Genomic DNA, 72,089 nt, shown 5'->3' on the forward strand with positions numbered 1-72,089 from the left:
TCTCTCTATGTTATCTTCCTTTGAGGTCAATTTTACCCATTTCAGTTTTCATAGTTTCTATCATGAGTATTCACATGCACATGCTTAACACACATAAGGTTTCTCCCCATTCTTAGCTACTCACATCTTAGCAGCACTAAAGTGATCCTTCTGCTTCAGACTTCCTTCATTTTTTCAGTTGTGAGTACAGCTACACTGCCTTCCAGGATCCCTTTCCTGCCTGCACACATGTGCTTCCTGAAAGCACTGCAGTATTCAGTGATGGGTCTGAGAAGCCTCTTCCCTTGCTGATAACACTTGGAGGATCACGATTTAAAATAAACTATAAATACCTCCTAGAGCCAGTTTTTCACTTAGCTTTCCTGAAACTTTGCTGAAACTGATGAAATAATTTTCTAAGACTTGTCAGAACTTTGCTTCTATGATGTTGAATTGCCCCAGTCAAGGTACATAATAATAATGAGATGTCATATGTTGTTTATGTAAATTTTAAATTATAAATCATTGTTATGATTACATCTCTATATATAACTTGACAAAATATGTGCCTTTCTGTTCTATGGATGAAAATAGTGGCTTATAAAGTCAATTGGAATTCTGTCATTGACTACAGTGGACTAGAACTATATAAAAAGTGTTGCAGCTGTCAGAATGAACCTCAGGAAATCTACCAGTTGTTGCTTTTAATGATTTGTCTTTTATAAATTACATGAATTATCAGCAGCACTCCATTGTCCTTTTTAACTTTAACTTCTCAGAAGTCTTGAATGCAAAGTCTTTTCCAAGTGTAATAAATAAATTATTTTCTAAATCACCAAAGCAGTGTGATTCCACCAAAGTGATACAATTTATTGCCAAACTTCTCATTATGATATACTATTAAAACATTTCTATAAAGACATTAGCAGAACAACTTGACTTGTTTAAAAATATATGAAGTAAGTTGACACCTTTTGGAAAGTACACACAAGTATCTCCAAACAACAGCACTCCAAAGAGTGACAATTTAAGGCACGTAATTGTTTTGCAACCTTTGTTACATAAATCTCTGACTAGACCATGTATTTGTAAAACATAATCTCATATATTTCAATAACTATGTTCTCATCTCAGAGAGACAGAATTCACCTCAATGCAGGCAACACTTCTGGGTTTTTTTAACATTGCTAGATCATAGTGCAGCATAATAAACATTGTTAAAACCAACTTTATTCATGGAGCAAAATATGTAGAAGGAACAAAAAATATTTCTTAATTTCATGTTTTTGCAAGAAGGTAGGCCATAGTTACTTATTAAATAAATAGCAACTGTGGAATGCCAAGCTTTCCTTTTTTTTACAGAGCATGCTACAAAAAAAATTTACAGACAGAGTTTTCAGGGAAGTAAGAAAACTGAACTGGCCTCATCAGAAGTGAATGAGTTGTCAACTGATCATTCCAATCTAATAAACCAGGGCAAAAATAGCTGATACTTACGGCTGTATCCTCAGCAGCTCTGAATTTATATTGCTGTGATAGAAATCAGTGGTGCTTGACTGATTAAAGTGTGCTGAAGAAGTAACCAAACACTTTCACCCATAGGTACACATACCACAGAAAATGTGAATGTACAATTAAAGAGAATGCAAACAAAAAAAATAGACAAATGATCAACTGTTATAACTTGCTTTTTTCTGTTTACCCTGGTAGAGAAAGGGAATGTCTTTTTATCAATTGCCCTTGATAAAAAAAGGAATTATAATCCACTATTATGTGTATTATGAGTTATGAGTACATTCTCAAATGTGGAAACTGGGGACATGAAAGTTTTTTTCATCACATTTCAAACTGAGAAATTAGGACAAATAAAACCTTGCTGTAGAATCAATTCTACTAGAAAACCTCTTCCACGGGCAGAAGAGCTTCAGGAATTATGCAAGATATTCCAGATATGCAAGATTCTTCGTTATCAGAATGGCCCATTTTATCCATCATTTTTTCAGCTGTAGTGATGCAACATACAGAACATGCCTAAGGCCCTTGAAACAGAGAGGTAAGCCCCTTGTATATAGTCTTTCCCTTTCTGTTGTTTGAAATGGTGTGATATTCCTCTCTTTTATAATACTACAGCCCACAGCCCTCTCAAAAACATTCAGGGTCATGCTGACTTTTCACAGAGACTGCTATGTTTGTAAATATGGTGATGTATCTGGATCCTCTTTTCTGTAGCCTAAATGCTTACAAGAACAATAAAAACATATCATGTGATTTCCAAAATTGCATGCTCTTGTCTGTGCAACAGTTATGCGGTGAAAACTCCCATCTGCGGATGACAACTTACAAATGTTTCTTTGAGGTTCCTACCTTCAGTGTACACCTTTGAGGTGTACAAAACCAGATTGGTAATGGTCTAACAAGCATGCAGAAAACAGTCCACAGTGTGGTTCTCTGCAGCACAGCAATGACTTCTGTGTCATTGTCACCAATTTGAAATTGTCACCAATTGGAAATTGTCACCAATAAGAAATGAAAGTTTTATTTAAAAGCCAACACCTGATGAGCATCTTGCCAATTTTGGTATTGGTACTTCAGCATTATGCTATGAGAGGGGTAGATTTTTGGCTCATTGCACTTTACCTGTACTAATATTTGGGATCAGTCATGGTTCTGTTACCTATCTATGTCAATTACTAAAATACTTGTTCCAATTATAATATCTGGAATTTTACTAATATGCTCTACTTCATCAAAATAGTATGTTCACATGTACTCAGTTTCACAAAAACTGTATTTATATTATTGAATTTTAATGAGAGTAGCTCTGAGTGATGAAGCTTTTCAGTTAGGGACACTGATTTGAATCATTGCCTACAATGATAACCAAACAGGCAGCTGCTTGTGGCAGCTAATACCAAAATAACCACTTCTCTCTGAGTGTAGTATCTAGAGGTGTACGTTTTGTATCTGTCTAGGTTTGTATATGGAATTTACCATCACATCTCTGCAATTTGCAGCAGCCTAACATACAGATTTTGGATACAGGACAAAGATAGAAAAAGGATGTGGGCATGAGTTTTCACACATTGCTCCACTCTTCTTGGGTGTCTGGGTAAATCTCAGTTTTGATATCTGACACAGAATCATCTCAAACCCATTCAAAATCTGGGTAGGTAGAGTGAAACTTCTATGGATAAAGTAAAATTTACCACATAAAGCCACTGTCCAGGATCCAGTCTTAAACAATTCAGATACCTCCCTGAAGGTGACAGCTCATTTACAAATGGTTTACACTGATATTAAATAGAAAGTAGGAACATTAGGACCACAGAAGTGGCTAAGCACTCTCCTTCTATTAATGTCATAGAACCTTTACAATTTATACCACTGAAGATTTCAAGCCAAAATTTCAGGACTGGAATCATCCAAGGCAAAATGGCCAGAGGACTTTACATGTAGTATTATACATGTATGAGAGATCTCAGACTTTTCACTTTTATTTATAGTCTTCATCTGAATTGGCTTTCACTGATGTCTCCATCTGTCTTCAAGGTGATGTAGATCTAATTCATATGCAGTAAGTGTCTAGTGCAACCATAACTATCATTTGACAGGAAACCACGTACAAAAATAAAGGACATTCCTAATAAAAGTAGGTATACACATGCACAGTAGCCAAACTGCCTCTGTACAATACTTTGAACCATCAGCATCCTGAGTCTTTGTGGCACTTAAATCATGTGGCAAAATGCAGAACATCATCTGAGAGACCACTATCCTGACCAGCTATTGAAAGTGATACATAAATTAACAGGATAATCTAACAGTATTAGGAAGGTGTCTTCCAAAGCAGCAATAAAAATGGCAAATATTTACACTTCTGTCTGAGTGAGGCTATTTAAAATAGAGCAGCTTAATTAAGAACATTAAATTATTTGCTTCTGACCACGAAAATTAAAATTCTGAGTTAATTCTGGATGTTCTTTCTTTCCAGTACTACCAAGTTGAGGGAGTGAAGGTGAAGGAAGGAAATGGCCCTCCTAGAGTACTTGATTAAATGTCAAGATTCCAGGACTTTTCTCTCCCTGGAAGGTTTTACATGAGAGTCAATATTCCACAATTACTCAGTGACAAAAATATTCAAGAGCAGGAAAATATTTTTCTGTAGCTTGCACTTATAAAAGGCACTGATCCATTTCAATCAGAGTCAACTTAGCAGGGAAGAGGCTAACCATTGGCTTCTTCTACTTTAATTTCATATAGTATAAATGCTTAATTCCATTACTGAAGCAGCATATGCAGCCTATTCCTTTAAATGTATTTAGGGCATAATGGCATAATAAACCATCTCCATGTCAAAAAACATCAAGGATTTACCATTTGAAAAGATTCTTGGTTAAGCCCTCCAAAAAGAATAGATTATTTGTAACAGTCTATCTGAAAAAATAACAAGGAGTCATAATTCCCTCTCGATATGCACCCTTTCGTTATGAATAAGAACTTGAAAATGTAAGTGCAGCAGAAAAGCTCAAGTGTTTCTGACATCACAGGACCCCACTCCCTTTCCATCTGAAGCCATCCTAGAGCAGATCCTATGAAAACCCAATAGGTTTGCTCTCTATTTTTACAAAAGCCCTCTGTTAATCTTCTGCTTTCAATTAAGTTCTGCCTCACAGCTGTGTTTCCTCCTGTTCCAAGGAATGTGGAGGGACATGGCAAGATGCTGGAAGAGATGCCAGCTTCTGAAGCTTTGGGTGATGCAGAGGTTTTGGCCTGTGGAAAGAACGTCGGCTTTGTACACGTCTGGCTGCAGCAGACCTGTAATTCCCTTCTATATCAAGCAACATTTTCTTCTCTTGGGGCTCCTTCATGTAAGAGTCTTCCAGCCCTTCAAACATAAGCAGAGTATTCTCTTCTTGAGAATTCTCTGATTTGAAGCTAACTTCAGAACAATAACCTGAGTTTACTGTCTCTTTGTTATTCATATCTGTACCTGATTCCCAGAAGAGATTGGGTACATTTGGGTCACATGAAGCAATGTACTCAGAGACAGCAGAAAGAGATATATTCCCTCTGTTTTCCAATGAGGAATAGTTTTGTGTCCAAGGCATTTGAAGACAAGAGGGGAAGAAGTGGAGAGGATTCACTGAAACACTTCCATTTTGGTTGAGTTGATCATCTGAAGAGGAGTATTCTGTCATTTCAACATCGTGGTCCATATCACCTAGAAAGCATAATTAAATGGAAACATTTGTTTTCTATTTGTACGCAGTTTATCTGTTAGTATGCTGGCTATTGGGCTTTGCTTTTGGCTATTTTTATGAAAGTCTTATGAATGTGAGTGGTTAAAGATTTTTTTTTCCCTGAAGAACTCTACTGTGTATCCAATTCTATCTTGGACAACCTGAAGTGAGTTAATTAAACTTCTTATCCTCGCTGAATGTCAGGCAAAACTTAGTTCAGTGTTTAGAAGAATAACTGCCTGTTTCAGATAGTTAGGAGACAGAGCCATCATCTGGTCATTAAGGTGTATCTTGAAACAGTCCTGATTCTCAGCAAAAAAATATTTCAGAAATTTTTGAAACAAATTGTACTCTTTCAATCAAGTAGCAGAGGGTTTCACTCCAGGGAATCAATTTCTTATTGATCAGAATCTATGATCAGTTTTCTGTATACATTAGCTATGTAGAGAAACTTAACATTTCCTCTCTTGGCTTCCAGTTTCCATTGTTTTTTAAAACCTTTTAATTGAAATTTTAGTATCATTCTCCTATTGGGAGAATTTTGTTAAGGAGATCATTCAGAGGACTGTTTCAGACAGTAATCAAGGCGTATGCTTATTAGCTTGGGAAATCTAATTTTGCAAACCACTTACTAAGAAACACAGTAGTCCAAAAATCCAGTGATTTTGACATATCAAAGAAACCCACAAATGAACTTACACACACCACTTCCTAATAATAAAGTTAATTATAAATAAAGCAATTGAATGGAGGAAAAGAACAAAGGCTTGCAAGAAAATGTTTTGCAGGTCATATGTCAGTATTCTGTGACTATGTTCTCAGTGGGGAAGAAAAAGTGAAGAGAATTTCAACGTGGATAAGTGTCAAGGTGAAATTTTCCTTTTGGAATGCTGCTCATTGTTCACAATTTTAATCAGGATATTGGACTGTAATTCACAGTCCTTTAACTAATCCAGTGTTTATTTTAAAACATCATTTAAAACAATGATGTTTTAAAAAAACTCATTTATTTTATCTTTGTTTATTTAAAAAAATAAACAAAGATGCATCATTAAGAAACTCAGTACTGAAACCAAACACAGACCCACAGGCCACTCCAGTAAAGAAAGTTAATTCCTCTAATTACCCTTGAACTAGCACGTCTTCTGAAGGGACAGAAGCCAGAACAGAAGAAAAATGGAACTACCTTTTCTACTTCTTCTTAAGAGGTGTGAAATTCTTCTTATGTCAAAATTAGCAGTATTCACTCTTAGCCTGAGGTGTTTGTCTGAACAAAGTTTCATCAACCAGTACAGAATACTTTCAACTCATTTTTTTTGTTGATGCACACTAAGAGGACACTAAGACACATATTTGTGACCATGGATTCCACAAAAGTGTATTCCTGATGACAATGACTTTTGTGTTTCATTGCACAATCCCTGAAGTGCCCTGTGTTCTACTCAATTACATCTGAACTGTGGACCTGACCCACCTTGTTTGAAGCACTACCTGACTTGATTATAAAAATGAAAGCTGATTTTATGATATGGAAAATTTCCACACAGCAGAAGTTAAAGGGCAACTGGGATATTAATTTAAACCCAGAGTTAATTTAATTTTAAGCCTCTAGCACATTAGAAGCAACAAGTTATTTGATGCATCAGAAAGCTAAGCCTTTTTCTAGTTTCAAAATAAGATATGGATTAAGGTAAATTCACAGTTTAATGATAAAACTCTAAAGGAAATTTTGCTTCTCCACGATTCTGTTGTGTAATTACCCCCACAAGAACAATATGATGCATTTTAGTAAATACAATTCCTTTTAAACCCCTTTCTTATGTAACTTAATGGTACATCAGTAGTGTCACTAAATAGTTGCACTGTAGCAGTGGGGCATTTTTTTCTTCCTGGAACTGGATAAATAATCTGGAAAAATGTTCACAGCTAACTCAAGGCTTCTTAGCAACAGAGTAAAAAAATTTTATTCCTTTGAGGGAATTCTGTTACCAATTTTATCATCTAGGACTGATTAACTGGGAAGCCTGAAGCCTCTTGAAAATGTATGCCCAATATTCTGGTACGTGGAATAGTATTTTATTAGCATTTAAAATATTCAAGTGAAAACAAAGAGAAGGACCCTTATCTGCTGTAAAAGTAGCAAGGCATTGGACTGCAGTAGTTGAACAGCTCTTCTGCAGAAGGAAAATAAAAAGTGTTTTGTTAATTAAGTGAGAGGGAAATAAAAGATGTTTAGTTGTACAAAGAAATCAGGAAAGAAAGACATTTTCTGAAAGAAGGAAAAACAGAAGATTAAGTTTACTTCTCAGGATTGATAAGAAGTCTGGTTAAAAAATAAAGGTGATAATATCTTTTAAAATATTACATATGTGTTGATTCTGGGAGAAAAGATCTGGGTTGGTCCTCTGGGCCATCTGCTAACAGGAAGGAATCTGTTGATTTATTGCTGAGCCGGATTGGAGTGAGCCGTTTGAAGTTGTCTGGAGAATATGGGATCTGCACTCGGGCCCTTTGTGAGGGTACCACAGTGTCTTCACCAGATAACCATGGTGAGAACTTCATGTAGATGCTTTGGTCATCATCGGCTGAAAATACTGGGTTATCAATTCCTAAAACAAAAAATTCATGAGTGACAAATAAAAGTAATCAAAATAATTTCTTCATAATACAGCAAGATGCTTTATAAAAGGCTGTTGGAAAAAATGGGCTGATATGCTGGTATGTGTGTGACTAAGTCAATACACAGACCATTGCACACTTGGTTATAGCTAGACATATACTGGATTCCAATAAAGAGAAAAAAAATTGGTTGCCACATCAAATTTGCAATTTTGTTAGGGATATTTTGAGACAAAAAATAAAATCAATAAAAGAATTAATCAGTCCACAAGTGTTGAGCAATAGGAAGAAAAAAAAATAGCACAGCATAAAATAAGTGCAGAAAATTCAAATCAAATACATTAAAAAATGTTAAAAAAACCCCAACTTGACCACTTGACCATAAACAGATGAGTGTGAAATAGCTATGGCAGGCCATGAAACAGTCAAAAGGAAGATACAAGAGCCTGTTCATACAGTTATCAAGTTTGACAAGCTTTTACATATACATTTTACATATTACAATCCACTTATTTCTAGGTGTATTTATAAATACTCAAACATAGAATTTGTCATGCATAAACTGTATTTAAGAGACAGTGTGATGCATAAACTGCATTTAAGTGTGTCTGCCACAAGAGTACGGACACAAGTGTTTTTCTTCACTGTAGGTACCAATTACACATGAAGAAAACAGTGGCATGCTGAAAAAACTTAAACACAGAAGGGCTAAAGAGAAATACCAAATTTTATAACTCCATAAATCATATTATATGGTTCCTGTTATATATAGTTATAAGCTTCCAATCTAATATTTTGGAGTCTTTCAAGGCTGGAAATCAAGAGCACTCAGTGCTCCAGAAATGCTGCAATCTGTCCTTTTGAGTGACTTCTATAAGCCTGTAAGGATCTGATGGGATTGTGAACATAAAAGTAGAAATCTTGCCTGAAATAAGAAGAACAAAATTTATCACAATGAAGTTCCAATGCAAGTGAAAAACAATTCCAGAGGACTAGTATTGACAGGTCTTATGAGGTAAGACAATTCTAAAATAACATTTTCTGCTGCTAGAAATAATTAATGGCTTTAAAACTGGTTTAGGTAGTCATATTCACAACTGCTGTCAGTTTCAAATGTGGTGCTCTCCATACCTCCAAATATCCAAAAATCTGTACGTTAACATTAATATTCAGCAAATGTATTTTCAGATTGAACACATAAAATCACTCAATCAAAAAAAAACCAACCAACCAACCAAACAAACAAACAAACCCAGGCTAACTCATCAGCATTTCTACTACATTTTGTTATATTTGAGGGGAAAAAAAATCTTTGTAGGTAATAAATATTTTTACCAGCAGGAGCATCTGTGAAATTTTGTTTTGTCACATTAGCCAGGAAATCAACTCCTTTGCCTAGATGCAAAGTCTCATAATCATTATTTTCTTCTGATTCAGAAAACTCCAAATCTAGGGGGAAAGAAAAAAAATGCAATTTCATTAGAGATTTGTATCAGTTCTGATAGAAAATGCTATTTCCTGCTGGTTTGATGCTGTCATGATTATTAAAAATACATCTTTAACAAGGATTTTCATTGTGACACAGGTGAGCATTAGTATAATGACTAGTTTCAAACCTAATGAGGTCATTGCTGCTTTTACTGCAATAGAATAAATTTTGTAATAGCTGCTAAACCACTTGCTAAGTCTGCCTTCCAATTAAATTTTTTTGTTGTTAAGTAGATGATGATATCTCTATGCAGTGTTCTTTAATAAGACAATATTGAATGACCTACTAATGAGTATTCAGAAGGCTCTTCCCAAGCAAAGTAGTTCTAGAATATTACACTTGGGGAGCCAACCTGTACTGCTTCTCTCAGTCAAACAAAAATAACACTTAGTAAAGAATTCAAAGGTACATAAGGAAAAATATATTTGCTTGGAGCTACTGAGAAAAGATAAATCCCTCTCTATTTTCACTTGAGTTGTCTTTGAGATCAAGGAGTTACAGGCATAAACAGAGGAAAGAACACAAATCAAAGTTCGTCCAGCAGCTTTTAACCACATTTCAGTTTTGAAGTTACACATGTAATTTAAAATTGTATAACAAACATGTTAGCAACCATTGCATCTGGCAATGCCTGACACCAGTGCCAAAAAAATGGCTAAAACAGGAAAGAATTTTGGGCTTTATATGCAAAATCAGCTTTTGCTAGGAATAGTCTTCAGGCTGATCAGCTTCCAATTACACTTCCAAGCCTGATCCATGTGACAGGTCTGTTCATGGAGGGTGAAGCAGTGCTGGAACTGACCTCTGTCTACATGTTCCTTCCAAAGTTATGCCTTCCTTAAGTTATATCATGCTTGCTTAACCTCAACTCTGATTCAGACCCTTCTAAAACAGTGGACTTTAACTCAGATAAGAATGCAATCTCAGCTACTGAATTTTATATGGCTGATATCTTATGCAGACATATCCTGCTGTGATGAAAAAAAATTAGCAGCTCTGTGTACCTTATCCAAACAGAAGCTGAAATTTCATTTTTATTGTAGCCACTGCATTGTTTTGTTTACAGAATATAAATGTCATACTTTTAAAATGTGAGCAAAAAGGCCAACTAAAATTTTGTTTGTCATCCAGATTCCTAAAAAACAGCTTCTAAACACTACATTTAAGCATAAAGCAGAGCACCACTCCAAGTTCTGAGCTATGACTAGAAGTCCCTTTTTAATGCCAGATTTGCTATGCCATATCACAAATTCTTTTAGTGATGCTTTACTGGCAATGTAGCTGGTAAAATTCAGTTAATAAAAACAGTCTGTGTCTTTTTACCTTTTTCCTTCAAAGCAAAATCTTGTACTGGATTTTCTGAAGGAATGTTTCCATTTGGTATGACACTGCTATTTCTCTGAAAAGAAAGCAAAAAGTGACCAAAAATGCTGATGTCATCAGATAGCAATGGCAGTGATACCCTTTGAAATGACAAGTTCAGCAGAATAAGCCTAAAATCCATCGTAATCTTTGTTTGAAGCTCAATGTGGATGCCACTAATTTTCCACCTGCACCTGAAGTGTGTACAGACAGAGTATAAAAAGAAACTTTGGCTCTTTTTATACTGTGTGTTCTCTCTTAGTTTCACACAAATTTGGTTGAATGCTCCATGCTATCCTGCTACCTCTATCCTGCAAAATCTCCCCACAGTGTAGTAGCATGGTTCAGGGTCTGTTGTTTTTCAAGTGATCAGAAATCTCTCACCCAGAAGAAGAGTCCCAAAGCATAGAGAAGTGCAGAATGTGAGAAGATGCCCCTTGAGTTACCTCCTAGTTTTATCTCTTCTTGCTTAAGTCCTCTAAATTCATTAAGTTCTATAGGACAGAGACAAGTGCAGGACATAGGATCCATCAGAGTCCTCACTACCCTTCCCACCCATTAGTTTGTATAATAGGTGGCTACATCTGGGTCCTTGTGGAAGTATTTTTACCCTTTTTTGGCCCCGGTCTCGTTTGTGGACTTTATTGAGCTTCTTGGAATGGTTTATTCCTAGTTTGGTACTCTTGAAAGATTCTAAGCGCTTCCTCATTGTCCTATGGAAAATCTCCTTGTCTTGTTTGTCATCTTCACTGTGCATGATCTCATGTCGACTGTACAGGTGTTTGTGCTGTGGCCAGGAAGGGAAGACAATATTCATTTACTGAGAAATACAGGTGAAAGCCCTGAATCAATGCATTGAATCAGTGTCACAAAAATGTAAACAACTCTGTAAGAAAGAGTGAACTAAAGATTAGCCTGAAGGCATTAATGAAACTCCCATTTTTCTCCATGAAACAAGTCCAGGATTTTTAAGTGTGTAAGAGTGGACTGTCATTCAAAGTAAGCTTCTCCCCTGTAAAGTGTCTGAATCCCTTCAGTTTATGCACTTCATTTAATCCTGATCAGAACCTTTGCTGGACTCATTTCTGCATTCCACTGGCCCCAGTGATTTCAAAGGCACTAGTTCTTTTAAAATGCCATGTTCTTAAATGAGAAATCACACAAAGAGCCTATCTTCCTCAAGGGTGCAGATTTTGCAGTGGGTTCTCTCCTTTTGAGTTTTACTCGCAAGTTTTTGTTCCTATTTCCTCTTAGTTTTAGATTGGAAAACAGTCCAATGCTAGCCTCTGGCTCTCACCTCCTGCCTGGGTTTATACAGGTACTGCTGTAGGGTGTGATGAGCGAGGGTGTCTTCTGTGTCCCGTATGCTTTTCCTTCTCTGCTCTAAAGCTTGCATGTCAAGGCAAACTGGTCCAGCTTTTTCTCTCCTGAAGAAAAACACAAACAGTGGTTTTTAAAATCAGTAATTGCTGAAAAGGAAGAAAAAACAGGAAGATGAGGAATGAAAAGGAAAAAACAAGATGAAGTTAAAAAAAAAAAGGAAGAGTAAGAACTGGCTAAATGACAATGAGTAAAAGCCTAATGGGAAATGTGAAAAGACCATTGGTTTTTGTCTTTCAGGGGGATGTGGCATTAATTAATTTCACAGTTTACATGACACACGGTCTGTTCAATAACAGATTGATTGAAAAAGTTAAGGAAGGGGAAATTTTTTCCTTGCCTCTCTCCTTACTTTTTCTGAAGCAAATGCAGAAATAACATCTAGCCCTATATATAACAGCTGGTGAACCAAAGGCATATGAAACAACTCTAATGTGGATGTCTGCTTTATCTTACCAGCCTTTACCGAAAAAAACTGTGTGCAAAATATGACATTATAAATCCATATATACCCATTTTCTGTGGGAGAAAATATTAATTAAAGTTCAAAAAAATAGTGACTGAAGCCCCTGTAATTTGCATTTTTCAAATTTTTTAGCAGTGTTTAGATTTCTTCTCATACACCACCCCATCATTCCACATTACTTACAATAAATAAGAGACAGAGCTTTCCACAGTGCTTGGGAGTGGAGTGCTGAAATCCACATTTACCATGTTGTCTGTACTTGGAGAACGTATAAATGCCAGCGAACCTCTACGTTCTCCCTGGTCATGGAAAGAAACAAGACATATTACAGCTGTAAAAACCTAGGACAAAATGCATATCAGAATACAGATAATTTGTGAGATTGTATTTATGCAAATGGCAAAAGAGGCATGGGAAGAGTTGTATTTAGGTAACAAATAAAAACCATTTTTAGATTTTATGGTTTCTTTATGTTGAGTGACATTATCTCAACAAACAAAGCAAAGAGAAAATCTACTCCACTCTTAGAAATTGATTTTGAAGAAGTGAATGATTTCCTATGCCTTAATAGATTTGCAATTTTACTTTGTACAATGCTGCAAGCCAAGAGCATAGGAACATACATAAGGATGTTTATGTTTCAACACATTATTAGTAGCATTTTCAAAGACACAACATTAAGTTTTCTGTTCTCTACAAGACTGGAAACAGCAAATATTAAGTGGTGATAGAAGTCTACAAGACTATTAAAAAGAGATTATGACATGACAAGATGAGATATTGAAGAGACGAGATTTTCTTTCAGTTTTAAAACTGTCACAGAAGTGAACTGCTGGAAAAGCTCAGTTTTATGTCTTCATACTTTTCCCCTAAGCAAGTAATCTCTTACTTAGCTAAAAGGTATCTATTGGGTGATATTGTGGTTACACAGGCTGAAAACATCTATGGTTTTGAATCAGTGGAGTGAAATCACATAGCAGGTGTCTAGATTTTAAGCAGTAATAATCAAGAAAAATCACCTCCCTTGCAGAACAGAGATTTTATCTACATTTCTCCAATTTTAACTGTACTGTGCACCCTTTACACTTTCATATTCATGGAGCAAACCAAAAACATGTTTTCTTTTGATGTGGTAACCATATACGTATCTTGGTATGTGAGTTACCAATGGCATTAAGAAATACACTGTGGCCTCTGCAGGCAGAAAACTTGAGGTTAATAAAATTAAATTCTGGGAGACCATCATCCCATCCATTTTTGTAAGTGAATCTGACTTTCTTTTCAAATCAAGTTTAATGTTTCATACATACATCATACCATATCAGCAGTGAAGGTATTTTAGCGAGAACAAGTTACGAACCATGAGTATTTTAAGTCACTTCCCTTCAGTTGCTCTGGGTTATTTTCATTTTTCTTGGCTAAGGTTCTCCCCTCTCAACTGTAAGGAATTTACTTAAATAGAGACTGAACTCTCTCTATTCTTATTTATTATACAGATGCACCACAGCAGCAGAGTTGAAGAAAGAAAAAGATATAAAATCATTTTTAAACTTCTCATTTTCTTGCAAGTAAGAAGAGAGTGAGTAGCTGGAGGAGGCAGGTCTTTACTTGTCCTGGAAGAAATAGCTTCAATTTCAATGTCAGCTTGTAATTCATAGATATTTAGTTCAAAGATATATTTGCAAAGTGAAGTTTTCTTTTAATACATTCTTTTGATACATTGCTTTAACAATTTTTTAGTTGTTAAAGCAATGTATCATTGAAGAAAATATTCAAGTGAGAAAGGTGAAATGACTTTAGGATTCACAACTCATAATTAATTTCTACTGGAAGAAAATATGTTGCAAAACTTTTGTAGAACTTGGAGAACTTTCAATTTCTTTTTCTATTTATATCAGATCAGTAGACATTTGCCCAACAGAATTTATCTGCAAGAAACAATATACAGAAACAGAATTTGGACTAAGGTAACAAAAAGCAGTTCCCTTGTGTTTCATCTCCTAAAAAAATTATTAAACTAACTTTTAGAAATCTGTCTTTACTATATGGGATCAAAGACATTATTGGATAAAAATTCTGACTCTAAATGTGCATGTATTATTGATCTATAAAGGCCTTTGTATCTCTTAAAGATAAGAAACACTGTAATGAATCTACTGAACAGATTCTGCAATGACTCTGAACATGAGTTTCATGGTCATCCACCTCAAAGTCATCATCCAACTTTCTTCCTCTGAGGTGTGACCCAGAAATAATCACAAGAAAGAAAACTAGTTCTTGAGTTCAGATAGTCAAAAAACCAAATGGATAATTTTCAAAATCTCAAAAGGAAGAATTTGCTTGTCTTGTTGATCTATTCTCCATCTTCCATACTAACATAATTTCTGAATTTCCTCTTGTTTTCTGAATTCAATCTCCATAAATGATATGTTTCATTTGAAGAAGACTGCCTGGCTGTAGGTCATTAAAAAAAAAAGAGCTTAGCAGTATGAGTAGTATCAATGATAGTAAAAGTTTTTATTTAAATTAAAGAAATTAACTGATATATCACCTAACTGTGAAAATTAATTCCATTGGAGATTATGAGCATGGATAGATTATAATTTCAAAGACCACTTTTAAAAATATTCCATTTAAAACTAACCTTTACACTTTATCAGTACTGCACATTCATGGCTGTTTGAACTGAGGTGACTAGTTTCATACTGAAGAAGATTAGGAACACTTACACAATCGGGCAACATTACTGCACTACTCCTGCAGAAGGTCAGAAACTTTCTTCAAATCTCCTTTAAAAACTTATCCTGTTACAAGTGTTAAGTTTCCCAATTTCACAACTCTTTGATTACAATTGATATTTGTAGTATATTTTACCCTAATTACTGAATCGTGGGGGTTATGATTTCATTGAATAAAGTTACTCTTTTTTATTTTTTTTTTCTTTTGTGCATGTTACAGTGATCTGGCAGATCGAGATTAGCAGTCCCACATTTTGGCCATATATGCACATCATTTGTGATATGAGAAGTGAGTTTCTTCAAATCAGATTTGTCATCACATAGACCCACTATCCTGCAGGAGCCAGTGTCCTGTCAACCCTGTTGACGCATTTAGAAAGACAACACCCCTCCAGAATTACAGTATTTTTTTCATGTAATGAATATATAAACAAAGATATTCAGTAAAATGCAACAGAAACATACACTGAAGTACAATATACTAGCATTTGGCAATCAGGCACAATATTGAGAACTACAGCTTCTCAAAACAGCAATACTGACACTCAAAACACATTAAAAAATAAATATAGCAGAGCTGAGATGGGAATAGTTTTCCTTTAGGCATCTCCTGCAACAGATCAACTTTAGGTTATAGTACAAATTTTAAAAAAACAAATTTCAAGTGACACTATAATATGTCAACAAGTGTTCATAAGTACCTCAGCCACATAGCTAATTGCATCCTTCAAGTTGAGCTCATGGAAAACATTAAGGATTTGGTCCCTTGATTTTTGAGCAGACCTTCTCATCAGTATTTTTCTGAGGTATTTCCTATCAAAATTGGACCACCTGATAATTTAAACAAACTGTGTTAATGGCAACAAGCAATTTTAGTTTCAAAGCATTTTTAATTTAGTATAAATTATATTTTTTTAGTTAAACACTTTGAAAAAAAGGGTGAACGATGGAATGTGAGGGATTTGTGTCTTGAAGCTCTTTAATTAGTGTGTAAAGAAAGTCAAGGAAAAGCCTGCTACAGACTTATGCAGCTGTCACAAAGCATTTAATCAGGTCACTTACCCAACACTACTACAAGAGTGCTATGATTACAGTATCCCGTTTCAGAGTCAGTAACACATTTTATACCTTGGGATATTATGCTACATTATTTTTCTACTTCTGATTATGTTCAATTTTCTTCCCTTTTTGAGAAAGTTATCTGCTTTTCCCCAGGTGTATTGTAAGACAGCCAGACCAGAATGACAGTGCCCTTCAGAAGCTCTACCAGAGGGCCTTAATCATGCCACTGATGTGCTCTGCTCTGGGGATAGCAGCCATGTGTATTTTCAATTATTTCCACTTCCAAGATTGTCTGATAGTAGAATATCTGCCCTGTCATGTTTAGGGTCCAAAAGATTAAATGCTGTTGTACTTTCTTCTAACTTCCTCAACACTTCATCAAAAGGGCATGAGGCAGCTTTGGAGACTACTGCTCAGAATTACTCTATCCATCTCGCCCAATGGCCATTTTGAGTTTACAGCTTTTGATTCAGATTGCTTAAACCATTTTTTGTTAAATATTATTCACATAATTGATAACTATTCCTCTTCTCTGGCCAGAACATCTGACCAAAAGGCTCTAATTCAGGTTTCCACACCTGAACCCATTGGTGAGGATGCTAGGGGTTGCCATTTCTTTATGGAAGCAGCACTTTTATGTACATAAGAGTCCAAAAGGCAGGCTTAAGATGGTCTCATTCAAAATACATTTGTCATCAAGCCACATACTCAACCATTAATCAACTTCCAGCTATTCCTTCTGTTCTTACTCAAGGGGATTACTTTCTGACATGCAAGAGGTCACATGCTAATCTGCCATTTTAAAAGTATATCTTTGAGGCAATGTATCAAAACTGGAGACGTATTTGCCTATATTACATATAGCCTACTGAAATTTATTCCCAAAAAGTAAACTACAAACTTAAATCAAAATAAAGAAGATGTTCTCTCTGTAGTGCCTCATGAAAATTTTTTATTGCATAAACAAATGAAGAACAAAAGGAAAAGAAGGAGAATGTCTCTATAACTGGAGGCAGGTGAGCAATTCTCTTTTGAGTTCCAGTACAAGCTAGCTTCAGCCTAAGAACTGTATTGTTCTGCATGATAATGTTAAACCTAAGCTAACAGACTCAGCTTCTCGGAAAGCATTAGGGGTGTGCTCTACAGAAAGCTAACACAACCACACAGCTTTTGGATTGGAATTGGCATGTTGAGTCAGCAAGAGGCTAGCAGGTCAAAACTGTGACTATTTGCACCTATGAAATGTCCTGATTCCAGGGAGGGAATGGCCTAACTTGAAATAACGCTCTTAAGGATATCCAGATTTAATGCCCTTTTTTCCACATTTATTCATCTAGGTATGGAAGTGCGTCCATTGAAGGGTAAATCTTCACATGTACTTTAAAGGAAATGGTGTATCTTTCAGCTGAGTAATTCTGCTTCTCTCTAGATGAATCAACTATAAACAGAGGAGATGGTTCACTGTTGGTTTCAGACTAATAGGCTGAAACTGTCAGAGCAATTTCAGAGCACCCTCTGCAATAACTTTCACAGGTGTTGAACACATCCTTGTAGAGATAGGAGAAACAGCTAGCATAGTTGTAGATGAGCTTTTTTAGTGCCTCCACACATAAATAGTGTTCATGAAATGTAGTAGTACAAAGAAAAACCAACATTAACATTCTAGGTGAAAACTTCTGCAAATAATCAGTTCTCTAATCTTGAGAGAATGACCCCTGTATGTGAACTGAGGCACCTACAAAGGCATAACCTGAACTGTGGAAGAGAAAGGAAAGATTTTAGTTGTTAGGGGACAAAAATACACTGTTTTGACATTTGCTACATTTCCAGTATTTTCTGCCTCTTTAACTACGTTTAGCATCCTTGCTTTCGCTAAGCTCACAGGCTTAAAAAGTTATAATTTACAGATAATATTTCCTAGCAGTATTTCCAGATTCTAAATTGGTTACTACTTACTTGTCTCTCAGATAATGATGCCCTATTTGTCCAGAAATGTCTTCTATAGCAGAAAGAATGTGATCAAAGGCCTAGGAAAGTGAGAGTTGAATTAATATCTTTACAGAAATAAAAAAGCATAATTAGAAAATAGCTCTATTTATTTCAAGTTGTACCAAGTGACTATGCAGAATAATTTTATGGCTGATATAAAACTTTTTCCCCATTTACAGAAGTACTAACTAGTATAAGCTTTTCTTCGAAGGTCCTAAACTTTCTAATGAGTTCTTCATAAATTCACTAAATATTCTTGAATTACAAGGGTCTCAACGAGAAGGTACTCAAATCCCCATTTAAACATTTAATTTTAAAACTTTTATGGAGTCATTTTACCATCTCCATTTCTGCCCTGTTAAGTACATCTGCCACTATTAGTGTAGGTGATTATTTCAGTTGAGCAGTTTCCACAGTAATTCTTTTTAGATGTTTCAGGAGTTGATACTCCCTTCAGAGTAGAAGTAGGCAACATTCTTTTAATATCTAGGGCAAAATTTCATACTGAGTATATTATCTGGCTGATAGAAATCTGGAGGCTTAGAACTCTTGATTCAAACCAAGGCAGCTGCAGGTACAATTTGGCCTTTTGGCCTGTGTATAGTTACAACATTTCACTCTGAACATTGGAATGATTACTGCAGAATTATACAGGTGCAAGGCTTGGAACAGCAGGACTGACATTTGGCACTGGTGAGGCTGTATCTCTAGTCCTGTGTCCAGTTCTGGGCCCCTCACTTCAGAAAGGACATTGAGGTGCTGGAGCGTGTCCAGAGAAGGGCAACAAAGCTGGGGAAAGGTCTGGGACACAAGTCCTGTGGGGAGCAGCTGGGAGAGCTGAGGTTGCTAAACCTGGAGAAAAGGAGGCGCACTCTCTATAACTACCTGGAAGGATATTGTAGGCAGGTGGGTGTTGGCCTCTTCTGCCATGTCTCAAGTGAAAGGACAAGAGGAAATGGTCGTCAGTTGTGCCAGGAGAAGTTCAGATTAGATTTCAGAAAAAAAAGTTTTCCCTGAAACAGTGGTAAGCACTGGAATAATTTGCCCGGGGAGGTGGTGGAGTCAATGTCTCTGGGAGTGTTCAAGAGCTGTCTGGGTATGGTACTGGGGGATATGATTTAGAAGTAACTATGGTAGTGATGTGTTCATGGATGGACAGGATGTTCTTGAAGACCTCTTCCAACCTTGATGATTCTGTGATGTCTTATAGTCTCCCATCCTTTAACCAATATTTATATTGAAAAGTTATGTTTTCTTTTACTTAAAGAAAACTTCATAATGTGGTGTGTAAGTCAATTGGAAGAGTTTGTGTTTGAAAATATTCTAAAAGGGTAAAGAAATCCTGGGACACAACATTCACTCTGAATTAAATTGTTGTCATTAGTCTGGAATTTCAGTATATAATTATTCTGTACTGGGCAGCAGAGTATTTTTCTATGTAATATGCAAACTAAAAAGCCTGCTTTCATACCTTTTCCAAAAATTAAATTTTTTAGAAGGAAAAATGAATTTTTTTGGACATGCTTTGCCCTAGCAATTATCAATCATCCTCCTCTTTTAGATGAAGACAAAGAAGCATATTCCATCTGTGCTGTTTCCCCAGTACTCCAAGCCTCATTGAATTCTCAAATGAAAGACCAGAACTTTCATATTAATATCCTTTCACAGGACTTCAACCATAGAGAAACAGCAATGAACAAATAAGTTTTGAAATGTTTGAAGGATTTTGTTCTTGAAATTTGATAGCCCACTCCTTTACAAAAAAAGACATTTTCAGTAACAATTTTTTTTCTCTTAAGGTGCTCTGTAAAAATGAAAAAGATACCATGAGGTTTTTTTTTAAACATCTTACTCTGCCATGAAGTTTCTCATTCAGTTTTGGTTCTCTGTGTTCAGTTTTCTTCACTTTCAGCCACTGTACCAAAGGTTTGATAGTCAGTCCCTGAGGATTGAAACATGACAATAAATGCTTGGACTTTCCTCCAGCTGGTTAAACAGAAATAAAGCACATTTGTGTTTTATTTGGTGGTTCTCATACTTTCTCAGTTGATTTATATTCCTTCTAGAAGATAAAATAATATGGTACCCTTAGTTCCTATTACAAAGGTTTGAAAAGAAAACAGTGGAAAAATATATAATCTATAAGAAAAATATGGTAGTGGAAGAAGTGTTTCCTATGCCACTGAATGTGATCTTTTCTCCACAAATCAGGAGTTTGTGAACAGAACTAAATTTTCTGTAATACACTTCAAAAAATATTCTAAGCTGCTATCAACTGACATATTTTCATTTAAATTACTTTTTTTCATCCAGAAAGTGCTATTTTGTTTGGATGTTAAATAGTTTCTTGTCCCAGTGCTTGCTGCTATGTTTTAAAACAAGGACTGAGGCTCAGGTAGATCAGCTTAATGATTGTATCTGCCCGTTAAAAGCACTGTTCCCTATAGTTATTCACATGAGGTGAAGGATGTTTAATCAGATATTAACTTGGCACTATTAATACCAAGCTGCCAAGACTGAACAATTTTTAGGACAGAGGAAATTGTGTTTTGCCCCATGTGGTCCCACATCAAAACATAAAATAGGATCTTTGTTACTAAAATTACAAATTCAATTATGTTTTCAGTTCAGTGAAACAATATGCAACCTTCAGCTGAGAACTGCTTTAAGCATTCAGTACATTTGGGGGACTCCTTCTCCTTGCAAGAAGCATGTGTAAGAAGTTAAAATTACCTGGAATATAACAGTAAAAAACACAACAATGATAGTTGTGCTGACAAACAGCTTTCTTTCTTTCACTTTATTCCCATCCAGAAGTGCAACAAGAGCAAAAGCCACTGCTCCTCGTAGCCCACCATAGGACATCACCACCTGGTCTATTATCTCCAGCTGGACGGTTCTGTAGCGGTTAAGAATCCACGTCTGTATAACCACGCCTATAACAAACAAATTTCAGCATGTCTAGAAATACCCTTATGGAATGTCAGTATCCCAGCTGTGAGTAACAGAAATGGTGCCACCAGACTGCCATTATAACAATCTTCACCACCTAATTCCCCCTTTTATCACTGTGTTGTCCACTTGGTGCCTTCTCATTACATCGAGCCGAAGGAATTAGGTGAAGCTGTTTCTGTGAGCCAGCAGCTCTTCTGAGAGTGCTGCCCTTTGGCACAGGCACTCCAGGGAAAGTTCTGCCATGTGCTGGCATTTAGAAATTCAGTTTTAGGTTTTCTAGCACTGTAATCGGTGATATGCACAGGGTTGGTTAACAGAAACAGGTTAAAACAGCACTGATTTAGGGAGTAAGTACCCTTTGCAAATCACTGAAAATTACATTTTATAAGACAAGTCATAGTCTTATGAAGGGTTGTTTAGTTATGCTAACACTGTCTCCACACCTACAGGTGAGATGCTGCCTGCTGCAGGAGACCTAAGGCTCTAGCTATCTCACTGTATCCCAGAACTCCCTCCATACAGAGGGAAAACAGCTTCACCACTCCTGTGACTGGCATGGCATGTGGTTCCCACTGCAGCAGGCCAGGGCTGCTAACCAGTGCAAAACAGTTTCTTCTCTTTTTAGAGAACTTTGAACTTCTCACTGTAAGAAGGGCCTCCGAGGAGGGGACCTTGGAAATTCTACCAATCTGACTCCTCCAGGGAATGAGAACTGCAATTATGTAAGGCCCGATATCATCCAGTATTTAGTAATTTGTCAATGTCCAAGATCAATTACTTTAGTGGGTGCTTATTGTTATTGCTGAATATTTTCTATTTACTTATCATCACATCTATTACAGGATTGTTAATCACTTATTTGAGGAATAGAAAAAGAGTCAAAGACAAGACCCGGAAAACTCTTTTAAAACACCTCAGGCACATTTGCAGTTACTGAGAGGCAGCTAAATGAACAATGCTTGCAGAATATTTAGAAAAGGAGGGCAGGGAGGTAGGCAGTTCATTCAGCTCAGGAGCTTCTAGAGAGAATAAGAGCACAGAATCTAGGAAAATTGCCAGCTAGATAGATGTGTGACCTGTCATTTGAATTTAAGTCAAGGCAAATAGGCAAATAAGCTGGTTTAATTTTTTTCCCAGGCATAAGTACATACACCAAATTGCCATGTGTGTTACTCTCTACAAGTATTTCATTCTACAACTTTTTTGGGATTTTAGCAAAACTACAGCAGAACTATGTAGCTGGGCAAATCGTCGTTGGTATTTTGAAATGTTTGCGAACTTATATAAACCCAGTAAATTGACAGTAGGTAATCTCTACCTGCCACAGCCTTAATTACTCAGTTTTTCATCAGTCCCTGAGAATTATTTATTAAGCCAGAGAACCTGCAATGTTATTATGTATGGTCTGATATCACTGTGTGCCCAAAACCTGAAGTCAACCATAACATTAGCTTAAGACAATCTCTTTAGTGCCAAATTGAAAGAGCTGAAGGAAAGATATGGCTGACAAGAGTCACATCTTTTGTTAGGCTGCAAATTAAAGAACAAAGTCCATTTTACTGGGAGATTTTGCCAGTACCATTTGCTGGGTCAACAAAGGTTAGCCACTGAATGATTCGTGTTAATGGCTGGGCTACTCATGTTCTCAAACATCATCAGAAATTAAATTCTGCTATATTTTCAGCATATGACAGAACTTACTGTAGAGCTTACTCTACTACTCTAATCCAAATCCAACAATAAATTCAACCAAAATAAATGGAATGTTTTAAAAGGAACAAACCTAGAACTCCAAATATTTTTTGAGGAGAGGGCTAAAGAATATGTGATTGCATCAGCAGTACAATGCAAGAACAGGAAGGTCACTCTCTTACCAATAACTCTATATACTGAGATGAAGACCAGAGTCAACAGAATAAAAGCCGTATTCCAAGTCCAGATCTCTGGATCCACAGCTGAAATACCCAGGAACATGAAGATGATAGTTTCTGCTCCACTGGCTAGCATTTTCATAGTATATCTTACAGTTGTAGAAGACTGTTCAGATATGTTAGCTTTGACATATTTCTGACAGCAAATGCCACAGAAGGTTATCCTAGAAAAAGAAGCATTGTTCAGAAAATGTGTTGCAACATTTAATATTACTTCCATCTGTCTGTCACATAGTGATAAAAACCCACTATTAATTCCTAAGAAAAGATACATTCATGAGCACTTGTGAAGTCTACCCTTGGTAAAAAGCATATCTCAAACATACATGCTGATGTAACCTCAAGTGGCCTGAAGACAGCATTTCATTAGAACATAACAGGATGCAATTCTCTTCAGATTACCATACTGCTTTCACTGCAAATTTCTAAACCTTGTTTACATTTGACATAATCTTAAACTAATGATCTGTTTGCAGAAAGATTTTCAGAACTTGAATACACTTGCTTGTCATGTTTGTATCATCTACAAATATGACAAGCAAAACTGAGAAGAAAGGTATGCTGGGAATCAATGTAGACTAAGAGAAGAAAGACCACAGAAGTACTCAAGCCAAAACAGGCAACATTTAGGCAAACCTTAATGGCCAGCCAAGACAGAGAATAGTGACATTTACACAGCACCTTAGAAAAATATTGCTTTAGTCTCAAGTTATAGGGAAAGATGTCAGCACAAATGGACAACTGTTAAGTCTGAAGTATTATTAATAACAGAGAGGAAAGAGTCATGTCTGTATTTTGCAAGAGTTCTTGTGTTGCTCAGCAGATACTGAAAAACTTGCATTCCTTTTCAAGGCTGAATGACAGGATTGGTAAATTATAATCTAGTGCAGTGTGAACATAGTATTGTCCTGCATAAATTTTATGTCATATTCTATAGTTTTCCCATATAATTTAGGTTTTCCTTTCAATGTTTTTAAAAACCATATTCCCTTCTCATCCCCTTTGTAGGCAGTAATAAAAAGAGACTTACGCTAAGATGGCAGAAAGAGAAAGCATCTCTGCTGTGAGGTAGGATAGGTAGGAAATGATAAACACAAATCCAGGTTCAATGATCCTCACGTGCTTGGTGAAACGACTGACCAATGAGAGCAGGAATGCAAAGATAATGCCAACCAGTGTCCCACCGAGGCTCACCACAAAGAATGACACTGAAAAACAAAACACCTAACACAACTTAAACCATAGAAATATAATGGTTTGAACTAGTTCTCTTCCAGAGAGAGGACAGCAAATGACCAGTAAATCACAGAAAAATTTGGAGGATATGTCAAATTAATTTCTAGGCTCAAGGCTTTTGAGCACTTGGTACATGAATGTAGAGTTCTGTAGAAAAACAAGGCTACTTCTGTTAAGCCTCACCATTTTACTTTTATTCAAACCCACTGCATTTCTGTATACTATTTTTTCCATGTTCTGTAAACAATTGTTTTTGACAAAAACATATTATAGAATATGACAAAGTCACTATTAAAACATTTATTCATAAGATAATTCAATTTCATTTCATGCAATGCTTGGAATGGGAAAGAGTGACTAATTTTTCCGGGAAAATTTCTTGATAGTTACTGGCAAACGTTGCTTAATGGTGATCAGTGATAGGGAGTGGCAATGCCTGTATGCAGTATGGACTTCCCTGGAATGCAGGGAGAGCATAGGCTGACATTAGGGAAATGCAATTAAATACAAAGAAAAGATATATAGCTGTAAGGTTTGGTATTCTCAAGAACTGAACTCCACATCTGTTGAGTTTCCTCAAAAGAAAACAGATCTGATTAAGTTTCCCAAATATTCAGGAGCGTTTTATTTATTTATTTTCTTAAGACATTTGCCTATGCCATAAGAGTGTGTGACTATGAGTAATAATCAAAAGGGCTGAAAAATAACAGTTACCAATAGCATAATAGTAATATTTTGTTTAAAGTACTGCATATATACACCAATTGTGTGATACAGAATTCACTTCTACGCACCTATGCCTTTGAGACATTCAATCCCCGTCACATTTGTTTCACCTATCGCAACAAAAGAGTCAAACACATTGTACAGCACCTGGAAAGAAAAGTAGACCAATTTAATAATTGCTCCTGAATTGAGCCTACTAAAATAATCTCCTTAGGGGCCTCATCATTATGAAGTCTGAAATTGAGTTTGACTGAAGGAAATTCTGTCTCGAAGAAGAATTTTATATTTTCTCAAAATAAAAGAAATGCAGTAGGCCAAGAAAAACAAACACCTCACAGCAATACATTTCTTCCTTCAATATGTCCCCTATGTATAAGAAGCATTGTTACATATAGATGTGTTTTCTAAAGCACTTCTCACTGTAAAATCCAGGTATTTGGAAGATTCATTTACTCACATGTATAAGATAAATAAGATATTTAATAAGACAATAATAAGATGCTAATAATAAGATACTGAATTGAAATATGATTACTAAGTTGAACAAAAAAGAGAATATAATGATTGTGCTAAAATTTTTTAAATAATTGACTAACAGTGATTGAGCTGAAAGTAATGAATTCACCTTATCCATACCTGTGCCTAAGGAGGTTTATGAGTATCATTTTTGAGACATACCAATTTTATCTGCTCTTAGTTCTTCCAGTGGTGAATGAGAACTTTACTATGGCTTTCTCAGCTTTCCTTCTTGCAGCTAAACTTGATAATTCTTATCGCGTTCACCCAGTCACGGGATACAGGTTACTTTTCTTCTGTAACAGTAGTCTTTTACATATTTATGTTTAAAGAAAGCTATACCGTCCACTTTCTTCTGTCTTCCAGTCATTCATTTTTCAGAGTAGTAACTCCACTGTTTCAAATTTCCTTATAGGCTGTGCTTTCTACCTCTGGATCATACTTGCTCTTCTGTTTTTTCATCAATGAACAAGCAAACTTTCTTTTATTTGTAGACTGCTTGTGTTCATTTCACAGTAAAATCTCCTTTCCTTTTGAAAGCCAGCGATGTTGATACCTGAGTTCATCAGAGGTTTATTTTAATTTTGGCAATACCTCAGAAGCACTAATGATACTGATATCCAAGGGCAATTAGGTTTCTCTGGAAGCCATACTGTCATCTTCAAATTCATGTGAACAGTTAGGCTGCTGTCAATGACCTTGGAGTGCCTTATCTCCTTGGCTGCAAAAAGTTAAGTCACTGAGCCTCATGAACATGTCTTACCCTCCCTTGCAGACAGGCAGGAGCAGGAATTGTAAATGATCCAAAAGTGAACTGAAGCTGCACAGCAACCTGGTTGCGTAGCATCTTTCTGCCTTAGGACTTCCTGGTCCCTGACCACTAGTACTCCACTACAAAATTATTGACAATTTTATTCAGGGAAAAAAAAAAAAGTGTGAAAAGGTGTTTCAATCAAAATAAAAATCAGTAGACGTCTGTGATTCTGCTACATCTATTAAAGCTTTTCTAAATTTAAAAAAATGTTTGAAAAAAAAAATCAGAGACTTTCTAAAATGTCACACTTATTTTTCCCCAAATTGGCTCTTTATTATATATGTGTTTGATAAACATCTGATCAAAGTAAAACTAAGGGAGAAGCATAAACACTTTGGAGAGTATTCTCTCTCTCACTGGCTGAGGTATGTATATAAATTATGGGCATAACACAAATATAGAGAAAAATGTATGTGCATTAAAAAATAAGAGCAAAGGAAGGCTTAAAATCCCTGGAACTGATTTCATTAAGTCATGAAAGCCCTACTTAAAGAGCAAAGGCAAATAAACCATGCACCCCTGAAACTTCATTTGGAGTGTCTAACCCAGGACTGTGTGTTTTATGTCACTTACCAGCTCCAAATAGCTTTCATGCTCAAATATCTGATGTTTTTAAGCAAGTCAGAAAACACCATGAGCTGCACTGCAGTAGCCCATAAGTAGATACACATAGAAGGTACAGTGTTTCTTTAAAGGGGAAAATGCACTTCAGAAGAAATCCCCTTCGAGTTACGTTGACTTTGGGATATATAATTTACTTACCACAGTTACAGCATCATTCAGAAGTGATTCTCCAAAAACAATGATGAAAAGAACTTCATTGACATGGACTTCTTCAAACACTGCCAGAACAGCTACAGGATCCACAGCGGCAATTAAGCTGCCAAAAAGGAGGAAGTCCAGCAGCCCAGACTTCAGTTCACCTTCAAAACCAAAGCAAACAAATTATAAGCAGAATAATCTCTGTATTATCATTAGCAACGACAGACTGGGATGTTACAGATAATGCCAAATACTGGAAAATAGAGATGCCAAGGTATCAACTTGAAAGCGTATTACAGTGACTCCTTAAAAAGTTCTGCACTGAGTCATATTTTATCCTGCAAGTTTTATTGGATTCAGCATTGACCCATGTGGATCAAAGTTACTTCTGGAAGCAGGACCAGTACTGGCCTGCTCTTGTTACAAGACGGTTCCAGATCCAAACTAGCTTTCTATTTGTGTGTGGCATGGTTTGTCTAACTTGACTAAATTATCCCAAGATAGCTGAGAACTCACAATATGTTAAGAGGACCATACCAGCACTTTTGAAGTAAATGTTCCAAAATATTTCATGTCACAGGTCAAATTTGAGTTTTGGTTACTAAGAACTGCTACAGTGGTGTTTAACTGCACTCAGTACAACAGAACACCAATTGTGGCCTCCTTACTCACTCATAGGTGTGGTTAAGCTACTTGTTCCCAAATTAGGATTCATGAGGCTGTTAAATTGTCTGCAAGTAGACCATAAAAATAGATGAAGGACCAAAATGTACCTCAACATGTTTGTCTTGTAGCCCCTAAGGAATTTTGGCAATGATTTCAAAAGTTTTGAAGGTACAAAACTCTGGTGACAGTGTAACCCAGTATTTTTTTTAACCTGCTTTTAGTTATTAATGTTATTTTGTTCAGTTATACAAACAGACCAAGGCAAGCATTCACTGTCATTTTAAAAGTAGCAGAAAAAGAAAAGTAGCATAGCCACAAAAAATGCTTTGCTCAGCTTCCTAAACACCTAGCAAAATCTAGTCTCCTCATGAAATCAAAAGTGGAAACCTAGTCATTTTCTTTCTAGGGAAAAGATTTCTGAGCAGTAAAATTCCCTTTGTGTTCATCAATGGATGGAGGAAGCAAGGTTCAAGAAGAAGTGATGTTGCCAAAAATTATATGAGAAAGAGCAAAGAAGGAACAGGTTGAGAATTCATTCCTTAAAACACAATGCAGAGGCCCATGCCCAAAATTATCAGGCATGATTTCTACAGGTAAAGAATAAATTCATCTAATTAAATGGTTTTGAAGGATGAGTCAGACAATGACAGTCAGTAGCCATAGCCACAGAATCAATAGCACCTGTAAAGTACTTCCAGAACAACATGGCTACCCCTCTAGAAAGAACACTGAAAGGTAATTTTTCAAATTCAAAATGGTTTGTGCTTAGAATGTAAATGAAACAGAAACCAGATTCCAAATAGTTTTGATACAAAATGTCATAGGCTTATTTACTCAAGAAAAGGATACTTGTATGGGTAGTCAGAGGCAGGAGTAAGCAACACCCTGTTATATGTAAGAATGCCCAATATTCTGGTGGAGCTGCAGATGTATATATTCTCTTAGCTACTATCTGCCAATCAGAATATCTACAAGGTTTCCGTACAGTTTGTAGGGATCTTGGTATGGCCCTGAAAACAGAAATTCATAGCTTGCACAGATGTATAACTACCTTATTTTTTCAAGAAGATAAATAGTCTTGTTCACACTTGGACCTATGGGGCTGTGAACAAGGACTGAGCCTATCAGTTTTAGTGTGCAAGTGGGGTTGAGGCAGTGACCTTAAGTCTGTGCCAAAAATTCTGAGAACAGCCTTGAACCTAAATCTAAGCAATGGTTCCACCAAATATTGTCCTTCTCAAGCAGGCCTAAGGAAGGAACAAGCCCAATGACAACAACTATCAGATATCAGGGTATAATAGAACATAAGGTTTGAAAATAAATTGGCTCACTGAGATTGCTAATCTTTTTTATGTGTTACCAATTATAATCATTGGTACATTCTTTGAAGACTTGCAAATCTAGTAAGCAAACATTTATGGGGAGATTAGGACACATCTATAATTCCTACAAAGCACTGTCAAGAAGCCTGTAGTTTCTAAATCAGACTTTTATTTAGAGTAATAACAGCAGCTATTTTCAATTGGTACATGACCATGGCTTCCTCCAGCTCATCAGTGACACCTAAGATACGTTCACTGAGCCCAGTTTAAGACTTTTAGACACACTCAGCATGTTGCAGCTATGCTTGTAGATTGTACAGGAAAAACTGTTCTAAAAATTAGTCACAACCACAATACTACAAGTGTCAGTTCTCCAGTGGACAGTGAACAGTTCACTGCAATCAGCAATTATGTAATTCTTCCTATTCTGTGGAAGCAGACTGATATGACTAATGGTTAACAATTAATGTGCTAATCTTTTTTTTTCAGTTCCAAAGAAGGATTTCTTCATCATTATCACCTTCTCCATTTTTCTTCTGCAAATGATTATATCTCAAAGGTATTAAATGCCAACAAAGAGCTGATTTTATGTTTATTTATGTAGGAAATCTATGCAATCCAGTTTGGATTATGCATTCTTATATTGATGGACAGTACTACAACCCCACTGAATGTCAAAGCTAGATGTCATTTGGTTTTAGTTCATCTTAGTTTGTAGCAGATTTACATTTCTACATTTTAATGATATTACTTTTATCATTATTCACTTCAATTGTAGAACAAATGGGATAGAAATAAATATAAGCCATGGAGCTTCAACCAGAAGGTACTATGAACTCTTCTAGAAACTGAGCAACTCAGCATTCTTCTATCTTCAGCAAGTAACAACAGAAAGGTTTTTCACAGTGTGGTGGTCAGATCTTGTTGACCTCTTGGAGGTTAACACAAATCGATTTAGTAGATTAGTAAGTCTGTGTCATGTTGATATTTTACACTCCTACTCAGCTTTGCTGGAGAATGACATGGTTTGAATCAGGGACAGCCTTGTCTGAACTCTTGTAGGTCTTCATGGCAAAGACAGGTCCCCACAGTACACAAATAATGTTCTTTCTAAACATTAAAGTTTGCCACACATGTCAATTTATCGTTCACCTTTATTAACATCCCCATATTTATCTTGTAGAGCTCTAGCTGTGACCTGTGGTAGGGGCTGATTGCCCTGTGTAGCTGTAAGCTCAGAGTTCTAGTATGCATTGTCACTAAAAGATTCTCATACTGATGAAGCAGAACATATAACCATCAAACCCAGCTTTTGCAGTTAGTCATGAGTTGTTTACAGATTGGGAGGAGAAGACTAATTTAAGTGAATTTTCCTGCTAAAATAGTTTTTTTGGGAAAAGAGTCAACTTTTCTATTTCACACGTTGTAAGGAAATCAATCCTTTCCATTTAATGACTTATAGCAACATATTTTTAAAGTAATTATCATACATTATATTTCCAATAACAGTTTTTTTAAGAAAATAATTTTGGTCCTATTTTTAAATAGGACCAAAGCATCTTGGTTCCAAGCATGTTGGATATATAAATTAAGAAATCCTTTTCCAGTTTGCAGTAGAAATATCCCTGTCATACATTTTCTTTCTGAACACCTTTTAATTATAAACATGATATTGCGGATTAAATATGTTGCTTAAAGCACAGTAAACCTCTTATCTACCTAAAAAATGTCAAAGATTTTTGCATCTGAGCTGTCTCCTCTGTATCTTCTTAAGAAAATATTACTGCTTCTAAAATAAGAGTTATAATAGATATCTAAAATGTATCCATCATAGCTGTCTATATTACAAACATCTGCAATTACTAACATGAGTCTTAAATGAAAGTAGAGATTAAATACTGCTGTTCTGTGCCTCTTCTAGCAGCCCTGTGCCCTTACATCACAGTGTAATTAAGCCAAATATGTCTTGGAATCATAGAATGGTTTGTGCTGGAAGGAACTTCTTACACCCTCCAGTTCCACTACCTGGGACACCTTTCACTAGACCAGGTTGCTCAGAGCCCCATCCAACCTGGCCTTGAACACTGCCAGGGATGGGTCATCCACAGCTCCTCTGGGAAAAGCACAAGCAATAGGAAACCCTCACATTTTGGATTTGTGGTCTAGGAAATTGTGCGTCAGCCACCCTTTCAAGCCCCTTTGGACTGCTCCCATTAAAATGGCTTCCTTTTTTTCTTTTTTTTTTTTTAGTAAGACATCTACTACTTCATTCTGTAAAACTTCTAGATCTTGTTACAATTTCCAGACTCAGAAGATGCAAAAGAGATGGATAGATGGGTCATGCATATATATCCACTCAGTAGCCTCTTAATATTGGATAACCCTTACTATAAATAACACTTAATTGCATTAATAATATTAAATACAATAATAACATTTAATATTAAATAACAGTAAAAATAACACATAATACTAAAGCTGACTTCAGGAAGACACTTTCATTTCAGAGTAAATTTTAAGGTTTCTATCACAGCAGAAAGAAACAAGCCCTTTAGTGTGTATTTTTTCCAGATGTCCATTAGAGAAAGAATCCTGAGCTTTATCCTGAGAGTGTACACACACATTTAGAGCAGGACATTATAAGAGACACGGATTCAAGTAGCTTTTATACTTTTGTTAGGGAAGATTTTTCCCTAAGGAAAAGGTCATTTTTAAATTTGATAAAGATATTACAAATTGCTCCCATTAAAATAAATTTTTTCTGCTAGAAAGAGTTGTTACATTGTAACTTATCACCCATCTAACAGTATCTACGATGGCATTCATAATTGTGTCTTCACAGATCAAACTTACCCATTATTCCCGTCAGATAGACACCATAGAGAGATAAACCGGTTGTGGCAGCATTCCAGACTGTCCCAATAACAGCATATAAAAGGATGGAGCCAAGATTTCCGAAAAACAATCTATTTGGCATAAAATATCCAGCATCCAAAACAATGGGGGGCAGCAAATAGAAGAAAAATACAGTTGGTGTCAGGGAGAAGGAGGCAAGGTGATCTGCTGCCCATACAATGCCACCGAGGAAAAGACCAAGGACAATCAGCAGAGCACTTTCTGGAACCACCCGAGTGACTTTGTGGGACAAGTGGAAAACTGCAGGGAAACACAAAAACAGTGAGTCAGAAATGAAATGGAGGAACAATTTGAGCAACAACCGTTGATAGCTGGCAATTTTGAATCCACACAAACTTTTTGCCTTTACTGTGATTAGATGCAAAAGTGTGCGTGGAATGTTTGGGAAACAGACACTTATGGAATAAAAAAAAAAAAGGAGTCGATCTTCAGATTTTATCCAGCATATTTTAACTTATATGAAGCCAATATTCCATGACATTTATATCCTTCATTGGATTATCTTCTCTTAACAAGATCTCTTAGGGAAAGATGATGTTCTGTGCAAAGCAGTAAGTGCAAGGCTGAAAAGCAATGGAGAAGTCCTGGAAATGTATGATATTATGGTTTATTTCTGTAACTAAAAATACACATCCAGCCTCCTAATTATTGTCTTTAAAAATGATCAGTTTATGAACAGGCTTATTGGAAGATGTGATAAGGATGCTGCAAGAACTAATTTCAAGACAACTCTTTTTAAATGTGTAAATATTCTGATAATGTAGCCTGCAGCAGGAAAAAAAATGAAGCTTATGTAATGGGAAATCCTTTTTGAGCCTTTTCTTCAAGACATCCCTAATAAGGATTTCTTATAATTCAGAGGCTTTCTGAAGGAATTGAGGCTTTAGTGGTTCCTTCAAATATGTATTTGTGCGAAATGGTTCTGCAGTAGGCTGCTTTGCTTTGTATAAGGTGTCACAAAATTTGTATATTACAATAGTCTGTAAAATCTGTTAATAAAGACAAAGAATATATGGTATCTATCACAGCAAAACATGTAACAGTATGGTGTAGTCAAACTATATAAACTAGCCAATGATTAGAAGGAGGGAAAATTACTGATCTCCATAGGCAAATCTAAAGAGACAGAGAGATGGCACAACCAGACAGAAAAAACAAACTGTTCAAGGTGACAGAAACACAACTAAGACTGCAAATACATGTGGCAACATATATTTATAGTGCATTTGATAGGTATTGGATAAAAGAAAATAAAAAAGCAGAGAGAAGAACTGAGAGAAGTCAAGTCTACAAAGAAAGATGGAACATAAAATAGGAGGAAGAGGCAGAAGTGTTGTTTATAATAAGTAAGGACTTTAATTGGCTCTCTTGGGATTTCTGTAAGCTTGTCCTTCAGTTTATCTTAAGTAATGATGTGGCCCAGATGGCCTGAACCCTGGTACTTTGTGAAACTGACCCAATAAACGTGGCTTTACTTACATAGCTTTGTGTTAAAAATGCGAGTTACACTTCAGGAAGAAAATTTTAGCAAAAGCCACCAAGTTTCTCCTGGTTTGAACATCAGCTGTGTTGAAGCTGTTACAATGCTAACGCAATTTAGCTAAGAACTAGCTTGGACAAAAATCCATCATTATTAATTCCAGACTCTTAAGCCATAGTGGAAGAATCTTTCCAATGACCATGCAGAGATCTTAGATGAGGTTATTTTACTGAGAGAGCATTGTTTTTCTTCCCATCCAAGTATTTGTCCTTGTCAAATATTTACTAGTTACCTTTTAGAGTGTTTTAAGGGCCCCACTCTTGAACTGTCAGCTTTTGCCTTGGCTGCATCTACACAGGCACCATCCATCATTACAGCAGCCCCACAATAATGTGCTTCCTTAAGCTACAGAACCTTCATGGTCTCATCAGAATAGAAAACATAAAAGTGACCACAGCCTCCCGATGCTGATAATGAGCATGAATGTAGATATTCCTGAGTGTTTGCAGACAAGACTAAAAAACATGTTGGAACACAGCTAAAAAATGGGATTAATACAAATAAATGCAATCAGACATGAAAACAAACTGCATTTAGTGAAGCTGACTAAACCATGCCAGCTTTCTATGTCATTGGTGTCATGTAATGAGGAGATGAATGACACTTCACAGAAACAAACACTGGTTTTTCTGTTAAGTTTCCTCTCTTTGTTATAAAATCCCTTGGGCTTGCGCTAGAAAAGAAGGAGAGAGAGGAAATTAAATGAAGAAAAATAAACTAGCTACTATTCCATGTGTACAAATTGTGGCATTTAGCTTCTCAAAAGTCCTTCCTACTAGTCATTCTTGATTCCTTGAATTTCCAGTCAGTGAATTATCAACTAAGTTATCACCTCACAGAGAGGGATTATCTCCTTATCCCTGAAAATGAATGTTGCTGAGCTAGTCTTACTAACCAAAGTCTGTTTTTCGTACTCTTACATTAGCAGATAAGCCATGACTACGAGAAGTTAAAGTTAAAAATTTAAAATGAACCTGTGAGGACTTTTCAAAACTAGGCATTTGGGAAAAAAAAAACCAAAGTCCAGCTAAAATTTCATATTTTGTAGAATTCTCCCCTTTACAACCAAAACCAGTTATGAATGCTGGGAAGCCAATCTGATTTTGGTTATAACATTGTCTCCTCCTAAAAGTTGCATTTTCCCAGTAAATCAGCTCTGTCTTATCTGTCTTGGTCCCCTTTAACTCCAACCCACTGATTATCTGTGCCAGATTTTAATACTATCAGCAATAAATTCTTCTACTCTGTTAGTTTAAGGATGCAGGCCATGGACAGGAAAATTATTGCATGAATGGGGTCTAGAGAAGCCTCTTTTCATTATTGTATATGGCCCGAGCAAAATCTGAACAACCAGACTGTATTTGTTTTAAAATAATTGCTTATCTAACTCTTCAGGCAGATAACATGCTATATGATTAACAGAAATACGTCTATAAGCACAGAAATAAATAAAAGGAAAATACCACAACTGATGAAATTCAATAAAATAGCTTTGGACTGAGATGCAATTGGAACTTAGATTAACGTTTGAGCTCATATTTGCACCTACACAGATTGATTTTTTATTTTCTGACTATGTGTAAAAGCATATTTTATCAAGCTTGTACATTATGAGTAGTTATTATATTTGTGGAATTTGATAGAGATAGATTAATTCCGAATTCATTCCTTAATGTTTATTTTTGTAATTCATTATTCTGAAGCAACTTCTCTGATATATTCTGAGAGTATTATAAACTCACACAGCACTTCTGTTTCATAAAGTTTGCCTTTACTTGTCTAAAAGAGATCCAAAAACTGTCCCACAAAGTTGATTGTGTCCCCATGACAAAGTAGAACTGAAAGCTTTAATTACACCTAAATGTCTAGCATGACTAGGTGTTTCACCTGACTGAGGAGAAAAATACAATCCAGCAAGGTTTGTAAACTCCTAATGGACAAAGAGTTTAGTTTGATTCTGATGTGAAATAAGTTTCAACTATCAGGAAGGAGGATAGCATGCAGTGCTGCTCAGATAAATTGCTCTGTTACAGACCCAGAGATGAAATTGTCTATTTTCACCGCTGTTAATATCTTTTAATGAGGGAAAAGGTAAAGGAAGAACACCTGTAGACAATTCATGGCATAAAAGAAAAAACTGTGCACAGGGCAATTTTGTGATCCATAAATTTTAACATTTAACATTATAACATTTAGCATCTGGAATTCTTCTACCTATGTCTAGATACAGTAATAAAGAAAAAGTTAAACAACTGCCTCACTTCCAGTACATGCTATACCTGGTCTGAAAGTGGGTTGGACTGGCTACTGGGTAAACTGGGTTTAAATTCAAGCTGAGCATCACCAAATTACAAGCTTTCTACAAAATTGAGAAACAGTTGCACAGTGTAAACATCCTGTGATTTTTTTTCAGATGCTTCCTTTGAGATCCAGGAAAAGGGCTTGTGACATTTAAGCTATCTGATGAGAAAGACAAAACAAATTAGCAATCTATGATGTGGTGACTGGCACCACTTTCTTTTGACACAAAGAATAAAACATACTTTAAGAAGTAAATTGGCATTTATGGCCTTTTATAAATGCAGTAATTTAGATTAAATCCTTCAGTGGAATTTACAGCATTCAGTGAATTATCTCTTGCTTTCTAAGGCGATCTGTGACTGGTTTGGAAGATGTGATTCAACAGAATAAGCTTTTTCTCACTTAAAGAAATGAAGTCAGGAAGACTGGTTAAAAGAAAGAAAAAATTAATTTTAACATAATAAAGAAGAGATACTGTACAATTCATCTTCAAGTTGTAATGTTTGTAGACACCTAAAAAAATTTCTGAAGTAGGGTTTTCACTTATTTTTTTAAATTATCTCTAACAAAACCTATTTTTAATCAATACTGATTTTTTCTTATCAAAGGAAATATTTTAATTTAGCTAGAGCTAGAATTTTTTTTGTATTATTTGCAGCCAAAATTAACAATTCGAGATAGATTTGCAACCTTTTGAAAATACACCACTGCAAAAACAAAAATCTAAAAGTACCTATTTAAAGTGCTGCTAAATTTCAGGATTTATGCAGTCATTTCAACACTATTTCAAATGAATAATAACATTTCTATTAACTTTGGTAGTGTAAATTCAAGTATCTGAAAACAGTGAAATTATTTTTGCAGCTAGTATTACTGTTCCAGTGAATCACAAACCTACCACACGTGCACAGTACACAATGTGTCATCCAGAGAAATTAAGAACTGACCTATAATAATGATGATAATTCTCTGATGATTTTTTCCATGTATCTTTGGATAAAATCCAAGGACACATAAAATAATTTAGAAAATTAAAATATGATCAGCCTATCCTTTCCATAGTTTCTGTGAAAGCATAGATATGAATCCATAAACATTTCTAAGCTCCTCCTATCAGGGTTGGTGGCAGGCATGAAGTCTCCCACATGCATTTTTACTAGTGGTTCAAATATGCACTGACACTCCCTTATTAGCCTGTTTTCCAGTTCTGACCTTTTATTTTCACTTATAAAGTTGAAGTTAACATATGTCATCAAGCCATGGGTGCTTCTAATTGGAGCTCCAAGACTTGATTCTCTGCAGCTGGTGAAAACCCTTGCCATTGACCAAAGTGAGAGCAAAACACAGCAAGCTCCTTTGTGCTTCTTTACTTTGCAGAGATGCAAAAAATGGGATCTCCAAGGCAGCACACAAAAAGATTTTTTTTTAATAGCACAAGAAACTTCTTAAGACAAGGCATAATAAATTACACAGGAGAAAATTCTGCCCAAAGAGAACTCTTCCCTCTAAATATCTTCCAGTAGTTGGAACACTGACTGGCAAGCATGAAATTTTTGTATCTTACCTTATGTACCTGTTCACATTCTCGTTAGCATTATAAAGGAATTCAATTCAAAAACTGTTTAGTTCTACCATTTTTTCAATTTTTCAGTGGTGCCTTCTGCAGATATTTGTTATTATTTAACACCAAAAAAAATCAAAACAAAAAAACCAAAACAAAAAACCCATTCCTGTAGCATACCTGGAGAAAAATCTGGTTTATCTTGCGTGTATAATAGCTTAAAGTATAGTCAAATACCAGTTTGTGACCTAAATTGTATCAACTCTAGCTGGTCATAATGTAGTTCAATAGTTCATTGCTATTATGTTGGTCTACCTGACTAAGACATGGCCAAACCCTCTAAAATATAATATACAGCATGCATTTTCAAGAAAGGATCATTTTGCTTCTCCCATGCCTAAAAGTTATGGATTCCTGGGCTCGCTCTTGCTCCCTAGACCCACACTTTAGCTGCAGCCACATAGTGGGTCACAGCTCAGACTGACCAGCTGCATCTGCCATGCCAAGAAAGAAGCAGCAGTGCTGTAGAAATACATATAGCCAATACACACCCCTGCAAGAGATTGCAGCATTCATGGTGTAGGAACTGTGTGTAGACGCTGGGATAGAAACAATTGTGTATTTTCTATGTTTGTTTTTTGCTTTTTTAGTCTGCAAACTCCTTTAACAGACTAATGTAGATTAGATTAGATTAGATTAGATTAGATTAGATTAGATTAGATTAGATTATTTGGAGATTGTTTCCCAATAAAGTATTTAAGTAGGAGCCCTGACATCTAAAAAGCAGCTGAGCACTCATTGTTCTAAAATTACTTCTCACTCTTGGTTTACCAAGAGTCTCATATAATCACTGAGTTCAATTGGCTTCCTCTGGTGTGTGCTGTGGTCCTCTCATGACAGTGAGGGCAGTGGATGTCATACACATCACCTCATCCAGTCTAACAGTGAATTTTTCTTATAAAATGGACAGCACAAAATCCTTAGCAAACTTCCCCATAGCAACAGTTTGGAAAATTGCTAAACAATAATGACCATTTTTGGTTTCATTTTTAATCACGTTGGCAGTTTCTAAAAGTAGTTCTCGTCAATGCTACTTTCTCTTCTGTTTATTGGGCAATTTTATTTATACTACCACTTTAATCTCAAATTTCTCCAGAAGTTTTGCTCATAAATCTAATCTCTACTTACTCCACTCTTTATGAAGAGAAGGTTTTTGATACCATTTCCTGTTTAAGAAGTTTTACTTGTTTATAATTATCCTATCTTTTATTATGACTCCCTTTACTTCTCAACAGTCATGCCCACCTACTAGTTCCCCAATAAACTTCCTGCACATGCTATACTTGATTTTTTTATCATCTCGGGTCTTCCATTTTCTGTTCTATCCTTGTAATTTTTGTTATTTTCACAGATGCACCAGTTTTGCATCCTTCAGTGCATTGACCTCAATTGTACTGGATCTTTTTGTTAACATATCCTTCATGACTTGACTTCCTGAGTTTCCTACTTTAGCAAACACAGCATTTCTTACCTGCATAGCCATAGGCACACCTTTCAAGTAATTACAGCTGCTTATGTAGCCTGCACAGAGTATCTGGGAATTCTCATTAAGAACCATAAATACTAGAAGGGCTATTTGGCTGTTTATCCAGACCTTCATTGTCACACCATTATATTTAATGATCCTCATCTCAGAGGATTATTGCCCCAGCTAAGTCTATGTGAAGGTACACCACCAGCCCTCATCACAGTTAGAGACTTCATTCTGATTTCTAGCCTGAACTTGTTCACAGATATTTTATGTTCCTTTTCTTTTGCAGAAGTGATATCAATTTTCTTAACTGGCTGGTTTTCCCTAATATTAATTCCTTAATTTCCTCTTATATAAGCAGAGAAAAAACCATGTTTTGATGCTTGTCTTTGATTTTTGAAAGTAAACCACTTGCTTTTCAGTCTTCAATTCTGTCTATTTCAATCTGAGTTCGCCTTTGTGGATTCAGAGCCATCAGAAATATAGATTGCATTCTGCATGAGTCATAGTAGAAGCAGGTCCAACAGCATTAATAATTTCCTATTACAATCTATAGTTCAGCTACATCCTGGATTCTTTATCACACTGGTGACTCACAGTCACCTTGTATTCACTTTGTAGAGATGTACCTCTCTTCCCCTTCCCATTCTCATGTCAATTCCTGTCATGGCCTCTGAGTGAAACTGCCCTTGCTATTACTGTATTGCATACCTTCCTCTAGTATCAGGACTATATATTTTTCCCTGTACAATAGTCAGATCTACATGAATACTGATCATGCCTGCAGAAATGAGTAATCAGAAACCTTCAGTAGGAAGGCCCACATCTGTGTAATGGTAGATCAAAAAAAGAGCAAAACCAATGCCCTGCATAACAACTGTCCAAAAACTAAATTCTAGTGACTTCCTGTGGCCAAAAAATAATCCTCTTATAGTTTCATACTTTTATCTCATCTTTATCTACACAGAAACTATTTTTCCCTGTTTTATCTGTAGATGAATTTAGACTTAAAGAAAAAATATCTTCCATTGTGTTCTAAGAGTGGTTCAGTTGAAGCAAAGATTGAAAGCATTAGGGAATTGCATTTCTAGTTTGTCAAGGAAGTGTTTGGGCAGACTTGTCAGAACTGAAGCTGATCATTATTATTCTATATTTGCCTTTCTAATCTTTATCAACAAAGTGTGCTCAGTTCTTTTTTTCCTGCTCAGAGGACTGATAGCATATTTTATAGTCCTTTGGATTCTGTTCTGTGGACCTTGCAACAACAAAATAAGTGTTGTGAATTAATGTTGCCATTTGGAATTGTTTATATACAGCAGACAAAAATCTCTTAAGAAAACAGACTTTAAGGATTTGTTGCATCAATACTCCTTAGACAGACATGAAATTATTTTATTAATCAGTACCTTATGCTTTTACCCAATCTAGAAAAAACATAAGAGATTTCTTGAAAAAAAAAATGAAGCTATTTTATATCTGATGAAACTCAAAGATGTAATATACTTATATTGTACAAGATGTAAAATCCACTTTTAGTATTGGACCTTGGTACTGCCTTAAATTATACTACATGAACATGTCTATTAATATGATTTATACTTAATCTTGGACATATTTTTCCTAAGCAAGGCACAAAAGTCCTTCATATGGAAGGACTGGTTTGAGTTTGGTTTAATCCAGCTCAAAAAACCTTGCTTTATTTGTTGCACGTGTAATGCTCACAATTTACAAAGTGCATAGCATTGTAATGAGCTCATTAAGGAGGAAATTTTAGGTAGCTGGTCTCTGTAGGTGAACAATTAACAAAATATGTTAGCAATTAAAAATGTAACCAACATACAGGTCAAGGTTCCCAGTTGATAGGTCATAACATAGTAAGATAGCCTCAAGCCAAACTCAAAGAAGTGTGTGAGTAAGCAACTATTACCTCTATAAGCACTTAGAACATAATGAAGTTTAAACAGTCAGGCACAGTTTATCATAATTATGCTAAATAGTTCTTTTTTGAAGGGGCAGTCCCACTGCAGTGCAAGTGTGGTAGCATTTGGCCCTCATGGAACTGAATGACACTGAAAGAAAAATGGGAACAGTCAAAAATAATATTTCAAAATGAGAGCAAAGTACACATTAGAAACACCTTGAAGTATAGTAGAGGATATAAAACAGGACAGTAAAAGAATCATAAAACTGCTTCACTTGCTATGTAAAGGTATTATAATTAAATTGCAATATATTGCAACAGCTCCAGCTTTAAAATAGTCTTCAAAGATTCACTGAAAGTTATTGGCAGATAGTGAAAGCACTGTTTTAGTTTTAAAATACCAAACTATTTTCCAGTAACATGGGTTAAATAAAGAAATGCCAAGAGCTCAGTTTCACACCATGAATTTTAATTTTCTTTTTTCCTTTCAACCTCCATTTTAATATGATAAATTAATTGAAACTAAGACATCCTCATGGGAATGTTTTGGCATCCGCTCATAAAGATAAAAAACTGCAGAAATGGGTTACTAGTAATATAGGAACCAGTTGTTCTGTTGCATGATAAATTGTGTAAGGAATTGCCAAAGCCTGAATAAAAACCAGAATCAGCTCTCCCTGGTTGAGGTCTACAGTAAATGAAGAAAAATAAGATGAGGAAGAAATCATTTAATGAATACCAATAGTAGGCTGAAACTCTGTAAACGTCCCTATATGGTAGGGACTTTGTCTTCTTCCCCTGTACTGCTTCCAGCAAGGCATAGTAAGGATTGTTGCTGCTAGGAAGGGCATGAGGGACATAATTAAACCCTAAGGGCTAGGGCAAATAGCTATGAAGGCTGCTGCAAGTCATGGGGTAGGAAAGTACTTTTTTTCAGGCACTGGCAGACTGGCTTGCTTCCTGTCCCTTACATTCCACCCCAGTAAGATTTTAATTAATACAAGTGGAATAGCATGGAATTACAGTGGAAGTATTCCTGATTACAGCAGTAAATTAAATAAGCATTATGGTATTCAAATTCCCTAGCGAGGCCCACAGACCAAAAAAAAAAAAAAACAGCGAAGCAAGCAGACATATGTCAAGTAGCTCTTGCTTAAAACTGAAAATATATTTGAGAGAATTAACAAAATATGCCAGGCTACTTTCCATTGAAAGTAAATACTACTGCACCCCCTGAAAAGCTTCAAAGTTTTGCCAGTCATATGTTGGAGGAGAGTCTCCAGCAGTTTGATAAGAGAAGAATTTCATGGTGGACTACAACTCCTATACATAATTTCAGAAACTCAAATATACTGTTTATATGTGCCAGAAATTTGGTCATCTCAGATTTTCTCGGTGAGATTTTTAACCAAAAAGTTAGAACTACTTTTAAGATAAACACTTCCTATTGACATAAGTTGTCCAGAATGACAACAGATGAAGTCTCTTCCCAAGCTCAACACAATTCAGCAGTGTGCGCTCACAGCCTAGAAATCCACTTGTATCCCAGGCTGCATCCAAAGCAGCGTGGACAGCAGGACAAGGGAGGACATTCTGCCCCTCCACTCTGCTCTGGTGGGACCTCACCTGGAGTTCTGCATCCAGCTGTGAGGTCCCTGGCAGAGGAAAGGGCATGGATCTGTTGTAACAGGTTCAGAGCAGGCAACTAAGTTGATTACAGGACTGGAGAACCTCTGCTATGAAGACAGAATGGGAGACTTGGCATTGTTCAGCCTGGAGAAGAGAAGGCTCGAGGAAGACCTTATAGCAACCTTACAGTAGCTAAAGGGGGACTGCAAGAATGCTGGAGAGGGACTTTTTGCATGGACACACAGTGAAAGAACAAGGGGAAAATGGCCTTAAACTGAAGGAGGGTAGATACTAGGAAGAAACTCTTTGGTGTAAGGATGGTGAGGCACTGGAACAGGTTTCCAGAGAGGTTGTGGACTCCCAATGCCTAAAGGTGTTCAAGACCAGGCTGGATGCAGCTGTGGGCAACCTGGTCTAGGGGAAGATGTCTTTGCCCATGCAGGAGAGCTGGGACAAGATGATCTTTAAGGTCCCTTCCAACCCAAACTATTCTATGATTCTACGATTCTCTAATTTTTTAGGGCTTTGGAAACATCTTTGTAGAGCTTTGGAATGATTTATGATCCCAGAGCTTTTTCAGAAAATGGAGAAGCAAGTAAAAACTTTTGTCTTAAAGAATGCTCTAGACATAATGTGTCACTTACCTGTTTCTTCATACACTATTATGGAGAATACATTATGGAATTTACTTCATGACAGAATAGCTCTTTTGACATTACTAGCACTAGTCAGAAAGAATATGGTAAAGAACTGAGCAAGGTGATCAGTGGGAAAGAAAGAGGCAACAATTCTCATGTTACAAGAGTTACACAGTACTCTGTCTATTAAGAAAACACCATTTTCACCAATCAAGCCTGTAAGTTTCTGGGTTAGGCAACAGAAAACAGAAAATGTGACATGCTTTGTTACTGAATGCACTCATTCCTGCCCATAAGAAAGTGAATTTGCTCAGAAATCCAGATATGTGATTTATTTTCCCTTGGACTTAAGGTCAAGATGCATTTTAATTTATATCACTCTAATTTTATCCTGCAAATGGCTCTGAGATACTGCTATCATTCAATGTGCTTTAGCTAGACTTTTGATTTTTGTCCCTACAGCTTCTCCAATTAAGTAACACGTTAACTTTCATACCTTCATTATCTCATTTGAGAGGTGATGTACACGATGGTAGCAGCAGGAGGAGCTGTAGTTTAATTAGGGTCCTTATACTGCAAAATGTAGTACATGGAAAATAGCTTTGATGCTTTGAAATGCAGTAGGAAGGTGGTAAGACAGCTGGTTTTTTCAACCATGCATTTGTGTTTTGTAGTGCAGGTGCAGGCAAAGTGAGAAAGGACAGTGTGCAAAAAGAAGTTCACAAGGAGATTAGTTTAACATTACTTTCCACATTTGAGAAATAAAAAGGAAGGGAACAAAACAACTGGCTAAAGCTGTATTTGAAGGCTAGCTCACAACTCAAATATTCTGGGTACTTAAGATGACTGTGTATTACAAGAAAAAAGAAAGGTAGAAACCAGACACAAATCCTCTCCTAAGTAAAAAAATCCCAGAATGCCACATACCTAGACTAAGATTCTATTGTATGATATATAGTAAAAAGTCATATCAACATAGGATTCTTTTCATTGTAAAATAATGTGCTTCATATAGTTAGATCCCTTCCTACATGGGAAAGATTTTGCATATATTCCTAAAAATATCTGTGCAGAAATTAAACTTTGGGAGCAGTAAGAATTCAGTATGAAACAAATATTACTAAACTATCCACAGTAGTACCTCTTTTTTACTTTTATTACCACATATATAAGAATTAAATTTCAGTTGAATCCTAAAGTAGTTACAATTTGAAAAGACCTTTGAAGGTAATCTACTCCAATCCCCTTCAACGAGCAGGGACATCTTCAACTAGACCAGATTGCTCAAAGACCCATCCAACCTGGCTTTGAATATTTCCAGAGACTGAGCATCTATCACCTTTCTGGGTAATCTGCTCCAGTGTTTCACCACCCTAGTCATTTCTTCCTTCTATGTATCCTGATTCTTTTAGTTAACAACCACTAGTCCTAGTCCTATCCCAGCAGGCCCTGCTAAAAAGTCTGCCCCAGTCTTTGTTTTGGACACCCTTCAAGTACTGAGAGACAACAATGAGGTGTCCCCAGAGCCTTCTCTTCTCAAACAACCTAAATGCTCTCAACTTGTCTTAATAGGAGAGGTACTCTCACCTTCTGGTCATCTGGGTGGCTTCCTCAGGACCTGCTCCAACAGATCCCTTTCCTTCCTGTGCTGAGGACCCCAGAGCTGGACACAGTACTCCAGGCAGGCTCTCATCAGGGCAAAGCAGAGGGAGAATTGCTCCACTTTGACCTGCTGGCCACGCTGCTTTTGATGCTGCCCAGGAAGCAACAACAAAATAAAAGAAGGAGCAATACCAATGCCAGAGCAGTAAAGAAAAACAGTCACTGATTCACACATTATTGTCCACTCCTCACAGAAAGCCCCTGTCAATACTGTGACCCCCCTCTGCCTCACAACCCAACCTAGAGTGGGAACCCTCCCACCCTCCCCAGAAAATGACTGAAGGGATACAGAATCACCTCCTTGGCATGCCCCTCCTGGCTGCAAAAATTAATCCTGTCCTCGCTGGATCCAGGATTCTGTGTTTTAGGCACTATAATAGAAAAATTACCATTGGCAGTAGTACTTCTTCATCTCCCTATAATCAGAAAGCATTTATCACATGATGGCATATCGACAAGATTCTACTGACTTTCAACACATTGGGGTCCTCCAAAATGCAACAGACAAAACATGCTAGACCGGGCAGCAAGAGGAAAATGTAAGACCATTCTCCTTTACATTTGCATGGGTCTTTCCTGACACAAGCACTTCAGTACCCCCACAGAAGCTGAATTTCCACTTGCAGTGGCAGATTTATCTTGGACTGCTTTTAATCTTTACTCATAAATCACAATAAACAGAAGGAAACTTCATACTTCCTCCTGCTGTTTTTACATCCTCATACTTTCAAACACCAAACAGCATTATTCAAGTGAACATGCCTTAAGAATTATGGTTTTTAGTAAGATCAACTGTGCTGTATTCCTTAAGAAAGGCTAAAGAATTAAGATGCCTTACTGAGTGCTTGAAAGTAATAATTTTGGTTCAAAAAAAATTCAGCTTATCCCTTAATTACCATTTTCTTCAGTACAAGTATTCAAGACATGAGAATATATTCTTCTGTTTACTGAAAGGCTAGGGAACATAAGGTTCAAATAAGATTAATATATTGTGTATTAAGGAATTACTGCTCTCCTTAAGTCCATGGTCAATGTGAGTCCTTTTTTTTTAAGCTCATGTAAATCGTAACAACCTCATCCTTAAATCAGAGAATGTCTGAAAATTGAATTAACTTGAGCAGAGGAGGGGGAAAGTGAATTATAAAATTTTATTTTTCACTGACTTCAGTGATGTATCTATCCTACTAAAAAAAAAATTTGAATCTTCTGAACTTATATTCTTCATTTTTAACAAAAATTTTGGAGGATCGTGGACTTTTTTTCTAAATTTTGTCACGGAGAAAGTAATAAAACTCACCTTCCTTTTCCAGGCACTTCTACTGCATAAGACAGTGTAAATTTTCACTGGTACATGTTTCAGACTCTGTTAAAGATGCTACACAGCCACTTAGATATCTGGCCTGAGTGAGCCACTAACCTATCTTTTATTCTTGCCTTGGATCATAAGACTTTGCTCCATGCAGCAATTGGAAGATCCAGCTTCAAATATCCCAGAAGATTTATAGAATTTCGAGGAGCAGGTGGAAAGGTGGCTCCCTCATTTGAAAGAATACTTAGCATGACAGCGAACTGAAAAAATTGATATTCAGTGATTTGATGCCTCTTCATCTTCTCTAAGAAATGCTGCCTGTACAGCAGATACAGTGTATTCCACAGGATAACACGGAGAGCTACTGGACGAGTCCTCCTGAGGATAGATTGCCCAAGCGCAAAAGCAATCCTCTTGAAGCTCTATAGAGCAAAGTTCCAAAAATCTTACATTGCTAACTCATGATAAGACATTATAATTAACAGAAGTCTTGATAGAACCTGTCAGGCAGTATTTTATGACAAAATCCTTTCAATGAATAGAAAATATTTTAACAGAAAACCTTTAATGACAGTCAAATGCTTTTCTTTGTGATAACAAAGCAACAGAAATTGAGAAATTAATTAAAACATTTATGTGTTTGTTAGGCTTTGAATGTAAATATGGAGATTCTTTCTGCAGTTTTTCTTGTTCTTTCACAATCTAATTCCAATGTTTTTATGCATATGTAATAGCACCCTTATCTGTAGCTTCCATTCTGCCCTTCATCTCATACCTTTTATCTTACTTTTTTATTCTTGATCAGGGCAATGCTCAATTCAAAAGTGTTTATTTTTTTAGACGTAGACTATCTTTCTCAGTTCATTACACCAGAAAGATTGTGCATGCAACTTCAAATATTTTTTTGCCTAAGAAGTTATTTGTGATTTCTTTTCTACATGGCTTCTATGGTAGCAAGTGAAACAATGGAGAAGTATGAGAATAAACACAGCATTTAAGCAGTAGTTCTACTTAGAAAAAAAAAATACACTATTCTCCACTAATGGTCATCCACAACAGCTGATCCGACCAAGTAACTGAGTCCAAAATATCTTTATCTACAATTCAATAATGTTTCTCGACAAAATACCAGTTCAATAGTTGAAATGTCCTCCTATCCAGAGTCAGAGTTTTCACAGTCCTTTGTGAAGTGAAATGGAGTTAGCTAAATGAGTATAATTTCGGGAAGGAATAGAAGACCATTATGGCCATAATTTAGGGTTCTTTTTTTAGAAGGACAAAGGCAGTCTTCTTGAGAAAAGCCAATTAAAAATGGACAAACTGAGACAAGGTTGCAAAGTGCCAGTGCTGCAAGTCGAAGATGCAGGAGTAATAGCTGCATAAGTATGGAGAGCCACGGAGGTGTGCTTTTCTGGCATACAGCTTGTGTGCAGAAAAGGGATTTGTAGGAAACAGGATAGACTACAAACACCACCTCTGAGTTTACACATGTTCCTGCTGACTCATTTAGCTGCTACTTGAGCTTGGTACTACCAGTGAACAGATCTCACTGCACGTTCCCATCAAGCAATAATGATAATTCTCATTAGAATATCAATTCTTCCTGGGGCAAAGTTTGGCTAAAACAAGAGATGAAACTCACCGTGTATCAGGTAAGAGAAGGCAGAAGGGTGAGTGATATATGAATGAAAGCCATTCATAACAGAAAATTGAAGCCACTCTGATCAGAGAGCACCTAGCTTAAAGGAGAGATAAACTATGGTGGTACCTGGTCATTCCTTTATTTAATTCATGACGGCATGATCAAGTGGCTACTATAGGACCACGTTGTTTTCCTCTCTTCTCTGTAGTGTGCAATTTTGCGCTATCCAAAGTGTACCAATTGCATACACAAATGTTGCTTTCTTTGACCGGGTGAGATGCAGATGAAGGTCTACCCATGTATAACCACTGCTAATCCAAGGTTCGGCAGATCTGACAGAGCAACTAATTCGGTAAACAGACTCATGAGGGACAAGAAATTTCCCAGGAGGAGTCAGCATGGTTCACTACATGAAAGTGCTTGACCAACTTGAAAACAATAAGTGATGCACATGGAAGATGAGGGGAGACCAGTGCCTGATGAGTTTCTAATGAGCAGTCAATAAGGCCTTTGACGCTGCCTCCCAGAACAGCCTCAGGCTGTTGCTCTAGGGGCTGGATGAGCCGCTGTGGGATGGATTGAAAACTGGATGAATGGACAGACCTTGAGGATGGTGATCAGTTGTGTAAAGTATAGTCGGAGGCTTGGTAACTAGCAGTGAACCCCGGGGTGTCTGAACTGAGTCCAGTCCTGTTTAACATTTTCATTAATGGTCTGAACGATGGGGCAGAGAGCAATTCAGCAATTTGGCTGATGACACAAATTTGGAGGAGTGGCTGATAGGCCAGAGGGACTTTGACAGGCTGGAGAAATGAGCTGACAGGAACCTTGTATAGAGTTTGGCAAAGAGAAGTGCAGAGTCCTGCAACTGATGAGGAACAACCCTCCACACCAGTATATGTAGGGGGCCACCCAGCTGCAGAGCAGCTTAGCAGAGATGTGAGTGTGGCCAAATACTGGCACAGGCTGCCCTAAAGGGTTGTTGTAAATAATCAAAAGCTGTCTGGACATGATCGTGGCAATGAGCTGTAGGTCATCCTGGGTGAGCTGGAGCATAGGACCAGATGTTGCACCTTTCAACCTCAACAAGCCTGTGACACTATTATTTTATGAATCTGTGAACTCCATAGGAGACCCAGTATCAAACAGTTTTCCCCAGTTCACTACTCTCCCGAATTTATTCCCAGAACTAAATAGGATGGAATAGCTTAGAGCCAGAATTATTTCAACAGAAAATCTGGATATTTAATTCAAACCAGGTCTTAGAGCACTTCAAACTCTAGACTGTGCACAGACAGAAGAGCAAGCATTCAAAAACTGCTTCAGTCATTCTGGAATGAATATTTTAACCACTTAAACCACTAAGTATCATTTATTAACTGAATTTCCTAAGCATATATCTAAGCTGCCAAGGTCTGAAAATTTACATCTAGATATTCACCAGTTTAGTATTTCACTGGAGTAGGATTGTAATATCGCCAAACTATATCTATATTTAGTTTTATGTATGATCACATAACAACTCTACCTCCAGTACAACTGTTAATGTATCAACATAACATTAACATAAAGTTATCTTATACTAACTGGTATCACCTAGTCCCTGGAATATTATTATATCACCAAACCAATGAAACAAGTTAATTTTAATAAAAGAGCTAGCAAGTCTCTCCATCAGTTTACAATCTATTTGCACCTGGGAGATTTTCATTGTGGAATCTCACGGTCTCAAGACCTTTACCGCTTTCTTAATATTTAATATTTTCCTCAAAGCTTAACTTATGAAACTGGCTGAATCCATAAAGATACTAGTTCAAACTTACCCCCCCCCCCATTTTTAAAAAGCAGAAATAACCATAACCACATGTTTTTGAAAAATCAATCTACAATCTACACTGAGATTTTTTTGAAAAATCAATCTACAATCTACACTGAGATTTTCTTCCCTGGTATGTGATTACTGCTATTTTACATTTGGCTTTGGCAAAAACCAAGGCATTTTTTCTTTCAATAGATAAATGCAGAACTTCTCTCCTGGACACATTTTAATGAATCCAGAATTACTGCTTTTATTTTCATTTAATGGAAGGAGAAAACTCTCCAGATCCAACTACTTAAAACCCCTGTTATTGTGCAGGCCTTTCAGAATACCTTCCAGTTTTCTTCTTCCATGAATGAACATTAAATATTCGTGCCTTAATTGAAAGTGTTTCCATTTGATGTCTTGCATTCCATCTTGGTCAGCTCTTCCTTGTCAGCCTGTAGTTTCAGTGTTTATGACTTTACAGTGCTGTACATAGCAGCCAATTGGGTATCAAGTCATTCCTTCCACAGGGAATATAATATTTTCCACAGAAAATACTCTGCAAATTGCTTTACAAAAGGAAACAAAGTATTGCAACACAGCCAATCCACCATGCTCTTCGGTTTACCAAGACAGTTTTAATGGTCTCTAGTTTTAAAGGGTTGCCACTTGTCAACAAACCGAATAACAATTAAAGACACTAGTTTTTCAGGCCATTAGTCTAACTTCATTGCTGCAGGGAGGAGAGAAAAATCAGAGACATTTTCCTGAGAAAAAAGAATACTCAGATAAGAAATATTCTTCTTTGACTTTGGACTCAACATTTCATCTTGGAACAGAACGAGACATATGATACAGAAGAACTAAGTAATCCACTAGCCCGTTAATTCAGAGCAATTAAAACTCAGGTAAATAGGGCTGGGAACTCTTTTAGTTGCATTCCAAACATTTCTTAAAGCAAACTTGTGGTAAAACTACTGATATTTGACAGGCTTCTGGTTGTATGTGTCAAACAAAGTAATAATTCAGGATTTCCAGTACCAGCTTCCCTACTAAGCATCTCTAACACACAAAGGTCCACAAGAAACAAAGGGGGACCTCAGAGCTTTTCACTTGAAGAACAAGTGTACACCTCCTCTGTACACCCAGAGACACCTTGGTCTATTCCTTGTGGGGCTGTGGTCTGCTGCATTACCACATAAGAGATTTACAGTCACTTCGGGGGATTTGTAGATCCCTCTTGGTAATAAGTGGCTTGAGCTCTGAAGACAGTAAATCAATGGTTTCAACAAGCCTAAGACTACAGTATTAAAAGGATTCCATTGTTCTGCAGAGAACGCCGAGCACTTTGCACACAGGTGCCTGAAAGTAATTGATGGCAGAGATCCTTCCTTAGGTATGCATGCCTGAACTGTATTCAATTCAGGGCCATTCTCAAAATGCCATTGTTTTCTTAGGTAATTCACACAAGTTGCCATTGTACATTTGCTATTTGCCAGGGCATGTAATCTGAATCTTGTCAAATTATACTTTCCTGATATCTTCTTCCCTGCTCTAAATAATTAAGACTTGAGACTTGCAAGACTTGGAGGGGGAGGTGGAAGAAGATAGATGTGTGTTACAGGGAGACAGGAAGTACAGGAAGATTATGAGTAAGGCACAAAAGTAAAATGGAACTAAAATGTGGGAATAGGCAGTCACTTAAAAATATGGCTCACAGATCATCACTTAAAATATGGCTCGCACAGTTGTTCCTAGCATTGGAAAGGCAAAGCTATTATTCAGTTTTGGAAATATTCTTTTCAGATGCCTAAAACTTATAAAATATTAGATATAAAAGGTAATTCTTTTAAAAAATAAGAGATTTTACAGTACTTAACATTCCTAGTTCACAGGTATTTTAAACAGCGCGTTGGAGAAGAAAATACAGCATCATACAAAAACGAAGACAGCAGATATGTAATAATTGCCAGCACAATTTTATAGTGTTTCTATGACTCTCTGGGGAGAAAATGCATATGCCTCTGTTCTAAGTGTGCTAACCTGTTTCAGCTTCTACTGACTTCACAATAAAGGTAAAAGAAGCATTTTCCCCTTATCTTTGTCAGGATGGGCGGGAGTGGCGGCGGGGGGGGCGGGGGGGGGGGGGGGGGGGCGGGGTGTGGGCGGTGCGGAGATAGCTAACTCCAGACTTCTTAGGTCACAATGTAAAGACTTTTTCCATATTATCACTTGCTAATGACGGCAACTTTTAACAAGATCTACAATCATGAGGAGGTTTTAAACTTTGCAGGATCTGGTGATATCATCACCTTTGAATCTCTGACTCCATTTTCAGTTAAATACACCCAGTAAAGTTCTGCTAAGCACCCTTCAACATTTTTTCTAACTATGTCATTTACTGAAGAATTTCCAACAGAAGAGCTAGTCTCACATTTTTTATTTTATTAAAACAATACCCTAAAACACTTTCTCTACATAACTGACACTTTTCAGTAGCTAGAGTGCTAGGAGGAGAAACTTTGGAGTCAAATGGGCTTTTGTTATGACAGTTTGCTTTGGAAGGAGGGTTATTGATTTCTTCAAAGAAAATATTGCCCCAGGAGTCTAAATTAGATGGATGGTTAGACCTGCCTTTCACTGTTCCTTCCCCAGCCCATCCCTAACATACTTAAAATTCTCCACAGCAATTGTTTGTGTTAACAAAATCTAAACAGCTCCTTTCTCAGGGTAGTTTGAGACAATGTGAAGGAGTCCAGGCATGCAGAAACTAGACTGTTTGTGGGGAGCCATATCTCTAAGCTTAGAGATGCATTGTGCTCTGAAGCTTGTGGTCCTCCTGGGGTCTCAAGAGCTGATGGACTCAACAAGTTCATCTGACACTGTATCTTCATCAGTCTTTTCCTATGTGTTTGCTCACTGTTATTGAATCATTTCTTCTCCCTCCTCCAAAGCATTGTGGCATTCCTGAGGACAGATTTACCAGCTGCCCTGGATTCAAATTTCACTCCCACTTTTTGATTTCTTATATAAAAGCCTTTAGAATTTGTATGCAACTACACAGAAATTAAGGAAAAAAAAAATTTGTGACATTCTTAGACTCAGCATAACCTATACCAACAAAAATGGTTGGCAAGAGGTTTGACTCAGATAATGAAAAGGTTGTGTAGCCTTCCTCATTCCTGTTCATAGTCACTTACTCTCCCACTATTTCTTCCAGTTGCTTATCTGCATACACGGAGCAAACCCAGCGGGTCAGACAGACAGAAAGGCTGCTTTGAAGAGCTTTTTTTTTACTTTGGAACAATTACCTATTCTTCTGTAAAAATGTTGATAAAATGTTATAAAAATATTAGAGTACAGAAAGGGATTTAAACTGCAAGAAGGAATTTCACAATTTCCCCAATATAAACTCCAATGAAGATATAAATACAATCTCTCTCTGTTTCCTAGGATTCTGAACAAGTGTAGAAACATGTATTAGATATCCCTCAAGTAGAAAGCATATTTTTTTTTTTTTGCATTGACATGGTCTGAGAAATACCATCACAAAATTGTATACAATGTTCAGTGTTAAAAAATTCTTCTCTTAGCCATTTTTAGCTTCTGAGCTCATTATTTCTTCCCTTCTTCTACTTCCAAAGTTTTCTGATCTTCCACCTGTTCCTGCCTCTTTCTGTGGAGACTTTCCAGCTGAAATATTTTGTGTCTTCTATGCATCTATTTATTCAAAGTTTATTTCCAAGATGTTATCCATGACAGACATATAAAGAAGAAGAAGAGCACATTGCCAAGTGAGCTTAGAAAGAATGTGAGAGTCTGGTCAGCGTACAAGTGTCTTTCATCTTAAACCAGAACTACATTGTGTGAGCATGTTGTTTAAAAATGGTACATCCTTTACCTACAGCAGGAAATATCTGTACTGTCTGTAGCTATAAATGCATACGTGTGCATTTGGAGGTTATTCTTTTTCAGTGGTTTTGCTTATTTCTTCTGAAGTACTGAGATAACCAGGACGTGGACTCCTGAGGTCCACCAGGAGGGTCCTCTGCTGTACCTCATGTACTTAATGTAGATAAGATGATTTTCTGGCTTAGATTTACAAATGTAAGTAGTTTATTGGCCCTATCCCACAAGGATACTCCTCTGTAGTGATAAGACAGCCTACCAAAAGAAGAAATAAAGATCATTAGCCAAAGCAGAACATTGTGAACCTTAAAAATGTTTCACGTGAAGTGGAAGAATGAAAAGTTGGAATATCTCAGATGAAGAGGGTCAAACCAAATAAATTAGAATATGTTAAACAGTAGACCAAGATGCATCAAAAGTTTCATGGAAGACACATATTTTTTTTATTTTCTATAATGCATGAAAGCCAATTGTATGAAGATTCTTTTCCACAGTTTCATTTGTAGCAGTATTTAGAGTTAACTAGTAACTAGACCAAACTAAAACTAAAAAAGCAGTTTCCTTCTCCAAAAGCCCAAAACTAGTCACTTCTTCATGTATAGGGATACTTATGAGATTTAATTATGAGATACAATAGTTTATGTGGCAGAATACCTTTACTTATGAGATACAATAGTTTATGTGGCAGAATACCTTGTACACAATATGAACATCAAGTCCCAGAAAATCTGCAAAAATCTCCTAATACAAAATGCTTCCCCCAGTCATATAATATCATGAACTGAAACTTGTTTTTTTACAAAAATCCTGAAATTCCACACAAATGAAACAAAACAAATCTAAAAAAACCCTGAAAGCAACAAAAATTCAAATAAGCACTAAACCACTAATGCTATTCCAATTCGAGAGAAAGCAAAGTATTCTCATATACCTTTATCCCCAGGTACCAACTGCAATTCCTAGAACACTTCCTGCTGACCCAATTGTCTATCATCCATCAGTAAAATAACTCCCAATCCCTGTAGCCATGGAGAAGTGAGCTTGCATGTGTAAGAACAGCTCCTTCCCTGCTGAAAAACCCACAGCACAACCAGCACTTTCACTCCACTACAACTGACCTGCTTCAGGTAGTAAAGAAACCCAAGGATAGATGTTCTATATTTCTTAGTTCTTTTCTGTCTGCTTTTTGAATATGTAAACTTTCTTTGATGCAGCACAGGAGTTTTGCAATTCAAAATCTTCTCATAGATTTCTGACCTACTTTCCAGAACCCTTGACACACAAAGGCAGACAGAAGGCAGAAAAGCTATTTTTTTCAGTTCCCTTTCTCACAGACTTATATGAACACCTTCATGATTTCTTCATTAAGAAGGTGTTGAACAGTGAGTGTACATTCTTGCTTTCCTCTGTGTTATTTGTAACTGATGGGGAAAGCAGAGACATTCATAGGCTCTCAGGGGAATACAGCAGTTATCCACTGCTTCTCCAGAAACTATGTCCAGAGAAGTATAGGATCAAAAATACAAATGTGAAGAGAGAAACATACAAAGCTTGAGAGCTCTGGGAAGAAAAGTGATGGAGCCGATGATAAGTATGATCTACTAATAAGTGACATGCTCTGTGCAGCTATGAAAGAAGTACAAAGAATTTAAAAACAGAATCAGCACCACCTGGTTCCTGACAGTAAGCGCTTTATCAAGAGTTTATATCAAGGACTTCATGGTGAAATGGCTCATATTAATCTCAACTAATCTCAATCCAGGCAATTGCAATTTAAATATAGTACAATCTAACTGTCCTGTTCTTGGGTTCAGTGGCTTTAGACACAAACTGATATGGTTGTGCACCACTAATATTACACTGTACAACTGGGCCACATGTCCAGAACAGCAAAGCCTAAATAGCACAAGGCCTTAATAACTATACTTTCTTAGAAGACTATCTAAAAAGACAGTTCAAACAAGCAGCCTGTTTATTACTTTGTTCAGTACAATTTTATAGGTACTCAGTGTTGTCAGTTGTTTCGTGTATATGGTTTCCCCAGCTTTCTAATTGCTGTAACTCATCAATAAAAGTAAATTAAAACATAATTGTCTGTTATGTAAACTCGGTGATGCAGCAACTGTCTGAAGACAAACTATTTGCATAGTGTAGTCAAACAGGTTCAGAGAAAGGTATTTAGTTATATATCTATGGTTAATCAAGTAAAAGCCAAGATGCAAATACTGCTGGAAAATTATGTACAATATCACCCCAACCTGTAACATACTCCTTTGTAAAATACTTTTTTGGAGTTTGAAGACAACATTTTCCATCCAGGTCTTACTGTGCTTCTATTATGTGCTAGACAGAATATACCCAAGTATACCTTTTTACATCTTTCATTCTCTGTGGCATGAAAAATCTATGGGATATGATTCTGGTATACCAAATTAGTATTAAGAGTACAAGTCCAGAAAAGTCTTCAGTAGGATTTTCAGCTGACCTTCTGAGAGGAGACTGATTATAGAAAAGATTTATTTTAAATTAAAATGGCATTTACAGTGTCAGCCAAACTGAAGGTGTGTTTTTAGGCAAAAGGTCTGAAAGTAATAGCATCAATCAAGTAAAATGCATTCTAATTAAACAGCGACTTTTCTCGTTCAGCAAACTGCATTACTGATACAAGATCGCTTTTGGAGAAAGTCACAAAGTTCAGAACACAAGAGTTGGAGCATTCATATAAATTCATTTAAACTACACAGAAGTTAGGCTAAGTCCTGGCTTTTCACTTGTTCCAATTTCTTGAAGAAAATTCTGGGTGCTCTAAAGCTTGTATTTTTTTCAGCTACATCAGATGATCTGATAATATGTGTTGCCTTTCTCTATAAACGATGCTCTTTCACTAATCCAACGATGCACTTCAAAGCAGAAAATGCTAAGTTCATATGTGCAGTTTGCACTGGTTAGTTTTGATATTACGACCTGATATAGCTAACAACCATAGGCAGGAGAAAAGCATATCATAAAGTACGATAGATATTGTGTAAGCAGTAAGGCCGGATTTTTGTTTCACTTTTGCAAAAAAGTTTTTCCTGGGAGCCAGGGGAATGCAAGGTCTCAAGGAATTGAAAGGGTTTTCAAGGAGTGAGATGCAGAAGCCACAGTCGTGGGCGGTGAAAATGAACCAGGTAACCCCTCGAGGCTGGTGAAAATCACACTGCTAAGCACCGTGTAGGGCAGTATTATGAAATCAGGACAGAGTACAGTAAACCCCCTGAAAACGGGTCAGCGGACCGATGATAAGCTTTCTTCATTTACGTTGGGTGGGAGAAGGGCTAGGGGGGAGGGAAAGGGAGAGGACATGTATTAATATGTAACTCCAGACTCACCGATTTTGGCCAAGCTGGCCACAAGTATCCAGAGTGCAATGATATACGGCTCCTTGACGTGATCCCATTTGAAAGACACGATGGCAAAGCTTTCGTTGCTATTTTTATGGCTTTCCGAGCTTCTCTGTCCCAGCGCCGCTGGGAGAGCCATCAGCCCCAGGAGGAGCGCCACTCCAGATACCGGCCTCATCTTCAAATCACGCAACAAAATTCTGCTTCCCCTTCCCGGAGAGATCCCGCCTCTTCGGAGGTTCTTGGGGGCGAGGTCCTTGTCCCTGCGCCCAACGGCTCAGGACGGTGGGACAGCGGCGCGAGCGGCCGAGGGCGGCAGGGTCCCCTCCTGTCCCGTCTCGCACCGGCTGCCCCAGGCGTCGCCTCGCGTGGGGTGGCACAGGACGGGTCAGAGGCTCCGCGCACACGCAGATGCTTCGAGCTGGGGTCCCGCTGCTCGCCCGCACTTGCCTTTATCAGGTTGTTCCCGATCGGGCGGAGGCGGAGCCTCCCGCAGAGGCTGCCGTGCGGGGACGGCGATGCCCTCACTGACGGAGCGCCCGGGGGTCGGCGGGCAGCTCCGCAGGCTCTGGGCTGTGTCCGTGAGGCCCTGGACAGCTGGGCAGCGAACAGCAGCGGCCAGCGCTGGGAGCGCTCCCGCGGGTATGTCCTAGGGGAGCCCGGCGTCCGCGCCCACAGCGAAGCCGAGTGCGCGGGACATCCACAGGTCTCCTCCGTTCGGGCACTTTGGATGCTTTTGTACTAGCCTCCCTCCCTCAGCCTCACTCTCCCGACAGGTTGTCACAGAGGAAACGCACTCTTTTGCGCTTCTCAGCCTCGAGTCCCCTTCTGAGCTCGATCGAGCTCACCGAGGGCACAGCGGCACGTTCCTCGGACCAGGAACGTGCTTTTTCTGTCCACCAGAGAGCACCTCTTCCCACGGTGCTCGGGGAAAGGACAGCAGCGTGCAACATTCGGCTTTCCACTTAGATCTGCTTGCAGCTGCTTGTTAAGATGTACTGCATTAAAAAAGCTATCTGGCTTGGTTTGCCTTTTTTTTTTGTTTGTTTGTTTTTTAATGCTTACACCGTGAGACCTTTTCGGAGACTCTACTCTCTCCCTAAAGGCTGTTTTCCTGCTGATAACATTTGCCTGCTATCCTGCGTGGTCCATGATATCACGGGACCATGGTGCTGCAGGCAGACGGACCCATGATAATCATCACCTTGCAGTAAAAGGACAGCAAAGCATCCTGTTCCCGACGGGCAGAGCTGAGGGCGCCCTTCCACACACCTCAGCAACAGCCGCAGCAACTCCTCTCCACTCTTGTGTGCTCCAAAACAATCTGTGTGAAGTCTGCTCCTTCTGTGACTTTCTGTGGAAAAACACTACCTTTTTGTTTTCCTAACATAACAGCTGGTTTTATTAGAGATAAAAATGAACAGGACTCCTTTAACTCCTTTAAAAATTATTGGAAACCAAAGAAATTATTTTTTATTATTTCACTAAGGGGAAAACCCACACTTTTTCATAGTCATCTGTCCTGCACAGACACTCCATAAATAAATTAGCTAGTTAATTAAATCTATAAATTTCCATGGCATGTTATTTTCATTATTACCTCAAAGCAAGTGCAGGCCCCAAATTGGACCAACTGTCTTCAAATAATGAAACATCTTGCAGACTTTCTTTCCTTCTTCATTATTTAAGTGAAAGGGAATTATATGGGAAGTTTTTTATGAGAGAGTAAATCTGAAGACAGAATTAGCAACTCTTTTTAGGAAGCATGACAGACAGCAAAATATCTCCTTCACATTCAGTAAATGTTGTAGACAAAGACCTGAAGAATTCTTCAGTATCTAACAACAAATTCTATCTACATTTTTTTTATCTTTTTCAGAGCATGATTTGGGCACCCAAATGTTGTTTAGAATTTGCTCCTAAGTTCTGTGACTTTTCTACAGGTGGCTGTAGCCAATGCCTTAGTACCATTTTTGTGGATAGCCAGTTGAGAGAGAAAACTGTAGCTGGAATTAGGTAGCTGCTGATCATCTGTGTAACCTGTTGCTGAGCCCCATGGAGAGTATTAGTTCCTAGCCATGAACATGAATTCTGTTTGCTACTATTAGGAGAACCATGAACTTCATTAGAGACAAGCTGTCAGCAGTGTTTTTAGTATCACAACTTATTCCAAGTATGCTCATACCACTGAAATTAAACATTTCAGCTGCAGCTAATGAAAGGGCACCAGTGCTGCGAGTGTTCCATCTTATATTAATGATTTTTCCCAAATCTAATTCTAAAAAATGCTAACTCATTAGAAAAAATCATGTTGTCCAGATGGTTATTATTAAATGCGTCTTAGATCAAGAATACCTGCAGCAGAGCTAGAAAAATGAGAAAGCCTTCTCCGGTGGATCCTTTCTAGAGATAAGGAAAGGCTTGGAGGAGCACCAGTTAAGATCAGCCTCTGATTGCCTGTAGGCAATGTTCTGCCCATGACAACAGTAACCAAAGTTACATGCCAATTCTGAGTTTGCTGGCTGAGGAAACCAGTATTAGGGAAAAAAAGTTGTCACTACAATCTTGTAAAAACAAGGTTTAAAACATTGTTAAAATGCCAACACTGTATTTCTTTTAACAACAAGAAGTTAATAGTTCAAAGTGCACTTGTGACTGCTTGGAATTTTTTTAAGTTGGCAGGGTGTCAAATGACTGTAGATATCAGGGAATTGTTGTGTGATTCATTAATATTTCAGCACGACACAGAGAGGACAGAAAAAGGGACTGACAATCGTGAATTTCCTATAGGTACACCAATACATGTACAATAAACCAAGAATCCACTGAGTATTCATGAGCTTATATACAAAATACGTACTTGTACAAGCATACAGTTGCATATATGCATTTATTATCAGAGTCCATTTTCTTGTATGTTCTTTATGGAAGTCCTTACATAGTTTCCAATAACCTGACTCTGTATCAGTAACAAAAAACATTGGTTGAGTATTATGCTTGCAATAAAGATATCATATCACACAACAGATGATACTTCCTGACTTCCAGAAAGATTGCAGAAGGAAAATTTCTACTTACTGAAGAAATAATGGTGTTGTGTCCTGAACCTTCTTTTTTCTTTTGGCAATTGACTTGAATGGATTTGAATGGAATATGGTTCCAGTATATAATCTTATGCCATAATGCCAACTGTATACAAAGTTAAATAGAACAGTAATTATTGTGAATGGAATTGCATCAATAAAACTGCACAATTTGGTGAAAATTACTGTAGATAAATGGAGAAACACACAAATTTATAGTGAATTTACTTGATTCAACAGTTGGCATTTTGCCAATCACTCTCCAAGTGAAATGAGTGCCGCTGTGCAAGTGTATGCTGCAAGGAGTTGGACAAATTCTGCTGGACTAAGTGATGTTGCATAGCACTGTGTTACATTATAAATATGAACCTCTGAAATTACATTAGAAAGTATATTTTATATATATATCAGCCCACATGCATTACTACCAGTTAAGGTGGATAAGATGAAGACTAGGGTGAGAACGAATTAACCAGACAGGTAGGAAATAGATTTGGCTGGGAAGTAAGGTGGAAGAGGAAATTAGCTGAATTCTTCATGAATCATTTCAAGACAAGACTCACTTTAAGGATAGCAAGGATTCTTACCAGAACTTTCATTTTTAGCCTCCAATATTTTTTGAAATTAGAAAATATTTTAGGCAGATTGTGAGATTTTTTTGGTGTATTGTTGTTGCTATTACTGTTTTTAATGAACCCCACACTTATATTAGATTAGAAGCTAATCTAGTAGGAGTAGGACAGTACGAATGACAAACTGACACAGCCTAGGACCTTCACTAAGGAGAATCCCCCCATAAGGGATATATCTGCGTGAGCTTCAGTGTCATGAACAGTGAAAAGGGAATGGGACAGAAAAAGTTCTTACATATCACCAGAAGACTGATACTTTTTATCATATATGTTTAGGAAAAAACTCCATGTATTTTTATAAAATGCCATGTGTATTAAAAGTATTCTTTATTTCAGTTCCAATTTCAAGGAATATTCTTCTATTGTTTATTAGGACTCTTCTAGGCTTGCTATTAGTCAAAGATGGCCACAGAGATTTCCACCTGTGACAGTCTGCATCTTCCACACTTTCTGTCTTGTACTCACCTCATTCCCATGTTATTGGCATGCCACTCGTATTTCTCTGCTCTTTGTTCTCCATGGCTCTGCTGTCTTTCCTTTTCATGCATACCTTCTGTTAATACTTACCAAGAATCCCTACTAGTGAGATCTAAGGAACACTCAAAATGCAATTTGTGTATGATGTTTCAACCCAGTACTTAAGATATGATTCTCTCTCTATCCCTTCCAATTCAGCTTTGTCATTTTTCACCACATATACCCCTTCCAGGTACTCACATAAGCCTGACCAACACAAATGTTTATACTAGACACAAGACACAAGTGATTCCTCTAGCTATAGTGAGGTTGTCTTTGCTGATGTTTAAAAATCATCGTTTTGTTTTATGCTAAAAAAGCTGGGGGAAGACTGGGACAGAAATGATAGCCACAGATTTCAGAGATACAGTGGGGGGAAAAGGAAAATAAAGGTGCCCTTCGGCATTGTTTCTGTGTACAGGTATTCCTGTACCTCCTGTAGCTTAACCTGAGAGGAAAAGCAAAACAGATTAATTTCTTAGGAAAACTAGGAAGACTCTTAAATAACAAAGGCAGCTAAGTAGATAATTTCAGTTGCTAGCATGATAATTTTACATTTATTTCTTAGGTTTATAAGTAGGCTCTGATGTTTCTTCATCTTAATTTTTGGCTGATCTACGGAGAGGGAATCTTTCCTTTTCTTGATTCTCCATATACCATGCCTCCGTGAAATCCATCATTCATGCGTCCCCTGCCTAGCTAAATGTGTGCATGTTCACATGAAAAAGTTCAGCTGATTTCACCTAAAGCTGCTCCAGATTCAATACACCATCCCCAGTGCTCCTGTTCTGGGAGGCACATTGATTGATTGTTCAAAATCACCTGTGACCCCTGCAGGTGGAGACACCCCGCCAGCCTCACCAAAGTGTGTCCTGCTGTCCCTGCCCTCCATGAATTGAGTGCTGAGGTCTGCTCATCTGGCAGCAGCCACTGCCCTGCAGTGTTTCATGCTTGTTTCAATTGTTAGGCCATGGGGTGGACATGGGCCACTTAACCAGTATGTGAAAACTAGCCACATGAATAAACTTACCTCCTTCTTGCAATCCAAAGCTAATTCTAGCAGAAGGTGGTCTACCTGGGCTTGAAGGCACTCAGTAACCTGTGAGGACAGGACTTCCTTAAGCATCTTGGATCTGATGATAGTTTAAAGCTACTCTTACCTTTAGGATGCTTCCCAACGTCAAAATGCCCAATCTAAACCTCCCCTCTTTCATTGCACATAAAGGAATTTTCCTCTAAAATATTTCTAAATCTCAAGGCAGTTGAGATTTTGTGAGTGCAAAATTTCATGGTTTTTCTTTATCTAAGGGGATTAAGGGAAAAGTGAACCTTGGCTGAGGAGCAGCAATAGTCTTGTAATAATTAGCAATTCCTTTGAATTTAAATCACATAAATCAAAGAGTCAAATAACTTAATTAATTACAATGCCAAAAAAAATCTGCCAACACAATTTATGGCTTAAGGTATTGATTATGGCAATTTTATCAACACAAAAAGGCATAAATTGCAGGCAATACTACTTTGTTGTTGACGTGTTCTTTAAAACCTGTTGCTATTTAATAACAATGCATTAGATGTAGTAGATGTATTTTTGTTAGTTAATTCCAGTTTACTAAAATCCAAACATTTAAGTGGAACACATATATTTTTATGAATCTTTCCTTTGGAAGTCTTCACATGATCAGAATGGTATTCCTGGCTAAAGTCCCAGAGGAAGGAGAAACTTCAGAACTGACAACATCAAGAATCTGCCTAGTTTAGTGCAAAGACATAACCTTGAATTTCATATATTTCAGGTGAATGCCCTGATCATGACTCAGAAGATTTTAACATGGTTCTGATTTTATTTTATTCTGCACCAAAGCAAAAGCAATTGCTGAAACTTCAATATTTGAGGAAAAAAAAAAAAAAAGAGAACTACTTTTCCTCCAGTTTGGGTTATTAAAAACAGTTGTTATATTATTACACAAATCATCACTAAAAGTTATAATCAATTTGGAGAAGTTTGCAGGTGTTATTTCAAATATCAATTTAGAGGGAATTCTGTACTTGTTTTGAGGTCCACTGGGCAGTAGTGTGCAGAATGAGAAGAGACAGTCAGTCTGTTGCTACTGGTGTAAAAAGTCACAGAGATTCTTTGAAGTCGAAGGGCACTCCACTTTGAATTGAGGGAATCTGAACTGGATTGCTGGTTATCTCACCGAAGTTCCAAAGGCCACAAGGTGCAGAGTATACATAGCATGTACTTCCACATTACCAAAATAGCAGTCATAAACTAACTGACTAAGGCAGTAAATGGTTAAGTAAACAAACAGGAAAAGGGATGTTGTCCAAATATGCAAAATAATTTGACACTATTATATTGTATAACTAACTACATCACTCTGCTATGACTAATTTTTTGGCCTCTGGAAGCCTTGACTGAAATATAATTAGTGAATTTTCAAGAATACTATTTAGAATCAAAACATGATAACTTTAAAATGAAAGCAAGAAAGGAAATGATGAGAATGTAACTCTCATGAAGCTGCACAAAAAAATTAGACAGTGGATCCAGGCTTTGTCAGACTGATCTATTTTAAACTGCTGTTTCCTACAAAGTCTCACTATTGAAAATATAGAAAAATAAGCTGAACAGTTGCAGAGAAGTAGTATTATTTTCATCTCCTAGATGAAAATAAGAATCCATATAGTAAAAGCATACTTAGGGAAACCTTTCTAAAATTTAACTATTGTACCACCTCGTTGACTGTGTTTGATATGATGACACAGGCATGTATCCAGTTTTGGGAGCTGCTGGAAACCTTGTTCCTGGGACCAAGAATTCAATCCTATCACTAGCCCCCTGGGTGCACATTCTTACAGATTTCCTCCTATTTCCTTTTTGGACCTTTTGATAAGCCATTTCTCACTGCAGTGCTGAAGTGAGGTGACATTAAAATCAGAGGTAATTGTTCTCAAGGGCCCTCACTAGCTTAATCTTGGTTCAGGACATCATCAAGCTTTATGGACCGTACTCTCATCTTAAAATGTGGGAAGAAACCTCATAGCAATGTAGGTAATACTGAAGAGAGGTACATGATGATGCTATGAAGAGAGATAAAGGATGAGACTATGAGGACTGCCCTGGTCACTAAATCCAGTCTCCTGGGACTACAGGCACCACATTGCATATTTCCTGCACACGTTTGTCACACATTGTGTTGGAAACCTTATCTCAAATAATTTCTGCTGCTTAAGCATATTCATATAATTTCTAGCATAAACTTAATCAGAAAGTTCATAACTTATTTATTCTTGAGTATTGTCCTTTAACACTGTTTCTTCTTCTGTTGTTTTTTACCCTTTAAAAGGGTAAAAATACACTTGAAAAGAAGTATTAATTAATCCTTCTTGAACAGAGCCAACCAGGACACTAGTAAATGAAGTTTTGCTAAGCTTTGTAGGCTGGCAGCAATACTTCCTCATCACAAAAATGCGGCCTGAAGCACAAGTGAATGGTATTTGTTTTCAATGGCTACATCCCAGAATTTTTCACAATGCTCACCCTAAAATCCAATAATATAGGCAAGTCCTACTCTTTTTGATGGATTCCAATGAATGAATCTGTAGCTAGCTGATTATTGTATTGCTATTGTATATCTTTCTTTTCATTATATTAATATTGCCTGAGTCCTCAGTATCACCATGTCCTTTCAACACAGCCTTCCTCTATATGGGTGGAGACTCCAAACTTTGCATTATCAGCAATCAGTTGCGGATGCCAAAAGCACTAATGAAAATATGAAACAAGATGGGCTGCAAATTGTAGGGTTGAGGTATTCCTCTTTGGGCCTTCTTCCAGCCTGATTCTCCCTCTGCTTTTCCAATAGTTGTTGCCGCCACAGATCCTTGCAGTCTACAAAAAATAGCTTAGCACCTTGACAAGATGAACACTGAGAATGTGGTGTACCTCCATCAAGCTGAGGTAAATATTTACATGTCCTAAGCATATTCTCTGCACAAGTGGGAAACCAGGATCACACTTAGGCATCAACAAAATTCTTCTTTTCCCTGTGCCTCTTGTCTCATTAATGTCTCTTTCCTTCTCTGAATGCTAGAGCTCTTAAGTGTCTATCAAAGCAAGCATCAAACATTATTTCAGAGATCCAGATACATTTATAGACTTACTGTTCTTGATATTAATATAAATATTAAGACAGAGTAGGAAACAGTGCATAATTAAACTTTTCATTTTTGCTTCTGCTTATTTATGTTTCACTTAAATTTTACTGTTAAAAGAGGAATCACTGAGAAGTACAGCTAATGTCCCTTATTGAGATTCAGTAAAATACTTTTAAAACATTTTGATCTCAATATTCTATGTGCTTTACTTATTTCTCCTCTTAAACAAATTTAAAATTTCCTTAATCTATTTTTACATGCCCAGTTTTACCTTCTTTTTAAACTGCTTGTTTGAGAGAGGCAAAGAGACAGGGAGAATGCCACTTCAACAGTGCAGCATTATGTATCTCAGGAAATCACACAAGCTACAAGTTTTTACTTCCCTATTGCCTTGTACAACAACTATGACAGTCCATCTGTTAGGTCAGACAATAAATCTGGGTTTATTCTAAATCAATTTGCATCACCTTGCATCATCATATTCTGTCCCACTAACATTGCAACAACAATCTTTATCCCATTCCTCCATGTCAGAGCAGGAGTGAAAATAACCACGGCCATGTTGAGGCAACAAGTACCTTCTAAAGCAATCCAGTAAGCAAGATCAGGATCTTTAATGCACTATAAACTGTTGTCCCATATAGATGCAAATACCAGCTGCATATTAAAGTTCTCAGTCTTCAGCTAAATCTCTTTGAAACCTCAAGGATGACATATTTGTTAATCAAAGGACACTATTTGATTTTCTGGCCCTACACACACAGACATCTCAAACTGCTAAGAGAAATTATAGTGTCCCAATGTGTATGTTGTGTTCCTTTGGGAAAGTCCTTATATACAACCTTAGTGGCATTAAAAAGCAGGTATCAATATGTAAGTAGTGTAAGATAAAAACATATCTCTCTTCTACATCAAAGCATATGTGTTAATTAATTTGGATTAATTACTAGTTACAAAACACAGTGCATAAGGGCACTGCATCCTTGACTACCATAGGCTGATCACCAAATCTAAGGATGAATGAAACTACTTATATCATCTCTTTATTTATTCTGGTATATACAGTCTTTAGATAAGATTGAATACTCTGGATTATCAATGATGGTAGATGTACAAGAAATATTAGTAAACATCTTCGTTTCCTATTTTTCTCTTGAACAAATGTGTTTTCTTTCTCTCACATAATAAATCATGGTAGATTAAATTTTGCTATCTTTATATATAAATAGTTTTATCATAATTTAGTTGACATTAATATAGGGCACTATTCCTAAAATCATATTTATTTTTCAGTTATATGAATGGAAGTATGTTTATAATGATTTGTAGGCTGTGGGAGAGAGGAAAGAGGAAGAGGCCCAAATGTATTTCAACGGAACTACGTCATTAAAATTCTTTTAATATTCTCTAGACTACAAGCTACAGAGAAAGAAGTCAATCCCAGTCAACTACTATCAAAGCACCTTCAAAACCTGCTGGCTGCTCAAAATTGTAATAAGAATTGGAAAATGGTCAAACAAAACTCCAGGAATAAACACACAGTTTCCTTCCAACAAGGAATTCCAGGGGCATCATTATCGCATTCTTGAACTCCTTACCAAGCAACAGGTACTTGCCACTGTAAAAGAACTAGGTGACTGTTTTGAATCAGGGTGACCTTTCTTATATTCTTATATTCTTATATTCTTATATTCTTATATTCTTATATTCTTATATTCTTATATTCTTATATTCTTATATTCTTATATTCTTATATTCTTCTTATATTCTTATTCTTATTCGTATCCCATTCAGCTCTAGCAGTGGTGCTTATCAGTAATATTTAACATGAAGCTTCATGACCTAGAAAATAATCTAACAAAGGAAAAAGAAGCTAAACAGTGTCAGTTTCTCATTACAGGGGAGGTTTCTGAAAGGTCAGAAAGTTTCTGAAATAGAAAGCAGTAGTGTATGAGCAATACAGTTTAAAAAAAATTAAAATAATCAATAGGGGTTGAGTCTAGATAATATTTTGAATTATTAAACTTTACATAAGCAAGATGAATTTTTAATAAAAATAGGAGGCATTAAAACCTGGAGAGTTGTAAAAAATTTAAAAGACAGGATTTATATTTACAGACCAGAGCATTCAGCGATTTTATTATTTACTTGAAGTAATGTGACTCATGCATACAAGAACTGATTAACCTTTGTGCCACTCCTATCTCTAATTATTAGGATCGTAGTTACAGACTGAGTGATTTTTTCCTGTTCATGAGTTTTGAGTTTATTATTCTACAATTTCACAGAATATTTCCTTGTTCCTGTTATTGATAGGAAGAACAAAAGATTCTGCTGTCTGGTTTCCTGTGTTATTCTACCATGTGTCTTTAGCATATACGCTCTTACTCACTTTTGTCTTAAATCATATAATGCTTTGAACCTTTTCTTTAGATGCAAGTATTTTTGCCATGCTTTCCAGATTCCTCATTGTGGCTTCTTTCTGAATTACTACATCAATATTTTGGAGTGGGATACAATTTAATTTAACCTTATGTTACATACCTCACTAAATTTAGGACCATACTCACTTCAGCATTCCCTAACCAATGGAAAGACACAGGCAGTCCCTAGGGAAACTCAGGATACTCCAAAATAAAAATTAACTTCTTTCTGGAGATGCCTCTTAATGTTAAAAGTAGGGTTAAGTGGTCTATTTTCATAATTCAGCTATCTTGATGATACTCTTATTATGTGAGAAAAATGTGGACTGAAGTGAAAGATAGGGACAAAATATTCCAAATAAGATTGTAATTTATCTTTTTCTTCTCCTTTTCCTATTTTTAGAAACAATTCTAATTTCTTTTACATGCTTGCCAGGGTTGTTTAATTTGTTGGTTTGGGGGGGTGTTTTTTGAGTTGCTAAGAAATGATTACATAAAGCCTATCCAGAAGATGATATGATTTACTTTGGAATTTTCTGAGTGGTTCCTCACAATTATATCTTTCCCTGACTAGTTTCTGTAACATAATGTCACTTGGATATTTCAAAGTATATTAAATTGGAAGTTACTACAATTTAAGTGTATTTGAACTTAAAGTATCTTTAACCAAGGAGTGATTGATTTCAATAGGCTTAATTTCTACTGTTACAAAAATTCTTAATCAATTGCTACAAAGAAAACCACATCAGTTGAAAACTTGAAATAGAAAGCACTATTTGCAAAGCTAAAATCTCTTTGCATTTTCATAGTTATATAAAAATTACTTGTATTTTCTTTTGAACTGATGAGAGTATGATCCTATTTTAGATCAAATAAGACACCGCTTTAATTTGCAAACTAAACTGTAGTCCTCAGTAAACTCAAATTTTGGCAATGTAACAAGTGCAACAACAACAAAGCCACTTCTACTTCTTGTTCTTCCTTGCAGCTTTGAGTAACTTCCCATATATCAAACACAAAGCCTAATATAATCTTGGGCATTCTTCTCCCTCTTGGGGGTCTTTGTAAATAGTATTGCTTTAGGAAACTGAATACAGTAACTACCCCACCAAAGATATCACAGAGGAGTGGGAAATACACACTAAGCAAAAAGATCTGTTTACCTGTAGGACTTCTTTTTCCTCCTACATGTTATTCCTTTGAAGCTATATTGTTACCTAGCATATTTGAAATGTTTTAGCAGAAATTGAAAACTCCCAATCAAAAGAAAATTCAGACTTTACTGTTATGACATTTCCTCAGAAAAAGTGTTTTATTGCACTTAATTTTATACTGTATATATACACACATACACATATATTCCATCAAAACCATTAAAATACTTTTAATAGAAAATACATTTGAAAGCAGATTGATAGCTCATGGCAGGAAAGCAAATTCTGCTCTTGGGACTCTGTGAAGGCAGACAGCAGTATTTTTGCTTGTAGCCTTTGACAATCTTTTTGCTTGGGATCATAAATGTATCTAGAAATTAGGGCTTTTTTCTAGTGGTTACCTTTGAATTTCCCTTAAAAAAATAATCCATGTCACATTTAACTATAAATAACAAAGATTGAAATGGTCAGCACATATAAAGTAATCATTCTATTGAATTGCCCAAAAAATTTTTTTGAAAACAGAATTAATTGTTTTTTATTCTTTTCCTACCATGAGTCTTAGCTTTTTGGTATCTATCTATTAATAAGATAGATTCTGATTACAAACTTATACCTGAGTAGGACCCAGATTCCATTTTCATTTTTACTAGCTGTTTGTAAACATTGTGGGATAACTTGGTCAGAAGCTGATTTGCTCTGTACTGAGTTCATTTTTGGCAATTAAAATTGATTAAGAATCAAAGTGTTCCAGTGTTATTCCACTGGATATAGTAGAAAATGAAGTTTTCCTGTTATTGATTGTAATACACAGGAAAATAAATGAAATTTCACTGATCAATAGGAACAGTAATGTTTGGAAAACAGACTTCTGTTATATTAATTCCAAATGTTGATCCTCCAACACCTATCACATAATTCTTACAATTTATGATAGGCCTCTAATTAAGTACAACTTGTTATTCTGATACAGTACTATGTGAAGAAATAAGTGATCTAAGATTTAGTGTAATACAGCGTAAGTTAATTTCAAAATGTTGCTGCCCAGACTATTAAAACAGTCCATTCTGAAGCAGGTGTGAAGTACAAGGAGTTGTCAAGTTCCTCGAAGAGCAGAGTTTGCTTACTCTTGTTTACATTTGGCTGAAAAAGGTCTGACATTCTCTTCATTTACATGTATTCCCAGAACCTGAAGCTGTAAGGAAAGTGCCCCAGGTGCCTTGCAGCCACTCAAAGAATTTAAAGTTCGGTAGCTATCTGTTTTCTTCTAACAAATTAATAATCATAATTGACAGGAACAACAATTTCTCTAGGCAACCTGTGTGGGTATCAAAACCTGTCCTCAGGGTAGACCCCATCTGCAGGCTGCCCAGAAGGTTCAGACCCATGAAACCTACACTAACACTTCATGATCCCCAGAGTGCAGAGGGAGATTAGACTCCCTGAACCTTCAGTGCCAAAGGCAAAAATGCCCACTGATATTCTTCATTAAGAAATCAATATTTTCTGACAAGTTTTTGTTTCACTGTAAGGTTTATTACTAACTGTAGTATAAAGAGGATTTATCAGTGAGTGAGAAGTGTCTATGAAACTTCCTCAAGAGATCCCAGGAAAAGAGAACACTGCATGTTCCTCTCTACTAAGGAAAGCTGAAGTGAAAGTATTCTTTTGCACCTCCTCACACACTGAAAAACCACAGGACAACACCTATGAATAGTGAGATATCTCTACTGAGATAGGGATGCAGAAATGATCACAGTGTCATTATTGAACAATTCAATAACTACGGTACAGTAAGAGCTTTGCTGGCTTTTCAGATTTTGTCAGCCTGGATATATGGGACTGACTGAATATAATTATCCTCACTTTCACACATCCCAGGTTTTAGGGTAGTTCTTAGCATGAATGACCCCAGCTTTTGCTGTCAAGATGTAGCTACATGATGCTCATTTACAAAATTTTAAGAGTGAGAGGAGATACAAATGAGAGAAAGTCAGAAACCTGGTTTTCAGGTATTAAGGGAAGGTACAGTATATGCAGTGTGAGTAGTGAAGAAAACTGGAAAAACCTGAGATGAAAAACAGGGACATGATAAACACAGAGCAAAAGAAAAACACTTGCTTGGGACAGCAGGAAAATGGCCTGAAATAGGAAGAGGTGTGTGTGGTGGCCTAGGGACCATGGTTCTGGCACACACTTCATGTCTTGATGACTGTCCATAATTTGACCTTACTGGGAAGCAGCTTTATACCGATTCTTGTACCTGGAAAGGCTCTCTGGCCTCTCAGTAGGTCATTGATGGTAAATTTTGCAACGTTAGAACTGAAGCTGAGAACAGAGGCAGACACAACAGGAAGAAATGGTTTTTCCCATTCTCTTCCTTTCACTATAAGGTTTGTGATACTGTTGTCCAGTTATTACAGCTGAAGGAACATATCACATTATCAGACTCCAATGGGGGAGAGAACAAAAAAATATCTCTTTATTTTTTGGTTGATTTTTACTTTCTTTGCTTTTTTCTTTTACTTTATTTGTCATTAATGTAAATGAGGAGGTGAATATCTTGGCAGATTTGATGAATCCTGCTATCCATGCAAACTCTCTTCACACCCAAGAAATCATACTTTTAAAGGTGTAAGCAGGATTCAGTAATCCAAAACTAGTCTTCTACTAGGAAAAGTTGTATACTACTTCTGATACTCTACAGGAAGAAAAGTCTTCAAAAGTCAATACATACATATTTGATTCTTTCTTTTTTATATTAATTTGAACTTACTGTAACTTCATTATTTTCAAGAGGGTGGATTAACATGCTGTTTTATGCTTCTGTTTGAACTACACAAGTAAGCTTTGCTGACTGTTTCTTCTACTGCTGTGGTTCTTATCTAACATAGCTCAGAAGCCCATTAAGAGCAGCTATTAACGAAAGCAAGAGAGTTCAGCCATCCCATTCACACACATTGTATTTTGTGAATGGTTTACTTGCATTAGGGATTTCTCAGCTGGTTTACTCATAGCCATGAGAACGCATCTTTAGCAAGCATTGTTGTTTAAACTCATTTTAGCTGCCACTCCCAGAATAGTTCAAACTGCATATCTGAGTACCACAGCTATCCAAC

General features: G+C 36.8%; 1 protein-coding gene across 1 annotated transcript; it reads right to left on the minus strand.

Moving 5' to 3' along the window:
• Positions 1-7,580: 7,580 nt before the first annotated feature.
• On the minus strand, positions 7,581-57,176 carry SLC9A3 (solute carrier family 9 member A3). Its single transcript, XM_036404504.1, has 16 exons — positions 56,987-57,176; positions 32,106-32,408; positions 27,265-27,425; positions 25,241-25,319; positions 24,241-24,418; positions 23,154-23,374; positions 21,058-21,260; positions 20,177-20,266; positions 18,292-18,362; positions 15,975-16,104; positions 12,719-12,834; positions 11,987-12,116; positions 11,300-11,476; positions 10,651-10,726; positions 9,174-9,287; positions 7,581-7,828 (listed from the first exon to the last, which is right to left on the minus strand). The coding sequence occupies exons 1-16, from the start codon at positions 57,174-57,176 to the stop codon at positions 7,581-7,583; spliced, it is 2,487 nt and encodes an 828-aa protein (XP_036260397.1).
• Positions 57,177-72,089: the final 14,913 nt, after the last annotated feature.

Source organism: Molothrus ater, chromosome 1 (assembly GCF_012460135.2).
Source record: "Molothrus ater isolate BHLD 08-10-18 breed brown headed cowbird chromosome 1, BPBGC_Mater_1.1, whole genome shotgun sequence".
In the NCBI taxonomy this organism is placed as follows: domain Eukaryota; kingdom Metazoa; phylum Chordata; class Aves; order Passeriformes; family Icteridae; genus Molothrus; species Molothrus ater.

Excerpts from the sequence above, each read along its gene's own strand:
- SLC9A3 (XM_036404504.1), bottom strand. The coding sequence starts at position 57,176 with ATGAGGCCGGTATCTGGAGTGGCGCTCCTCCTGGGGCTGATGGCTCTC. Across the intron at positions 21,261-23,153 it reads CTCAGTATATAGAGTTATTG|GCGTGGTTATACAGACGTGG; the intron begins GTAAGAGAGTGA and ends TGTTTGTTATAG. Across the intron at positions 12,835-15,974 it reads CAATTAGCTATGTGGCTGAG|GGAGAACGTAGAGGTTCGCT; the intron begins GTACTTATGAAC and ends TTCCATGACCAG.